This window comes from Silene latifolia, chromosome 8, assembly GCF_048544455.1.
Source record: "Silene latifolia isolate original U9 population chromosome 8, ASM4854445v1, whole genome shotgun sequence".
Lineage (NCBI taxonomy): Eukaryota > Viridiplantae > Streptophyta > Magnoliopsida > Caryophyllales > Caryophyllaceae > Silene > Silene latifolia.
Genome location: NC_133533.1, coordinates 11,456,618 through 11,528,259, shown reverse-complemented (window position 1 = coordinate 11,528,259; position 71,642 = coordinate 11,456,618). Strand labels below are relative to the sequence as shown.

General features: G+C 35.0%; 4 protein-coding genes and 3 long non-coding RNA genes across 19 annotated transcripts; 3 read left to right on the top strand and 4 right to left on the bottom strand.

Annotated features, from left to right (window-relative positions):
• Positions 1–8,203: 8,203 nt before the first annotated feature.
• On the bottom strand, positions 8,204–10,167 carry LOC141596393 (uncharacterized). The gene is made up of 7 exons (XM_074416526.1): positions 10,009–10,167; positions 9,779–9,907; positions 8,874–9,169; positions 8,712–8,792; positions 8,575–8,617; positions 8,444–8,488; positions 8,204–8,356 (listed from the first exon to the last, which is right to left on the bottom strand). The coding sequence occupies exons 1-7, from the start codon at positions 10,165–10,167 to the stop codon at positions 8,276–8,278; spliced, it is 834 nt and encodes a 277-aa protein (XP_074272627.1). The 3' UTR covers positions 8,204–8,275.
• A 2,331-nt stretch (positions 10,168–12,498) lies between these two features.
• LOC141594116 (uncharacterized) lies at positions 12,499–16,456 on the bottom strand. 3 transcript variants are annotated; one of them, XM_074414306.1, is made up of 8 exons: positions 16,386–16,456; positions 15,296–15,479; positions 15,068–15,196; positions 13,335–13,621; positions 13,123–13,203; positions 12,988–13,030; positions 12,858–12,902; positions 12,499–12,743 (listed from the first exon to the last, which is right to left on the bottom strand). In XM_074414306.1, exons 2-8 carry the CDS (start codon positions 15,467–15,469, stop codon positions 12,666–12,668), a joined length of 837 nt encoding a protein of 278 aa, XP_074270407.1. In that variant the 5' UTR covers positions 15,470–15,479; positions 16,386–16,456; the 3' UTR covers positions 12,499–12,665. The 3 variants fall into 3 exon arrangements, with proteins under 3 accessions (XP_074270407.1, XP_074270408.1, XP_074270409.1); XM_074414307.1 differs by having other exon boundaries at positions 15,296–15,469; positions 16,386–16,427; XM_074414308.1 differs by having other exon boundaries at positions 15,296–15,448; positions 16,386–16,427.
• Positions 16,457–18,301: 1,845 nt separating this feature from the next.
• On the top strand, positions 18,302–22,375 carry LOC141594115 (uncharacterized). Its single transcript, XR_012522009.1, has 4 exons — positions 18,302–19,155; positions 19,988–20,125; positions 20,546–20,602; positions 21,846–22,375. It is a non-coding gene; the product is annotated as an uncharacterized LOC141594115 (long non-coding RNA).
• A 770-nt stretch (positions 22,376–23,145) lies between these two features.
• LOC141596388 (uncharacterized) lies at positions 23,146–25,955 on the bottom strand. 2 transcript variants are annotated; one of them, XM_074416519.1, is made up of 8 exons: positions 25,847–25,955; positions 24,992–25,178; positions 24,771–24,896; positions 24,059–24,354; positions 23,853–23,933; positions 23,717–23,759; positions 23,582–23,626; positions 23,146–23,436 (listed from the first exon to the last, which is right to left on the bottom strand). In XM_074416519.1, the coding sequence occupies exons 2-8, from the start codon at positions 25,154–25,156 to the stop codon at positions 23,359–23,361; spliced, it is 834 nt and encodes a 277-aa protein (XP_074272620.1). In that variant the 5' UTR covers positions 25,157–25,178; positions 25,847–25,955; the 3' UTR covers positions 23,146–23,358. The 2 variants fall into 2 exon arrangements, with proteins under 2 accessions (XP_074272620.1, XP_074272621.1); XM_074416520.1 differs by having other exon boundaries at positions 25,643–25,863.
• A 150-nt stretch (positions 25,956–26,105) lies between these two features.
• LOC141596387 (uncharacterized) lies at positions 26,106–30,239 on the top strand. Of its 7 annotated transcripts, none has more exons than XR_012522466.1 (5): positions 26,106–26,407; positions 27,126–27,221; positions 28,423–28,514; positions 29,001–29,126; positions 29,506–30,239. It is a non-coding gene; the product is annotated as an uncharacterized LOC141596387 (long non-coding RNA). The 7 variants fall into 7 exon arrangements; XR_012522465.1 differs by having other exon boundaries at positions 28,986–29,126; XR_012522470.1 differs by lacking the exon at positions 27,126–27,221 and having other exon boundaries at positions 28,986–29,126.
• Positions 30,240–34,819: 4,580 nt separating this feature from the next.
• On the bottom strand, positions 34,820–37,784 carry LOC141596390 (uncharacterized). 2 transcript variants are annotated; one of them, XM_074416521.1, is made up of 9 exons: positions 37,699–37,784; positions 37,120–37,303; positions 36,898–37,026; positions 36,323–36,618; positions 36,112–36,192; positions 35,976–36,018; positions 35,840–35,884; positions 35,601–35,698; positions 34,820–35,255 (listed from the first exon to the last, which is right to left on the bottom strand). In XM_074416521.1, exons 2-8 carry the CDS (start codon positions 37,279–37,281, stop codon positions 35,621–35,623), a joined length of 834 nt encoding a protein of 277 aa, XP_074272622.1. In that variant the 5' UTR covers positions 37,282–37,303; positions 37,699–37,784; the 3' UTR covers positions 34,820–35,255; positions 35,601–35,620. The 2 variants fall into 2 exon arrangements, with proteins under 2 accessions (XP_074272622.1, XP_074272623.1); XM_074416522.1 differs by lacking the exon at positions 36,112–36,192.
• A 13,063-nt stretch (positions 37,785–50,847) lies between these two features.
• Positions 50,848–58,506, top strand: LOC141596386 (uncharacterized). 3 transcript variants are annotated; one of them, XR_012522462.1, is made up of 9 exons: positions 50,848–51,079; positions 51,685–51,761; positions 53,125–53,204; positions 54,270–54,350; positions 54,846–54,894; positions 55,425–55,482; positions 55,903–56,051; positions 56,450–56,608; positions 58,203–58,506. It is a non-coding gene; the product is annotated as an uncharacterized LOC141596386 (long non-coding RNA). The 3 variants fall into 3 exon arrangements; XR_012522463.1 differs by lacking the exon at positions 51,685–51,761 and having other exon boundaries at positions 50,870–51,079; positions 58,203–58,398; XR_012522461.1 differs by lacking the exons at positions 51,685–51,761; positions 58,203–58,506 and having other exon boundaries at positions 50,870–51,079; positions 56,450–56,775.
• The last annotated feature ends 13,136 nt before the right edge of the window (positions 58,507–71,642 follow it).

Genomic DNA, 71,642 nt, shown 5'->3' with positions numbered 1-71,642 from the left:
TTATTTTTTAATTATGACTTTGTCTTAAATAAATTTATTATACTATTGATTGTCTTTAAATAAACATTATAATATCACTAATATAGTAATATATAATCGCTTTTATAAATATCTACGTGATTAATATTTGTATGGTTTTGTTGTAACTAAGGTTTGCCGTTAATACAAACTCTTATAAGAACTCTCTAAGATAATTTTTAAGCGATTCAAAAGATTTTGGGTTGATACCCCTACGTTTCAAATATGACTCATATTTATAATCATGTGATACCTCACCTCATGATAATCTTCTAATGTGGGACTCTAGTATGTTTACCACACCTACATTATTTTTTAATGTGGGACAAACAATATACTTAGAAATAAACCATCTTTTTCGCACCTAATTCGACATCTGACCCAGTTTAATAATAATAAGCAACTACTATACTATTTATTAATATTTAAAATATGTGCAAATAATATGATACTATGTATATTCTAATGCTAGCATTTATTTACCACGAATCTAATTATATAATTTTTCAAAAAAATTATGTTACTTTTTTGCTAAATGAGATGTATAAGTTTTTATATAAAAATTATAAACATCACTTGGACATAATATAAAAAATATATATATCATATCGTGGAGATAATGATATAAACTCCTAAGAGCTCTCCAAGACAATGCTTAAGAGACTCAGAAGGTTTTGGGTTGGTATTTAGGTTCTAAGGATGCCTTCTATTTATAATCATATGATCACCCACCTTATGCTAAATTTTCAGTGTGGGACAATTCTATTATTCATACGTAATATATTCACCACACCAACATATTTTTCAATGTGGAACAAATAACATACCTAGAAATACACCATCTTTTTCGCACATAATTCGACATCTAACCCGAGTTAATAATAATGAGCAAATACTATACTCCCTCGATTCAAGACCAAATACAACATTCCTTTTTTTACACTATTCATGAACGAATAGAATCTTTACGATTTCTTGCAATATATAAGACAAAATAAATGTGGGATCTTATTTGATTCACCTATAAAGTAGAATGAGAATATCAAACTTTAAATTTTTTATAATGTAAACTTAAAGATATTTACGTTGTAATTTGTGTCTTGACAAGTGTGTAAATGAAAATGTTGTATTTGGTCTGGAATGGATGGAGTACTATTTATTAATATTCGTACGTTTTTTTTATAATATTGTTTTTGGCATATGAGATGTATAAGTTTTTATATAAAGATTATAAACATCACTTGAGTATAATACATAATATAGAAAAAATATGTATATATTATACTGTGAAGATAATGATATAAACTCTTAAGAGCTCTCCAAAATAATACTTAAGAGACGCAAAAGGTTTTTGGTTGGTATATAGGTTCCAATGATAACTCATATTTATAATCATAGGATCACCACCTTATGTTAATCTTTCGATGTGGGACAATTATATAATTTATACGTATTATAATCACCACACTAACATTGTTTTTCAATGTGGGACATATAACATATTAAAAGAAGTACACCATCTTTAATACTCCTATATGTGCAAATCATATGAAATCTATACTCTAATTAAAGCATTTTTTACCACGAATCTAATTATATTATCTTCATAATTTTTATAACAACATTTTTTTTGCCAAATGAAATGTAAAGTTCTTATATAAAAATTAGAAACTTCTCATGAATATAAAATAGGAAATATAGATATTATAATAATTAAAAGATTCTCCACTTTATTTTTTATGTGGAAAATATTATTTATGAAACTTTCCTAAAATAATTTTTGATGATGTGGACGCTCTAGAATCGCTCGAAAAAACTCTCTTTTATATATATATATATATATATATATATATATATATATATATATATATATATATATATAGGAATGAGATCATGTGAGTATGACTCATATATTTGAGGATTGAGGATTAATACTAGCTGTCAGATCTAAGAGATCCAATGTCCATGATTTAGTGCGGATAAGTAAGGGTAATATGGTAATTTTGCGGGCGCACATATATACTCCTTATTCCATCGAAACAAACATAATTCATTCATTCTTACCCAAAGCCTTTCTCTCTCTACCTTCTAGCTTCTTCTACGCAATCCCTAATTTTCCTGTTTTCGTGATTTTTTTTGTTTCGAATTCAATCTCAGCTCAATCATTTGTCATTCTTCGATTTCTTATCAATGGTCATACTCTTTCAATCGAAATCACGATGTCAGGTACATCTACTTTATCTTTAGTTTTTAATTTCAGTTTTATTTTTATGTGATTGTTGTTTCGCTACATATATTTGCAATTACTACTCATCTTACTGCGTTTGTTATGATTTTGTAGCTACTCATCGTTATTTCAATGCTTTGTATCTCTTTTTCCAAAATTAGATTTAATTTGTGAGGATTTCATATGATTTATTGGTCTTCTTTCTCATATATCTAGGTTAATTTAATTCGAACAAGTTACGAATTTGTTATATATTTAGTACTTTTTTCTGATCTATGTTCAACTCACATGTTGTTATGATTTTTTTGTTCTCGATTTATAATTTTGATGAGATTGATTCATAGTCTTGTTATTTGATTGCGATTTTAAATTATTTCACTTTGTTTGAGTTTTGTTGTCATGTAAACCTAATTTACATGTGTAGTATCTTGTTTCAAATATTTTTAAATTTGTGTCAGATTGATTTACATCTGTTTTACATTGTTACTCTTTCTTCATTAGCTAGTAGTAGTATACATTTCGTCGATTTAGGTTCTAAATTGTTTGACATCTTATAAATATCACGTATTTGCTACTAAAGTATCCAGTGTGATATTCTTTAGAAGACTATGTGATATTATTTAGCAGACTGTGTGATATTGTTTTATTACATCCTTTTTACTTTGATTGTCAGAAATCAATTACTACTTGTTTGTTTACATTGTATTTTTTTGTGCTATTTTTTGTCAGATCGTGAAAGTTGTATAGCTTTGAGCGGCCTATTGGACAGAGATATGACTTGGTCCAAATTGGCCTAAGAAGCTTTGGGGTTAAGGCTTAATTTACCTGCCAAATAAGTCTCCAAGTTTGGTGTATGTTTGGTTTTGGTATAGATTTGATGTTGAGTTGTCATCATATGTTTCTAATTTACATTTTGCTTGTTTATTGAGTTGTGGTATTTTGTTTGACCATCACCATTTCATCTTGTTGAGCAGCAAGCACAACATAAATTTTAAGATATTGTTGTTGGTTCTTCTGATTCCATTGTTTTCATCAGGTATTGAAAAAAAATTAGATCGGATTTGTCTAATTTCAGTTTTGGCCTTGCTCATATTTTTTGTGAGTGCTCTTGATTCATTGGTGGATTCGAGTTTTGATTAACCCACTTTCTTCTATTGGTACAATAGGTTGGACTTTGTCCCACTAGATTGTTGAGTTGTCATCATATGTTTCTGATTTACATTCTGTTTGTTTATTGAGTTGCGGTATTTTGTTTGACCATCACCATTTCATCTTGTTGAGCAGCAAGCACAACATAAATTTTAAGATATTGTTGTTGGTTCTTCTGATTCCATTGTTTTCATTAGGTATTGAAAAAAATTAGATCGGATTTGTCTAATTTCAGTTGTGGCCTTGCTCATATTTTCTGTGAGTGCTCTTAATTCATTGGTGGATTCGAGTTTTGATTAATCCACTTTCTTCTATTGGTACAATAGGTTGGACTTTGTCCCACTAGATTGTTGGTTGCGTAAACCAGATTGTTTAAGCGGCTTAAAGGTGAAGAATCATGCGGAGTAAATGTGTCGGCCATGTTTTCTTTCTTTGAGATGGATCGTCGATGAAGTGGAAGTAGACGCCACGGCACAGTATGGTTCATTGCTCTTGACGAGCTTTACTTTGCATCCTTGTATATCTTTCACATGTTTGCTTATTGAGAATGGAAGATCCACTTTGAAGGGGATATGAAGTCTCATGATGCGTCCAGAGAAGCTAATTGATAAAACCAAGTCAGAAATAAAGCTAAGGATCAGTGTTACTTTCCAAGGGGATATGAAGTCTCCTGATATTCTTCATTAGTGTCGTACTAATGGTTTGATGTAATTGAGTTCCTAAAAGTTGAGTAGATAGTCAGGTGGCGGCATTAACTTGAGTCATGGTCATGAAATGGTTGTATAAAATTGTTGTACTGGTGTTTAAAACAAGATGAGGTTGAACAAACGTCAAGCAAGAAGTTGAAGATTGTGCTGGAAAAAGATGCCAAAAAGGATAATAAAAAGAAATCGGTAAAGGTAGAAGAAGGGAAAGGAACTAATCTGTGTACTCAGATTGTGTTGACAGAACTTTAATTGATTATGCACTTATTGATGTAATTTTGGAAGGATAGTAATCTGTTGTAGTCGTTATAAATTAATATTATTGTCGTTGTAATTTTGTGGTACTGTTTAGAATCAGCAATGATATTTTATCTTATATGCTGTGATATTGTTTCTCAATTGCAAAAAGTTTGAGTGTTTCAAGATTTCTTGTGAATGTGATATTGTTTCGGATAAAGTGTGATACCGGGATGTGTGAAATTTGATATTGTCCGGTAATGCTTCTAGAACAATATGACGTCATACTTATGAAGATATATATTGTTTCTTATAACTGTTTGTAAACTAGCAAATAAAGATAAATATATGATATTGTTAATAGCATAGTGTGATATTATTAGCACAATAACTTGATATTGTTTACCATAACATTTGATATTTTTTTTGAAAGAACTAAATCATTTGATATTATTAACACAATAATGGTGATATTGTTTTATGATATTCTTTACCACATCTTGTGATATTGTTAAGCCAGTAGTGTGATATTATTTACCACATCTTGTGATATTGTTAAACTAATAATATGATATTATTCTCAAAGTCATTTGATATTGTGTCATGAAAGGTGATATTTTTTATAATTAAATGTGATATTGTTTACTAAAACTTGTGATATTGTTAAAACAAACGTGTGATATTGTTTACCAAAAAAAATGAAATACTTTAAGAACCATATATTCTCTATTTAATAACATAAAAAAAGAGGCAAATCCTGATACAACTATAATATTGTTACCATTACTTTACATTCCAACTCCAAAATGCAAAAAAAAAAAAAAATACAAATTTATAATCGCTTGAAACAATATCTAAGAATACAGAATTTGTCTTTATAAGAGAAATGAATAAAAAAAAACATGATTTGTTTAGTTGATCATGCACTATAGACTTCACCAACATGCACACATACTCTTAAGTAACCTCCAAAAGCGAAGAAATCTGCAAAAAAAAGGAAAAAAATGTACAAAACATCATCTTTCAGACAAAAGAAAATACCAAATATAAAACACACACCATATTACAAAGATTTACAAAGAATATTTTACATTATTTTACCGCAAACCAAAGTGACATTTTACAAAGAAAAAACACCATACTATAGCATTTTAGTGCCTTGATGATATTTTACAACTTAATTATGTAGTAGTCAACTTGCCAAAATGTATGAAAATAGAGTACCACGAATATTCACATTCAAAGATCACATCATACAAACAACGAAGATCACACGTTTTCCGTTATCATAACCAACATGTAATTCGACATTACTCATTTCTATCAACACAAACGATTACTTCAATTCTATCATATGAAACTGTAATTTTGCACAATTAAACAATGTTAAACCCTAACTTTCGCGATTAAAACAATATGAAACCCTAATTTTCACAATTAAACAATGTTGAACCCTAATTTTCACAATCGATCAATATTTAACCCTAATTTTAGCGATTAAAACAAAAAAGACATCTTACAAACAACTAAAACTTCAATTGATGATAGTAATTGATTCAATGTGTCGATATTATGAACGAAAAACGTTTAAAATCATTTATAAGTAAGATATTTAGAAATTTACAGCAAGAACACGAAAGAACCCTAAATAACTCGATAATTAGTTCGATTTTGTTGATTTAATCCTATTAAATTCATCTAATTCAACATACATATAATAATTTCGAACAAAATCAAAATGTATAATCAATTTATTGCTTCAAAAGTTGAAAAAAATCGCAGAAATGGATAAAGATGAGAAACAAATGTACCTCAACGATTTTGGAGAGAATTATGGTAAGATTATTCAATCTAGTGAACGAATACATCTATAATGTTGAATTGAAGTTGAAATCGTCTTTGAATTTTAAGTTTTTGTGGATTTTCGGCGAGATTTTAGAGAGGATTTTGTTAAGTTTTCGTTTGAGATGTTTAATTGATTTTGGTAAAAATTTTAGAGAGAGAAATGACGATTGATTTTTTTAGTTTTAGGTGGTTTTGTTTGTCAATTTTCCTCGCGATATTGTTTTGTATATGGTGTGATACTTTATTCGTTACTCAATCCTCAAATATTTAGGAGTTCTCACCGGATCCCGACTCTATATATATATATATATATATATATATATATATATATATATATATATATATAGATTGATTGATTTTGATAGGTTTAAATAGTGTGATAACGAGTATGTGTACGAGTATGTATGTACACAGTGATCACGAATGCATTGGAATAATCAAAACAAAAGTAATGATTATTAAATAATATAGTAATATAAAAGACCTAAAAAAAGTAGAAAAAAACGTTACATTTTTCTTTAATATCTTCAATTAAAATACGTACACGTCAAGTATAAATATTGATTTTGACTAGATAAATATTACTTTTAGTTAAATATTTTGTATGTTATATTTTAAATACTTTGAAATTAAACTTCAAAAAATATTATTTGAGAAAAAGTTTAACCTATTTTATTTATATATAGTTGTTTAAAAATACAAAAGGTGCAATTTTTTATAGATATGTTTGACATATAACAGATGCAAACACAATCAAAATATTTGAATAAGTTGAGTTTGAACACTATATGTTTGATACATAAATATCACACGCTATACATAAAAAAAAATTAGAAATTACATAAAATTTTATTCACATCATTTTGAACAAATATTGATTGATTTGGAACCTAACGTATTGTGAAATGATATAATTTGAGAACTTAATGTTAATTGTTGCATTATTCGAATAAATTTTATTTTAATTAATATGATATTTGATTAGTTACAAAATAATTTATAAAACGTTGATCACATAATAAATTATCACTTATTAGTTTTAATTAAAATTGTATGTAGTTTATTTTAAAATATTGAAAATAAACCTAAAAATTTAAATTTGAGAAAGATTAATTTATTTTTATTTATAAGTAAAAATATTAAAGGTCATATATAAATTATGTTATTTTTCTTCAATTATAATAATTAAATTTTAAAACAGGTCGCGCGAAGCGCGGGATACTACCTAGTAAAAAATAAAATTGGGTTACTTAAATGTGCATCTTACATTGAAAATCTGCGTCCATTTTTTTTTTTTTTTTGATAGTCACGAGAGAGCGCTGATGCCATTGCAACCTTGCACCCTTTGTAAATTGTAATGGCATGAGCGATCATTTTGTTCACTATATTATTTACCATTTTACCTTGCCAAAATATTTCCACTTCCATCCCATTATCTCCACAGATCTACTATCTCCTGTTCAATTAAATCACTCATACCAGATGGAAAATGCCACTTACTATAATAAAAATGATTGGTAGAAAATAAGAAGGGAACGAGTCATTATTAATGTGATCCAATTTTTCTACGACGTTGTTAATTTGTGCCAGGTTATCTACATTGGTCATGCTCGCGCTACGACTACTATAGAATGAAAGTGTTTGGTGGCATAAAGACTAAAACAAATAGCAAATAACTGTAACAAGGAAGAAACAAGAGTTGGGTATTTAAAATGTTGGTACTTAGAATGAAAGTGTTTGGTGGCATAAAGACTAAAACAAACAGCAAATAACTGTAACATGCACAAAAACTAAGTACCAACATTTTAAATACCCAACTCTAGTTTCTTCCTTCCTACATAGGAGTATTATATTAACTAGATTTTACCCTTTTACACATATAAATAGAGAAAAATTCTACAGAACAATACAAAACAAGTACAAACAAAGTTTTAACGACGGACATTACGTCTTTTCACAAAATAAACGAAGCGACCAAATTTAACTCTTCGAGTCTTCACGTCTAACGGTCCCCGAGTCCTGAGATGATAATTATATATATACTCACTCCATAGTATATTTATTACATGAACCAGTAACGCACACAAATTTTGCCTCAGTACTTGGTATTAGGATAATATTGAGGATGTTGTCTCTCAAACATCTTCCAAGCTTCGTCCAGAAAGGGGGCCTTGTCCTGAAATCATCAAGGTCAAACACAGACAAAATTACCTATCATGACCGACTAGTGAAATATTAGTACTATCAGTAACGAGATACTTACAGGGTACCGAAACAGCTTCCATTTGCTTGAAGCAATACTCATAACCTGATCGAATATGATAACAATGTAAGTCAAGTTACTATACAAAAATTTCGCGAAAGATTCCCTATCCAGAGGAGAATAGAACTAACCTCAGCATCTGTCCACTGAGGGTTTTCCTTCTTAAGTTTCTCCCTGCAAAGAAAGATTTTACACGCGTTAGGAGAGAACATCTATGGAAACTATAAATCAGTGAAAGATATTAGTCCTCCAAGAAAGAGTTGCATACGCCAAAAGGTGGCAGCCATCTTTTTGAAGCTGTTCAGCACTTATTGTGATAGTCGGGTTCACAAACAATTCAACCGGCTTACTGAAAAAGAGTGATGTGTTACATGCATATAGTTTCATAAACTGCCTAAATTGAACAAACCAAAACTTGTCAAAAACCTACCGGAAATAGTCTCTTAAGTTGAACTTTATATGCTCTTTCTTTGCAGATGCTCTCTTCCCTCTGCCACGTACCATTTCGTCTGCCTTCCGTTTCACCGTTATGTCTTTTTTTCCCTCACTTCCGTCAAGAAAGAGAACTATTTCACACTCACACGTAACAGGTTTTCTCCAAACTTTGACTCTGTACGTTTTCTCCATCTGATCTTTAGTGATGGCGACGAAAGTGAGATAATACAGAATGCCTGCAACTGGCTGGATGTTGGCTTTAACGAGACGTACCAACTCAATGGGTATGCCCTTATGAACAAATCAACATATACATGAAAAATTGAAATATTAAATGCCATGGCATATGGATAAATGAGCTTCAGAGTCATATCATAGAAAAAGATATCGTGTAACAGAAGAAATGAAGATGATAAAATCTAAGTATTCAAACCAATGTCGCGAATTTGTGCATATGAGTGGGAATCTATAAACATTTAGATTAAAAGTTAACTACTAAACACGGCGTTAACTACTAAATCCATTCAAGCCAAACAGTTATTCAACTTTTCTAGCCTCTATAAAAAAAATCAACTTGGTTTACATTGTTCAGTATTCAGATAGCGATATAATAGCAAAATATGGGTCTCGATAATAATATCTTCACAAACAATAATATCTTCATAAAATAGCAAAATATATTGTACTCCCTCTGTCCCGGTCATTTGTTGTCCTTTTCCATTTTTGGGTGTCTCAGTCATTTGTTATCCTTTCTATTTTAAGAATGAATTTGATGAGTAATTTGATCATTCTTATTCAATTTGTTCCACTTGTCATTTAGTTATTGGTCCTCTACTCTTTCCTTGCTCTTTGTGCCAAAACCAAAGGACAACAATTGACCGGGACGGAGGGAGTAATTACCATTGCTTCTCCCTGTTTCTGGGCAGCATGCTTTGCAACTACCTCAGCCGCCTTCCATTCATTACAACCTTCACAAAGCTGGGAAATCCGTCCAGGCATACGGCCAGTGCAACCATCAACATCAAACCCCTTCAGCATGAACAAATGTGGGGAAAAAATTTAGGTACAAAGTTGCAACATAAAATTGTTAACAAGAGAATAAGAAAAAAAATGTATAATAATTAGGAAACCTCTGTCTCGTTAACTTTCTTTTCATAATTGTCATATTCCTCATAATTCATCCGGCGAAAGCGTTTCTGTTTTTCAGTCAGATACTCTTCAGGTCCGTACACTGTTCCCGGCAGATTGCCACATGCATACTTATCAATATCAGATTGTGATACCTCCATACCTAAGTTAATATGTAAAATTAATTACGATAGCAGTAGGCAAAATAAAACTAATTCAAGAACATACATACAGTTAAAGCAGCAAATCTCTTGTGCGACCGTTTTTCCGTGTGAGAGTTTACGAAAGTTAACTAGTTAACCTCTACAATGAACAAACCAAAATTATATAGCAATTACCAAGGCAGTGATGTAAATCAAAGTTGTCGATACGATTAATTACTTTGTAATTACGCTTAATTATCGATGGAAAGAAGTCAGTGAACCAAGAGAGACGGCAACAGATCACAAAGGCGATAACTAGAATTGAATTTACGCAATTAGATTATTTTAGGATACAAAATTTTGGGGATTTTAACAAAATAACTTGAATAGCAAGTAACGCAATTAGAATCTAGGGTTTAAAATTGGGGATTTTGATAGTTATACCATTGTTGTCAGAATCGCGATTCGATCCAACGATTCTACGATTTTACGATCCAAAAATGCTTGACCGATCCTGGATCCTACGATTCTATCATAGTTGTAGAATCTTACGATCCTATTAATTTGAAAATTTCTAGAGATGAGATCATAATACGATCCTACGATTTTACGATCCTACGATCCGATTCCATAATAAAAAAAATTAATATATATTTTTATATAATAACACCGTAAAACCCAAATTTCGTGTAAGTTGTTCATACAATGATACTAAAATCATTACTTACCAATATTTTATAAATAAATATTAATAAATAAGTGTTTTGATTTTCAATTATATGTCTTTACTAAATAAAAAATTATATTTAGTGAGTTTGTAGAATCTTGCGATTTTACGATCCGATTCTACTGATTCGATCCTACCCTCCCCATCGATCCAAAGTAGAATCCCGATCCTGACAACATTGAGTTATACACAAATTAACTTGATTAGAAATTAATGCAACTAGATTCTAGGGTTTCAGAATTGGGGATTTAAACAAAACAACTTCAGAGTAGGCGAGGAGATTGATTACCTGTCGTAAATTTAGGATGTTTTTGGCGGGTGAGATCAGGTTTGAGAGTTTGACCCTGGGAGGACTTTGAAAGTGTGTTTATATAGGTAGACCTGTATTCGGGTTGGGCTGGTCAGGGACGGGCTGGGCTCTCCTGATCAGACCTGGGCCAGGTCAGGTGCGGGCTTGGTCAGGCTGGGCTGGGATATGCTTGACTGGGACCAGAGCCTAATGCGGGCCTAGAACGGGCCGGGATGGCGCACCTTGCCATTTTTTATTTTTTTTGCAAAATGTTAGGCCAAGGGCAAGCCGGGCCAGAATTTTAGGCCCGTGCTAAAGCCGGGTCAGGTTAAGCTGTATAGAATAGCGGGTCGGGTAAGTCCATGCTGATGGCCAACTCTATATATAGGGCTGGCATAAATTCACATATCGGGTTACAGGTCGGGCGGGTCTTGACCCTAAATGTGCGGTTTATAGGGTCAGGTTATTTCCGACTTTCGGTTATTTCTGAGCGGATTTCCAGGGCCATTTTCAGCGGGTTACGGTCGCTTTTTCGGTCGGGTCACTATAGACATAGTGAAAATGGCCACGCCTTTGTGTTTTATTTAAAGGTATAGAGTTGATTCAAAAGACTTTCGAGCTCATATATAGATGCACGCGGGTTGGCAATTGGCATGCCTAAGTAATCACTCCTTTGTGTTTCGTTTAAATATTTGAGCTTTCATTCATTGGAGACATAACCATCCGAGCTAAAACAATCCAGTCACATATTTTAGCATCGACCACCACAGATAGATGCACGCTGGTTGCAAACTTGCAATTGACATGCCTAGGCCTTAAGTTTGTTTTCTACTTCTTATTAGTTAGGGCCCAAGACTAATGTTTAGCGATGTTATTATGGATCAGACTAATTAGGGGGCGTTTATTTCGCGCATGGGTATGAGTTTGAAATCAGGAATCATACCTGGGTGGTATCGGATTGGAACTTCATTCCTCATACCTTGCGTTTGTTTCAATTCTAAGCATTATGAGTTTGAAACTAGGTAAAAGTTAAAATATGTAAAATCCAAGCCTTTAAATAATAATTTTACCATATAAAATCATGAAAATAAAGATTTAATCAAATAATTATATAAAATATTTCATTTTCAATATGTTATACGGAGTAATATTTATTTTCACCCCTTTTGTTAATTATAATTTGATACATATGGATATCAATCTCATATCCACGCCCCTCCTTGGGTATGAGAAACCGATACCTCATGGGTTTAAGGTATGTGTATGAAATCCCGAATTTGCAAAACAAACACTTAGTATGAGTTTCGCTCATTCCAAACTCATACGAAATACCTTATATCTATAATGATTGAACCAAATTGCTCATCAAGTTCATTCTCAAAATAGAAAGGACAACAATTGACTGAGACACCCCAAAGTGGAAAAGAATAACAAATGGTCAGGACAGAGGGAGTAGTATACTATCACATGAACCTGGAGAGCCCGCAAACCTCCACCTCATTACTTGGTATCACCGTAATATTGAGGATGTTGTCTCTCAAACATCTTCCAAGCTTCGTCCAGAAAGCGGGCCTTTTCCTGAAATCAATAAGGTCAAACTCAGACAGAAATACCTAAACAGCACAAAAATAATCATTCTATCACGAACGGATGTGAGAACTAGAGAAATATTAGTACTAACGAGATACTTACAGGATACCTAAACAGCTTCCATTTGCTTGACGCACTACTCGTAGCCTGATTGAATATGATAGCAATATAAGTCAAGTTACCATAAAAGATTTTGCACAAGATTCTCTATACTGAGGAAAACAGAACTTACCTCAGCATCTGTCCACTGAGGGTTTTTACTCTTAAGTTCCTCCCTGCATACGAAAAATTCTACACACGTTGGGAAAAATTCTACGGAGACCATAGAGAAGTGAAAAATACTAGTCCTTCAAGAAGAGTTACATACGCCAAAAGGCGGCAGCCATCTATTTGAAGCTGTTTAGCATCTGGTGCGATAGTCGGGTTTACATCCAATACAACGGGCTCACTGAAAAAGAATATGTATGAAATAAGATATAACAATTAACAAAGGAAAAACACGTAACCGATTAAAAGGCCGATGTGTATAGTTTCCTAAAGGGCCCAAATTGAACTATACAAAACTTGTCAAATATCTACCTGAAATAGGTACTTAAGTTGAACTTTATATTCACTTTCTTTCTCCTCCTCCTGCCACGAACCATTTTGACCGACTTCTTTTTCACCGTTATGTCTTTTTTTCCCTCACTTCCGTCAAGAAAGAGAACTATTTCACAATCCCATGTAACAGGTTTTCTCCAGACTTTGACTCTGTACGTTTTCTCCATCTGATCTTTAGTGATGGCGAGAAAAGTAAGATAATACAGAATCCCTTCAACTGGCTGGATGTTGGCTTTAACGAGACGTACCAACTCAATGGGTATGCCCTTATTAAAAAAAATGAACATATACATCAAAAAGTGAATAAATGAGGTTCAAAGTCATGTCATAGAGAAAAAAATCGTGTAACAGAAGAAAGAAAGAAGATAAAATCTACGTATTCAAATCAAATCAAGGACAGACAACTTTTTAACGAATACGAACAAATCAACACTTCAAAAATCGCAGAAAAAGAAACTAGTAATGCATCTAAATATGACTTCAGGGCAGGGTTTTAAATCTCGGCCGAGACGTATCGTATCGCCCGAGATGTATCGGTATCGGAGGCCGCCGATACGAGATATCCTGAGATGTATCGGGTAAATTGAAAAGAAGAAAGTATCGGCCGAGACGACCGATTTATAACGTGTATCGGCCAACTCGGCCCGATACAGCCCGCGATGAACCCGATATGAACGAGTTATAACTTGTACCGGCCAAGTTTTTTAATGGAAAGCTCTTAGAAATTGTATAGCATTGATCAAATTAATTATCCTAAGTAGAATTAATCTTAACTTTATATGAAATAGTCAATAGATGATGAAATATCTACAAAAGCTTGTAAAATAAATATCACCGCGATAATAGCGATTCGGAGCGCGACGGCTGAGTCGGGGACGATTCCGCGACTCCGTTACCGCGACCGCGATCGCGACCGATACCGCTATTTAAAACCCTGCTTCAGGGTCAAGTCCATAACATACTTGGAGCCTCCCTTGCATTTCTACAAATATGACGAGAAATGAACAACATGGTAGACCAACTACCAAGCCATAAGTCATTCATTTTGATGAGGCAAAGGTTTTATTTGGCAAGGAGACACAGATCACAGATGTTACGAAATTGTGCATATGACTGGGTATCTACAAACATTTAGATTAAAAGTTAACTACGCAAGACAGCCATGGCCTACATCTATTAAAAGTCGAGGTAACATCTAATCTGTTCAAACCAAATAGTTGCTCAAATCTTCTAGCCTCTATAAAATAACCTCTTCTTCGTGACTTCTACTAATATCAGTTGCCTCGATATCCCAACTTCATCATCTATGTTTGTATAGGATACATAAAAGAGGATAATGTCCCTCTAGAGGACTAACTTAATAACTTCCTATTTTCACCGCCTTGTGTACTAAACAAGGGCATTCATAACCTACACGGCTACACCCGAACTTCCTCTGTAATATAGTCACTATTTTAGCCTCTAAAAACTACAAGCAGTGTAATATTAACAAATTTGCCAAGAAATTACATTTAAAACTTAAAATGGTTCAATGTCCTATACTTCAGTTGTAAGGTAATATTATAAAACCACAGCCCATAATCATACCAATTTATCAAATAGTATTGTATTTTAAAAGCTTGGTTTAGTCCTTCCTTCACATAATAATCTCTCCACACAAAATAAAACCTTCACAAAATGACAAAATATTTTAAAGTATATATTGTAATTACCATTGCTTCTCCCTGTTTCCAGCCAGCATGCCTTGCAACTACCACAGCCACCTCCCATTCATTACAATCTTCACAAAGCTGGGAAATCCGTCCAGGCATACGGCCAGTGCAACCATCAACATCAAACCCCTTTAACATGAACAAATGAGGGAAGAAAACTTGGGTACATAGGTGCAGCGTAAATTGTTAACAAGAGAATAGGAAAAGAATATATAACAATTAGAAAACCTCTGTCTCGTTAACTTTCTTCTCATAATTCAAAAATTCCTCATAATTCATCTTGCGAAAGCGTTTCTGTTCTGTAGTCAGATACTTTGCAGGTCCATACACTGTTCCCCGCAGATTACCACAGGCATACTTATCAATATCAGATTGCGAGATCTTCGACATATCAACGGCCATCTAGTAATACCTAAGTTATCGATACGTGACAATAATACGGATAGTCAGTGAGGAAAACAAAATTAATACAAGAATCTACCATTAACCTCTACAAAAAAAAAATCATTTGTGTACCATTGATAAAAAATACTCCTCCCAAAGAATATAAAAGTTAAATAAACGAAGGAAACAAAAAGAGTAACTGTACAACGATTCTGTCAAACAAAATAATGATGAACGGCTGTAATGAACAAAACAGTGAAGAAAAACAAATCGTTGACTAATTATACAGCAATTGCCAAGGTATTGATGTAAATCAAAGTAGATGATACAACTAATTACCCTTAATTACCTTTGGTGGCATCCATTTATAGCTAATAATCATTTAAATGACGAATTGCGTAGTAAAAGGGCATATACAAATGGCGGGGGGGAGGTTAAAATACGATCCTATAACGATTCTGCCAAACAAAATAATGATGAACACACTCGAACAAAACAGTGAAGAAAAACGATTAGACGACTGATTGTACACACCAATTACCAAGGTAGTGATGTAAATCAAAGTTGTCGATACGATTAATTAACCTAAATTACGCTTATTTATCGATGGAGAGAAGTCAGTGAACCAAGAGAGACGGCAACAGATAACAAAGTCCATAAATACGCAATTAGATTCGGGGGTTCAAATTTTTGGGGATTTAAACAAAATAACTTGAATATACTAACGCAATTAGATTCCGGGGTTCAAATTTTTGGGGATTTAAACAAAATAACTTGAATATACTAACGCAATTAAATTCTAGGGTTCAAAATTGGGGATTTTGCGTTAAACAAAACAATTTGATTAGAAATCAACGCAAGTAGATTCCAGGATGTCAGAATTTGGGATTTAAATTTAAACAAAATAACTTAAAAGAGTAGACGAGGAGATTACCTGTCGTCAGTCGGTTTCGATGGAAGGTGATCGGGTTTCTTCGGGGGAAACTTTGAATGTGTGTTAATATATAGAGGATTTGAGGTGACAGTTGGGTCAAGTCGGGTCATAACTCATAACTGGCTTGGTCTGCACTTTCAAGAGTTGAAGTGGACTTTCTGGTTTAGAATACATGGTTAAGTTGACCCGACTTGATAAGTTTGATCCAAAATTCGAAAATGACCGGATTTACTTGACAAGAAATTCGAATTTACCTGACTTGATCCAGACTCGACCCGATCCTGATTGACACAGTATTGATCCGACCTGAGATGACCCAACCCAAAAAGACCAATTCATAATTGACCTAATCTAAAATGATTTAAAGTGACCCAAAATTATCCGAAACAAAAAGTACTAGGTCATATCCATGTTATTTACATCAAAAATATAGTTTCATTAGTTATAACTATTCTTAATAAATACTCCCTCCGTCCCGGTCAATTGTTGTCCTTTCGTTTTGGCACAAAGACCAAGGAAAGAGGAGATGACCAATAACTAAATAGCAAGTAGAACAAATTGAATGCGAATGATCAAATTACTCTTCAAGTTCATTATTAAAATAGAAAGGATAACAAATGACTGAGACACCCCAATATGGAAAAGGACAACAAATGACCGGAACCGAGGGAGTACGAAGTAGTTAAATTTGCAAAATAGAGTAGAGTACTAACTAAAGTGTTTTAGCTATTAGCCCGGAAAGCGACCCAAATGACTCGTACCTGAAAGTGACTTCACAGAAAGTCACCCGAATTTGACCCGGGACACGAAATGACCCGACGGCGACCCAACCCGATCCAAAATGATGTGACAGACCATAAATGACCGGACTCAAACTAACTGACCCATACCCAACCCAAATTACCCTTTTTGTTACCTCTATTTGCAACTAGCGAAAAACTATGAGAAATAGGAACATACATCGGATGTACTACCTCAGACTTCATTAGTTTTTGAGCTTATATGTATTTTTTCTGAGCTTTTAAAGTTTATAAGTTACATTTTAATTTTTTGCCGTCAAACTCAAATTTAACTGAGCTTATATATAATGTTTTTGAGTTATATTGTAATTTTTTGAGCTTAATGTCTAATTGAATGATCTCATAAGCTTTATAGTAAAACTCAGAAACTTTAAAATAAAACTCAAAAACTTTATTGTAATGCTCAAAAACTAAGCAATTGGTGGTAATACATCGGATGTATAATCCACTTACTGAAAAACTATGTACGAGTATTTATCTAGCTATGCTTAGATTTTTGGATTTATTATATAAACTTTAGAAATTTATTTGAATAATAAATTTCACAAAAATATTTTGTGAGTTGATTATATTTTGTTCCAATTCAGTTTAGTTCAATTAAGAGTAAGTATCGGTCAAAATCGGATCGAACTGGAACCTAAAAAAATTGGTCTTCGATCAAACTGAACCCGTATTTTTCGGTCCGGTCTTGGACTGAAATTTATGATTTTTTTATTTTTAAGTATATATGATAATTAGAATTTATTTTTTATAAGTTAAATAAACTAGTTGATTAAAGTATTTTTAGTATAAATAACCAAAAATACTAAGGAATGTTAATATTAAGTTTATACGGAGTAATATTGTTTTGACGACAGAATACTTGGTTAGTTTATAAATTTGCGAAAATTTGTGTAAAACACCTAAACTTGTCCAATCGGTCTAGGCCAACATTAATCGAACTTGGACATACCAAACCAAAACTTAAAGAAATGTGGAGCTATGGACCTTTTGGTTGGAGCTTTTGGAATTGATCGAAATGGATTCAATCCATTTTAGTGATTGGTTGGAAGTTTTTGGAATGGAGTTATATACCCAATGGATTCTAACTCCATTCCAACCCCTTGGAATCTCATACCCATGTTTGCACTCAAGTTTCTAACTCTATTCCATCTTATTACTACCTCTATATCCATTTCAGGGTCGAACCAAACACTCATGAGCATGTATGGTGTTCTAACTCCATACCATTCCAATATTTCGAACCAAACGACCCTAAATATATCCAGTCCGAGTTTGGTCCGAAACAAATAGTCCAGTCGAGTTCAATCAAATTTTCTAGTCTGAACCTAAACTCACCCATGTCCTTAGCCGTTGCGTGTTGTGTTCAATTAGGTGTGCTTTTTGATCTGTAGTCCTAATTTCGCGCCTTTCCCTTCCTCATCTTTTCTATCCCCTTCCCTTTTCTTCATTTCCTCTTCAAGGTTCCTTCTGTTTTTCAAACCCTAATTTATTGCTCTGGTATCCGTCGAACTTTTGCACCAAAATGTGAACATTCCCACAATCTTGATTCTTAATGTTTGTTTTGTTAGGATTAGGGTTAGGGTTAGGCATTCTTCAATTTGATTCTGAATTGTTGCGATCCATTTGTTGGCTGTCTTTCTAATTCGCCTTAAAATTTGGGTTGTGTTGTGTTGTTGTACAATGAAATTATGGAGTTAGGAGGAAGTATATTGGATATTATTGATGAAGAAGCGAGCTTTGGAGTCAGTAAGGATGTGGATATGATGTACGTACCTCGAAAAAGGCGAGGTTGTAGACGGGCAGTTTTCTGGGAAAATTATTGAAGGGAATGTAAAGGAACTGGGAGCTCAACTCCAGAGTTTTAATACCCAAACTGCAAATGATGTAAATAAGAAGAAAAGAGTTAAGAAGTGAAAGAATTAGAAAGCGAAAGCCGTCCTTGGACCTACTGGTTTTGACCTTGATAGGTTTGCCTCTGCCTCTGATTTATCTTCTTAACAAGGGTTTCTTGAAATTTAACTGATTTTGATACGTCAATGAAATTTGCTTGGTTTCTTTGGATTTCTCATATAATGCTTGATTTGAGCTCTTTGTGCCGATTCACTCAAACCCACCAAATTGTGAAATGGTTCGTGTGCTTACATACTAAGTACGGAGTACTATACAAAATACATATTGCGTATAGGATGCAGCGTATTTATAACTGAAGGCTTTAGGCAACCTTAGTGTCAAGTATAAATGCTACTCCGTACTTGATAATTGCCAGTTCAAGCTTCTTTAGGCAATTAGAGCTCGTGCTCTTTGCCGTTTTTATGGCAATGGTTGCAATGTGGGTTTGGTGGGTGCTCAATTTGGGGTTCACTGTGATGTATATTCCTTATGTGTTCAAATGGTGTTCACGGTCTCCACGACTTCACGCTCAGTAATTTAAGAGGGGGTTTTCCCTTCAAGTTTTGGATTGATTTTTGATTGTTTGACGTTCTTGATGCTAAAAAAAAATGATTATATGCATTGGTGGTGTATGAATTTTGTAGTGGTAGATGTAGGAAAGTTGATTTTTGCTAATGAATGCGAAAAGGGGATGCAGATTAATTAAAGAAAGTTGATTTCGCCTTACATTTCTACATCTTCATGTTCTTGATCACTTCCAAATCCCATATTTTATTTATTTCTTCCTTCTGCATTCCTTTTTTTTATCCTGTTTTAAAGAAAATATTTTATTGAGTGCGTCATTTGAGACATGCTAGACTATCTCTTAACTTTTTGCGTACATCTATATATGGTTGTTTTGGCAAACAGAATGAAACAAATGTTGATACTCATGCTAAAATGAGGGAGACTTCTAGCAGAACAACCGCAACTCCGCAAGTAGTAATTTTAGATACAGCTCAATCAAAATAAACCAGTACAACCTCAAGTTCAATGCTTAATTCAGTGGTAAGTTGGGTTGATGGTCTAATTTTGAGTGTTTCGTTGATGGGTTCACAATTTTTTGACTGATTTAAGGCGTAGTTTGGATTTTCACTTTGGGAATGTTTTAAATGGCTTGAGGTTGGAGGAGAAGAAAGAGGTTGATATTGGAGGAGGATGTTGAAGGAGTAGGTGTAGCAGGAGGAGGTGGTGGTGGTGGTTGAGGTTGGAGGAGGTTAGGTTAGAAAAAGAGAAGGTTGGAGGAGAGGAGGAGAAGCATCATCGGTAGAAAAAATTACCTTCCCTTGTAATATTTAATCTTCCTGCTTTTTTGTCACTTTAAGCAAGAGACTAGTGTATCTTATGTTTTCATGTCGATTGTTTTAATCTGGATTTGTGAATTTGATGATTGTTTGGATGCTTATTATGAGATGATGTGTTGTGCAGAGTGACAAAATAAAAGTGAGCTACCTCAAAGAGAAGGTTGTACTACCGCATTGCAGGGTATGTCTTTGTATTCTACTTGATGCCCCATCACATTTTGTGTGCTTGGATTTTTTTTATTCTTACTTTAAACAATATCCATGTGAGAGGGTGTTGCAGCTTTTTTGTTGCTGTTGTGCTTGAAATTTGCTCATTATGTTGCCTCTCTTGCATACTTGGTCATCAACTGAAAATGAGGGTTTTTCGTGTTATTGTTTAGGGGTTGTGTTCGAGCTGAGTTAGTCAGTGCAAGCTCAGTGGGATGGATCACTAAAAACTGCTTACTGTCTGCTTACTGTTGCCTTTTTTTCTCGTCCTTTACTCAATTGAATATTTGAACTTTAGTGTCATGAATGAAAATTCAGAAAATTCCAAGCAATGAATTGATGGCGAAGGTTTATAAATATTAGACAGCTGATGCCATCATGCTGGGTCAACAACCTCCTATAGGCATGATCTCAAAGAGGTTGAAGTCATGAAAGTTTAATTAGAAAGGTTTATATTTTACACGACAACTTTGTTCAACCATTAACGGTTAATGTATGAAAGTTTATGGTCGTACAACAAAGATGTTATACTAGCTCGACAGTACAGTTGATCTCATTGATCTTTCGGTTTTCATTCTGTGATCTACATACAAGAATCGGTTCATTAATCATGTGTGTTGCTTTCTGTTTGTCAATGATGATCCCATTTTGCTGCCGCGATGTCTGTGTAAGATCAAGTCTGTTATAGTTTGTAAAGATGAATGTTAATTGAATAGAGCTGCTCAGTTTAGCATGGACTGTACTTGGAGTCTTGGACTGATACAAGCATACAAATCTAACTGCAGCGTTGCTTAGGTTTAGTCAATCTAAACATGAGATGACATTTTCTGAGAGTGCCCTCTGCCTGTGCGCTTTGAGACAAGTTCAATAGTTAGGGTGGCTCTGTTGCCACTCTAAAATACCCTATTCAATTTAAGCCTAGACAATATAAACACAAAGCGAGTGGCGTAGAACATTTTCTCTTTCATTATCACTAGCCTTAATAACGCCCATTGTGGAAGATATTGTCCTGGTAGCTGAGAATTATTTGCCTAAGTAAAGGCAAAGATGGGTTATAGGAACACTATTAAATATTTATTATTTTGGAGCTTTAATATTTGTTATAGTTTTAATCTTACATATCTGATGCAAGACATTTATCTTTTTAAAATCAAAGTTCTAATTTATGTTTTTTTTTTTTTTTTTTCAATTTTCCAATCTTTGGTCGGTTTGTTCAGCGACCAGCGGGTATAAGCTTCTCAAGAGTGCAGACTTTACCTGCGGAGAAGAGAAATTGTGCCAATCTAGAGCCTGAATTGAGCCAATCTAAGCTTGAAAGATCAAAAACTGAAAGGCAAAGAACCACAAACACACTTCCTTCTGAGTCTGTTCAAATTTTTGACAACAAAATCCCTGTCCAGCAGAAGGCACTGCTTAAACTGATCTGTCTGTCATCCACTTATGTATGTTTTCTTTTCCATTTAAGTATTTCTATTGGTTTTGCATAATTGTCCCTCTTGTGTGAGATTATAATGGGGTATGGTTGAGTCTGAATTGGAGTATGTTTCGCTAAAAAAATGATCTTTATGCTTTTTGTATTTATATACTCCTTCAGATTATTTGGAATTGTAGCAAAATACATTTTTGGCAGAATGAGGGAAATTGCAATGTATCTCTTCTTGGTAAAAATGGCAATGAAATGCCTATTGCAGTCTTTGTATTTGAATTGAAGTACCCATGTGAATATGGCATATTTCATTTAGCTATCATACCCTTAAATTCCACTTGTCGACTTGCTATTTCATCGAAAGTAGCCTCTTGTCTGTTATCCACCATTCTTTTCTACACTCTTGTGGCGTAAGTACACCACGCCATCGTCATTCCACCACTTTTTCGTACCCCACTTTTTCGTACTCCACCAACCTGATTTTATTACCCGACATTGTCTTTTGCTAGTGTTTAATATTTGTATCGTTGTGTTGTTTACTTATGAGTCTAATAAGGGCATTGCATGCCCGAACATTATGTAGGTATACCTTCCTTCATTGTTGAAAAAAAAAAGCCAAGTCATCAACAATGGTCAAATAGGTCACCCGCAATATACATTCACACCGATACATTGGAGTGAACAAGTGGTGGCATTTGTACCCTTGCTCAGATGGAATCCTGGAGACACTAAGCAAAGAGTGAACCAAATTAACGAGCCCAATTTCTCTCCATTTCCTAAAAAAAAATGGAGAGGCAAGTTCCTATGAATGGTCTGGATCATATTTTGGCAACATCTAACGGTTATAAATTTACGCATAAAAATAAAGAAGAAATGAGAATGAAGGGGTAATTATTATTTAAATAGATTGTGAGAGGAAATGGAGAGAAAGGAAATGGAGAGGATCCATTTCCCAAATTAACCAATGAATTTAACAGGACATAAAGCACGTTGGACGTTTAAACACCCCCAGACTCTTGTTTCGTGCAAACTATGTTCAGCATAATGTTAAATTCACAATCAAGGAAAGAAAAATGCACGAAAAACACAAGTGCAAACAATGTTTCGAAGATTAAAATTAGGTCTTTTCACAAAAGAAACCAAGCAAGCTAATTGTCCTCCTCAAGTCTTAACGTTATTGGCTCTATGTAACACATGAAAAGAGCACATATCGCTCCAACAGTCCTTAATTAAAGATAATATAATCTATATAATACATTATCACATGAAAACCTTCGCTTGATTACTTAATATCCTTCGCTTGATTACTTAGTATTAGGATAATATTGAGGATATTGTCTCTCAAACATCTTCCAAGCTTCATCCAAAAATTGAGCCTTTTCCTGAAATCATTAAGATCAAAATCAGCAGAATACCCTCATACACAAATACCACATGTAGGACCTAGAAATAAATCATTCCTAACAGAAACAGAAAAACCCATTCCATGGTGACATACAATATACGGTAAGAAGTAGAGATACTTACAGGGTACCTAAACAGACTCCATTTGCTTGACGCACTCCTCGCAGCCTGATAGAATATGATAACAATATAAGACGAGCTACAATAAATATTTCGGGGAAGATTCTCGATAACAAGATCAAGGAAAACAGATGTAACCTGGTCATCTGTCCAGTGAGGGTTTTGCTTCTTAAGCGCCTTCCTGCATTAGAAAAATTATACACGTTACGAGATAACATCTATGGAGAATCATAGAGAAGAGAAAAATACTAATTTTTGAAAAAGAGTTGCATACGCCAATAGACCGCAGCCATCTTTCTGAAGTTGTTCAGGGTCAGGTGCAATAGTCGGCGCCCGAGGCAATCTAACAGGCTCGCTGAAAATAAATATGATTAAAAAACTAATAAACTTTGATCTCTGAAATCATAGGGAAAGGTACAATAGGTATCAAGTTTCATGAATGGCCAAAGTTGACAGATACAAAACTTCTGAGATGCCTACCCGAAATAGCTTAGTAAACTGAACGTTATATACTCTTCCTCCTCAGTACCTCTCTTGCGTTTGCCACGTGCCATTTTATCTGCCTTGGTTCTCACCGTTATGTCTTTTTTCCCCTCACTTCCCTCAAGAAAGAGAAGTATTTTACACTCCCATGTAATAGGTCTACTCCAAACCTTGGCTCTGTAAGTTTTCTCTGTTTTATCTGTAGTGGTGGCCACAAAAATGAGATAATATATAGATCCTGCAACAGTCTGGATGTTGGCTTTCACGAGACGTACAAACTCAATGGTGATGCCCTATTAACAAGTCAGCATAAATACATTATTAGATGAAATACTATGTAGCATGGCACACGAATAAATGAGCTTCTAAGTCAGGTCATGGGAGAAACAAATAGTGCGACGAAATAAATAAAGGTGATAATATAAATATTCAAAAAAAAAAAAACAGAATAGGCAATTTATATCCAATACGAATATATCGAATACGAACAAATAATGATTGTTGTCAAATTATATTACTCTTTACAAACTTCAAACCACGTCTCGCTACTCATGTTTGGCCAATATCAGATCATCAAACTAATTTATATCATGAAGTTTCCAGTTACAGAACCATAGCTGTTTGTCTGAAACAGTTACAAGTTACAACTAGAAACTCCTCAAGTAAAAAGACATTTTAAAGCATATGAAGTAGAGTATATGGTAATTACCATGGCTTCTCCTTGCTTCCATCCAGCATACTGTGCAACGACCTCAGCTATCTTCCACTCACGACCACGAGGAAGCGGGGTTATCCGCCCAGTCATAACACCAGTGCACCCATCAACATCAAACCCCTTTACCATGAATGAATACATGAGGAAAAAAATTAGGTTCAAAGTTGCAATTTAAATAGTTAACAAGGGAAAAGGGTAAATAATAAGTAGGGAACCTCTGACTCGTCCACTTTCTTCTCATATTTCAAGTATTCTTCATAATTCATCCGGCGGAAGGGTTTCTGCTTATCATCCAGATCCTTTTCCGGTCCATACAAAGTTCCCTTAAGATGACCAACGGCAAAATCATCAATATCAGACTGTCGGACCTTCTTCACCATATCATCCACCTTCTAACGATACCTATGTTATCAGTTCTTCAAAATTTATAAGGATGATCATAGCGCAAAATAAAACTGATTCAAGAATTTACAGCTAACCTCTACAAGTAAAACTCCGTGTATATCTATTAACACATTCATTTACTTGTGTAAAATAAACTTTAAGTGAGAAACATTCGTCATCAGATGATCGGGGCTCCATTTACAGCAAAAAAAAAATGAATTAAATGAAATCAAATACGGAGTAATTAATAAAATAGGACCATACAGAGATCGAGAACCGAAACAGAAACGAATATAATAATTGTTAGACATAGGCTCAATTACAAAAGAAATTGCAGGACAAACAAGTATTTTGGAAACCCTAATTAATTTGAATCATAAGAACAATGATTCTACCAAACAAAATTATGAACAAAAACGAACAATTCATTGAATGATTATACTAATTATTACTGTTAGTGACGTAAATTGAAGTTTAATTACCCTTAGTTCCGCTTCCTTCTCAATTGAGAGAAGTAAGAGAAGCAAAAGCAAACGGGAACAGATAGCGAAAGCGAGAAAGTAAATACAAAATTATGCAATTAAATTCTAGGGTTTCGGAATTTGGGGATTCTTTCTGGGTAAAAAAACGGAGTAAAATACACAATTTACTGGTAGTCAGAGGTCCATAGGAGTTTCGGAGATTACCTGTGTCGCTGGTCGGCGAGTTCGAGAGACAATCAACTAGCGATTAATTAAATAATAATAATAATAATAATCATTTAATATATTAAAGCGACAGCCACTACGCTGATGTGTCGCCCTGTTGTTAATCCAGCATAGAAATACCGTATACTATGTACAACAATGTACTCGCGAAATACGTAGTAGAAACTACCCAGCAGGCAGTAGCCCATTAACGGTTAACCCACTATCCTTTTCCTTCATATGATAATTGGTCCCTCATCTTTAACTACCCACTATCCAAAAAAGAAAAATAAAAAAACCTCCACCGTCATTACCATTTCATTATCCTTCATCAATTGGCCATCTTTTGTCTTCTCCATTATTCTAACTCACCACCATGACTCAAGTGCACCGCCCAACTATGGAGTTCCCTAACGTCTTCGTTAATTTTTAAATCGTTATCAAGAGTCCTTAGCCGGCGTCTCCCTCGCCGCCGTCGATCACTTTCGTTGTCATACTGCTAGAGACGATAGCATGAGCCCATCTTTTTTTTTCCCCCAATTTCATTGTTTAAAAAAAATGGTAATATCTTCTTCTCCTTTTACTTCCTTTATCATTTTAAATTTGATTTTAGTAGCAACAATACTACAGGTTACAAGTTAATTAGAATAGAAATTTGGATTTAATAATTGATTTGGGTTTTCAACTAATCTTAAATTTTGGTGAATTGATTTTATGACTAAATTTGCATGATGTTATTGAATATAAATTGTTGATAAGTTGAAGTTATTGTCAGATGCTAATTGTTTAAGACGAAATTATATTAGCAAAATTTAAGACAGAATCAGACTAGCAAAATTTGTAGCAGTGATATATTTGTTATTATCATTTCGCAGAGGTTTCACTAGAGTTTGTGCCAGTGTCAACTTTTAATGTTACGGAGTATATAAATTGTTATGTCAGGTATTTCCGAATCAATGAATAAGGGAGCTGAGCAAATTGTTTGATGATAACATTGATATGTATTTGTTATTATCAAATTGTTTCTTCTTCTTATTATTATTATTATCTAGCAACTTCATATATTTCTATTTGCGATGTAGTTTTTTTTTTTTTTTTTTTTTTTAATATGGTATTTTGTATTCGTTTTAGGAAGGTGAACTATCTGTCTAGATATTTGATTATTATGGGTGAAATCGATGTCTGTGATCAGAAGAAATCAAGTGTTATGGTCTGTTAATTTTATGAACTAAATTAATCACACTTTAATCATATTGTTTGCTTATTCTGTAAATTGCAGAATTTTGATTAGTTGGCTGTTACTGTTATTTTCACTATACTGTTGTTTAGATCATGGTCGCAACCAACTTCATAATTGCAAACTCCGACTTTGGAGGTAGCACCCCTTTTCCTCCCTATATATTTCTCTGTCATTATTTTCTTCATTTGATTTTATAGTTAATTATTTGTTTGATTTCGTGGGGCATTAGTACAATTTTCATCTGAAAACAAGAATCAGCGGGGCGTTACTTTTCCGCCTATAAATTGCATGCTGAGTTCATCCATGGAAATTGACGAATTACATTAGTATTGTAATTTGTTGCTAAACTTGATCCAAATTGGGGTTTGAATCTCTTACAGAGATCAGTAAATCAGTAATCAGTACTCTGTAATATGCATTGGTGGATATTCAAATAATCACCAGTTCACCACTACTGCTATATACAATAACTGTTTAGAGTGTTGACAATCTTTTGATCGATGCAAATACAACTACCATTTCACGCCATCAGACCCCAACTGCATCCAATGTGCCAGAACCATGACCCACAACTTTGCATTGCAATACTTTTTTGGGATTCGATGTTATCATCTACCTTTTTTGGGATTCGATGTTATCATCCACGAGTTACCAACCATCACCAGTTAGCTTACCATATAAGAGTAATTTACTTTTCCATATTCATTTCAGTAGTTTTTTTTTTGTTGTTGAGAAATATTCATTTCAGTAATTTGTTATCATAGCCCTTTTTTTTACGAATCCTTCCCAAATACTTTCATGTAATTGTAGACAAAAACTTTCTCTTTTTGGTTGAACCAAAGAGATATTTATTTTTTAAAGAATTTTTAGGAATTTGTCTCATCGGAATTAAGATTGATGGTACTCACTGTCAAGTCTCTTAAGTTGTACTCCCTCTGTCCCGGTCATTTGTTGTCCTTTTCCATTTTGGGGTGTCTCAGTCATTTGTTGTCCTTTCTATTTTAAGAATTAATTTGATGAGTAATTTGATCATTCACATTCAATTTATTCCACATGTCATTTAGTAATTGGCCCCTTCCCCCTTTCCTTGGTCTTTGTGCCAAAACCAAAGGACAACAAATGACCGGGACGGAGGGAGTACTTTATATCTTACTCCACTCTACCTGATTTGTTTGCATAATTTGTAGCCTTGCTATTAAATAAACCATTACGTGCTTATAAATTCATGCTATTTGGGCTGTCAATCGATGAATCATTTATATTTGCGGGATTTATATATAGCTTGATATTATCATCTTAGCTCTTTGCATTTTTTTGTTTGTGATCAAATATGTAGGCTACAGAAGAGGTCTTATATACTACGGAGCATATGCTTAACTTTGTGTTTTGATGAAACATGTATATATAACTTGGAGAAGATATAAAGAGGTATTCACCTAAATGATGAGCATCTATGTCTCTAAATCTATTCACTCTTCTATAATAAAAAGAGAAGTGTTTGCTATCAGATTGAAGGGATTAATTGGACATGCCTTCAATACAAGATTCTTAAACATACTACAAATCATGTTCTCTATTTTTATGAGACAGTAACTTACGGTGTTTGTTTATTTTCTGAAAAAAAGTATCTAGAAAGGTATATGAGTTCTTTGTTGAGGGATTAAGCACCGTCGTACGTCAATCTGTGCTTGATTTCAAAATCTAATAGTTCATTCTGAAGATTAGCTTCAACTCGATGTCTTTGTTGTGCTCGATTTCAGGTTTATGTTTCTTATTATAGGTTTTGTATTATGGTGATTCAAAGTGAAATATAAAGACCCTTTATTTAGTTGATACTGAAATTATTTGCAACAGAGAATATGTTTTTTTCCTAATTATTTTGTAATCCTCAATTTGTAGTTTGATTGAACCCAGGTTAATGACACTGAAGAGCAGCAACAAGTTTTGAGTAGGAGTGTAGGACGGTTTGATAGTAAAGTGGAATTTATCTAAAGACCATTAATTTACCATACAAGCATTGTAAACGCCGTTCAGCTTGAGGTAAACATAATTCAACTTTGATTTGTGCTATCATATAGCTTATCTTAGTTATTAGATAATGATATGTCCACACTCCGATCCTATAGTGGTAATTTTATTATATTTTGTTTCACCTAGCTTACATAACAACCTAATAGACATGCAAGTATATATTTTTCTTTAGTTTTAGGCTTTGCTTGACTTTTGATAAAACAAAGTTATTGATATTGAATAAAGAATTAAGGCATTACTGTACTTTCTAGGATGTTACTTTAATTTTTTTGCTATAATATTTGACAGTGATGGAGCAATTAATAATTTGGTCTTGATGGATTATGTTATCTTTTGTATATTTCTTGCTGCTCAAGCTTAATAAGTCACTCACTGCGTCTAATATTAGGTAAAGTACTACGATAACTCTATACACAAATATGTGTAGAGGATTGGGTGAGTTCAGAATTTAGCAGAGGAATTTGAGTGAATTCAGTCGCTTAACTATGGTGGCGTGGAGAGTATGGAATGACCGCAATAATGTGTTTCATGGGGGTGTTGCTAAAGACCCGTGAGTGGTAGTCGATCATGCAGCGAGGTGTGTAATGAGATGGGTAGTGGGGTAAAGAACAAGCGGGTTGAGGTTGCAGCTAAGTGGAACCCTCCACCGGAAGGTGTATGGAAGCTTAATACTGATGTTGCGTGAATGGATGACAAGGGGAATGGGCTCGACATCATTATCCGCAAGCACAATGGTGTGGTTGGAGGGCCGCGGTGCAGCATGTGAGAGATCAATGAAGCGCTGATGTTGCGAAAGCTAAGGCAATGCGCTAAAGATGGCGATGCATATGGGCATTCATTTTCTTATTGCGGAGTCGGACTCATTTGTGCTTATAACTCAAGGCTAATGAGACCCCGTCAAACTACTTCGGAGTTGTGGTAGAGGAAATATTAGGCTTAATGTTGTACTTTGAGTCATTAAGTTTTGTTTTTATTAAACGGGCATGTAATATAAGACGACACATTGTATGGCACACTACATGCTATTGGACTATTCTTCTCGGGTTTGGGTTGATCATTGTACCGATAGGATTGTCGAAATTGTTGCTACTGACATTATGTTTATGTAATTAATTATGCTCATATAATCTGTTTCTGTGAATTTTAAGTTCTATCTGGGTCACTTATCAAGCTCTTTAGAGAAGATAGTAGTAGTGACCTATTTCGTATGGTCATAAGCTTAAAAATGATCAAAAGTTGTATGTTAAAACAATGTCAATTTTAAGTACATTGAGGATAATCCCGTATTAGTTAAATGTTAATTTTGTGAAAATACCATGTTAAATTCACCTATTAGAATTGGAACAAACCAATTACCAAATCTACCTATCATTGTGGGCATAACTATAAAAAAAGATAATTAATTGTTAAAATAATTCTCCAAACATTTACTTTAATGATTTATTTATCCATTTTAACAAACTATTACGGAGTATAAAATTTATAATAGTTGTTAATTTACCATTTCCCTATTTGTTATACATAAACATTGATTATACCCGTGCATTTTGCACGGGTTACACACTAGTAAATAAAAGAAAAGGAGTAATCTAATGTATATATAGAGCATTAGAGATTTTCACGGGCAAGTGGGCAACCCGTTTCAGTGAACTCGGGTCGCCCCGTCCGTAGTTCGTAAATAAACGGATATGAACAACATACGTAAGTACATAGCCTTAGAAAATTACAAAGACCTGACTCGTACTTGTGTTTTGTGGCCCATCACTAGAGCTGTAAAGCTGACCCGGTCCGAAGAACCCGACATGATCCGCCTGAAACCCGATACAATCAAAAAATTGGGTGACCCGAAACCGAACCAACCCGACCCGATAACCGAGAACATCCTTACTTTTTCCAACCCGACCCGCGACCCGATATTGACCCGACCCAACTTGCCACCCGCTGATGACCCTACCCAAAGATGACCCGACATCAATCGTAACCGACCCGGCCCGCTGTTAACCCGAACCCGATATGACCCGACCCGCTTTGACCCGACCCGTAACCGACCCGAGTGACCCAATTGCCACCTCTACCCATCTCGGCACCAAAGACCTTTCTTTGATTCGTGATGATTTTCGAGACAGACTTAGCATTTAAAAACCTCTCATTTCCATTGCGGGGTATATTAAAAATCACAAAATCTCATTATAGACGGCATATATTCGTCTATAATTAAAGACGGGTCAGATACAATATCACATTTCTAATATGACAAGCAACAAGTGGAGTGGTGGGGACAAAAAGTGTTACAACTTTCAAGCCATTTGACCCGTCTTTAGCTATAGACGGATATATCTGTTTATAGCCAGATTAGCTGATTAAAAATTTAAAATATTATGTAGGGAGTATTCAAATTATCAGGAAATAGAAAATCACATTTTATAATCATTTTTCTCTCTTTTTCAACCCTGCAATAATATAGTATATCACTAATTTCTTTATCGAAATACTACCTCCTTGAACACTTGTAAGAATTAGCTCGGCTCAAATAATTCGTCTCAAAATAGCGTAAAGTCCATAAATGACTCTATCCCACTGGGGGGTGTGGTGGTGGTGGTTTAGTAGGGGCACTCGCCCCCAGTGGACATTGAAAAATTCGAATTTCTTAACTAAAATTTTTGATTTTTTTCGAGGTTTACTTTACGACATTACTTGTTCGCTCCCTTTGGAGGTTTTGGGTCATTTCTAGATTAGCAGGGTTCTTGCCAAGTTTAGCTGGGATTGGGTCAATTCGGCTCTTTGTCATATTCGAGTTACGTTGTTGAGTCGAATTATTTGAGCAGAGCCAATTCTTACAAGTGTTCAACGAGGTAGTATTCAGTAAGAAATGAGTGATATTATTGCATGGTTGAAAAAGAGAGAAAAATGATTACAAAATGTTATTCATATTTCTTTCGTCTTAATAATTTATTTACCTTTAATTAAAATATTTTTTAATCACAAAACATAAACAAATAATTGTTACGGAGGGAGTGACTTTTTTTATCAACAATCCTTCCGCTTATAAAAGTTTGAACTTCTTGCACTGTAGCTATGAATATTGTTCATCAAATAACATCCCTTGATCTCTACTTCAACATCTTATCCCTCCATTCTCACTTTCATCTCTTCTACACTACTCACTCATTCTTTCACTCATTGTCTCACAATTAGGAATGGCAATGGGCCGGATCTGGGTAGGGTCCGATAGGATCCATATCCATATTCGCCACACTAACGTTGGATCCATATCCGACCCATATCCGGTGGATCCAAATTTTCCAGAGCCATATCCAGATCCATTTCAAATAAGTGGATCCATATCCAACCCATATCCACGGGGTCCGAAAAATTAGGATCTATATCCTACCCATCAGGGTCCGGATCCGCGGATCTGGATAGGATCGGTTGCATCTCTAACTTACAACGTGTGTACTGTGTTTGTGTAATGTTAGTAGGGATGACAATAGACCGGATCTGGGTAGGGTCCGATAGGATCCAGATCCATATCCGCCACACCAACGTTGGATCCATATCCGACCCATATCCGGCGGATCCAAATTTTCCAGATCCATATCCAGATCCATTTTCAAATAAGTGGATCCATATCCTACCTATATCCACGGGGTCCGAAAAAATAGGATCTATATCCTACCCATAAGGGTCCGGATCTGGATAGGGTCCAGGATCCGTTGCCATCTCTACTCACAACTACTATAATAGTTTCTCCCTCACCTCCTCTTTCCACTCTCTACAACCACCAAAAACCACTATTCTCCTTCCATTTCTTCTTATTTTAGCTTATATTACTCCAGTAATAATTACTCTCATTCCAAGCATGCTCTTAAACTTGCTAGAGACATTATTCCCAACCCTCATGGGTCATTGTCTCACAACTACTATATTCAATGTTGTCAGGATCAGGATTCTACGTTGGATCGATGGAGTAGGTAGAATCGAATCGGTAGAATCAGATCGTAGGATCGATTGTAAGATTCTACAAACTAACTAAACATAATTTTTTATTTGGTAAAACATAAAATTGAAGATCAAACATATTTAATATTATTTATCTATAAATTATTGATGATTAATAATTTTTGTATCATTGTTATGAACATGTTTGTACAACTTATAGAACATTCGGATATTCCAATGTCATTATATAAAACATATATTTATTTTTTTATTATAAAACCGGATCGTAGGATCGTAAGATCGTATTATGATCATACCTTTAGAAATTTTCAAACGAATAAGATCGTAAGATTCTACAACCATGATAGAATCGTAAGATCTGGGATCGGCCAAGCGTCTTTAGATCGTAAAATCGTAGAATCATAGGATCGAATCGGAATTCTGACAACAATGACTATAATAGTTCCTCCTTCACCTCCTCTTTCCACTCTTCATAACCACCCCAAACCACCAATCTCCTTCAATTTTTTCTTATTTTAGCTTATATTACTCCAATAATAATTACTCTCATTTCAAGCCTGCTCTTAAACTTGCTAGAGACATTGTTCCCAACCCTCATGAGTCATGTTGCTAGTAAATTTATTAGTAAGGCGTCGGTACTAAATTTATTATCCTGGTTCATGGTTACTCTAAAGGCGTGTTTGTACCGTTTACAAGCCAAGATTGACTTCACACCCAGATTCTTAGAGATTCTTGGTAGGAAAAATCATACATTGGTAAATAAATGGAGAGTACTGATTGCCTAAATGGCAATTGTGCCAAATTTACTAGCTTGAGGAATTATTTGGAATCAAAGGCCACTGTTCTGGAACATCTAGCGTAGGCAGCCCATAGCAAAACAACGGATTTGGATCCTCTCCATTTTCTTTCTCTCAATTTCCTCTTACAATCTATTTTATTAATAATTATCCCTTCCACTCCCATTTTTCCCTTACTTTTATGCGTAAATTGAGAACCGTTAGATTTTGCCAAGATGCGATTCGGACCATTAATAAGAACTTGCCTCTCCATTTCTTTTTAGGAAATGGAGAGAAATTGTGCTCCAAAACAACCATGCTTTCTTACTAATAGCAGCCAAGTTGTCAACAGTGGTCAATTGGTCACCCGCAATAGATATTCACACCGGCATTTGTACCCTTGCTCAGATGGAATCCTGGAAACACTAAGCAAAGATTGAACTTACACAGTACCCATATCAACTTTTCCAAATTCCTAATTGAAGTTAAGAATTGGGTAATTGTGTTGACACCATCCGAATGCAAATGATGACATCATGCTTCAATGAAACGATGAAGTTCAGAGTAGCGCATATAGGAGTAAGTCGAAAAAACATCTATGCCGCTATGCATGGCGTTTCATTGACCAACTGGAGTACATCCAGCTTCTCATGGACTGAAATTTAAACTTGCCACTGAATCTGCATAGACTATGAAGCTGTGGTCGATAACGTAGACACTTAGATTTTGATGACGCTTGACCGTAAGAACAATCCAAGCATCCCTCTGGGAAATAGTCGAACCATGGTACAATATTTGGTGCGCTACCACCACATTGTTAACCACATCGTTACCAAGTTACCATTGAATCTAAACAATCACAAAATTGTAACAGAAGTGCACTACCCATCCCACCTCTGGCAAATCAAAAATTAAAGTCGACATATTGTACAAATATAAAGTAAACGAACTAAAAATTGTATATCATCAAAATTAAGTAATTCATATGTTAAAGTGATCCAGATGTAATCTAACTCATTAATACTAAGCTCAAATGTTACCCTCCTGCATCTAAAGCATAAAAAGGGAAAAAATCGCTCTTAACAAAAACCCTTTTACGCCAGACTATTGTTCCACCATCACCACCAATTGCTAAGTGCTATTGAAAATGGTGGCCATGACAGTAGTGCGACAACACGACGACAGATTCAGTGGATGACACAAGACCAACAGATACTTTAAGATCAATCTGACAATAATCGAAACATTTATACAAACCTTCGGAAACAAACCTAATGAAACAATGTCATAATCTATCCCATTTTTGCCACCAAACTTGTTTTGTTGCACACCTCCAAAATACCCGACAATACCACCAGATTTCACATCCTTCGGAAGCTTTGCATTAAGTCAATAAAAAATCCTGGCAGAATAAACATGGAAAACAGATTAAATTAGTAATAAATTCCATTCTATATTTAGGAACTAGGAATCACCCGGGGGTGATCAACAAATGTGTCAGTGATGATCAACAAATGTGCCGGTGAGGGTAAGGAAAGAGGAAGTAAGACCACATGGAAATCAGAATGACATTGCTTCACATCCAGTATTCAAGAAAGCAAAAAGTTTGCCATTTCGTGTGACATCGAATTCAGAAAATTCCAAGCACAAATATGTTACACCTGAAAAGGGCATGTATGGCTCCAACTGTACTTAACTAAAGGTTATAATTATCGATATAATATATTATCACATAAACCAGTACAACCTGAAAATCTTCTCGCTTCATTACTTAGTATCACGATAATATTGGGGATATTGTCTCTCAAACATCTTCCTAGCTTCCTTCAGAAAGGGAGCTTTATCCTGAAATCATTAAAATCAAACTCAGACAGAATGAATACCCTCGTACACAATGCCGACTCATACACAAAAACCACATGTCAGACATACAATATACAGTAAGAACTAGAGAAATATTAGTACTATCAGCAAAGAGAAACTTACACAGTACCCAAGCAGCTCCCATTTGCTTGACGCACTCATCGCAGCCTGATGGAATATGGTAACAATATAAGACGAGCTACAATAACATATTTCGAGGAAGATTCTCTATAACAAGATCAAGGAAAACAGATGTAACCTGGTCATCTGTCAAGTGAGGGTTTTGCTTCTTAAGCTCCTTCCTGCATTAGAAAAATTATACACGTTATGAGATAACCTCTATGGAGAATCATAGAGAAGAGAAAAATACTAATTTTTGAAAAAGAGTTGCATACGCAAAAAGATCACAGCCATCTTTCTGAAGTTGGTCAGGGTCGGGAGCAATAGTCGGGTTATCAGGCACTTCAACAGGCTCGCTAAAAAGAAATATAATGAAAAAAACAAAACAAAAACTTTGACCTCTGAAATCATAGAGAAAGGTATAATACGTATAATAGTTTCATGAATGGCCAAACTTGACGGATACAAAATTTCTGAGATACCTACCCGAAATAGCCTAGTAAACTAAACGTTATATACTCTTCCTCTGCAGTACCTCTCTTGCGTTTGCCACGTGCCATTTTATCTGCCTTGGTTCTCACTGTTAAGTCTTTTTTCCCATTATTTCCGTCAAGAAAGAGAAGTATTTTACACTCCCATGTAATAGGTCTACTCCAAACCTTAGCTCTGTAAGTTTTCTCTGTTTTATCTGTAGTGGTGGCGACGAAAGTGAGATAATATAGAAGTCCCGCAACAGTCTGGATGTTGGCTTTCGTGAGACGTACAAACTCGATGGTTATGCCCTATTAACAAGTCAACATATATACATAATTAGATGATATACAATGCAGCATGGCACACTAATAAGTCATGTCCTGGAGAAACAAATAGTGTGTTGTCTGTCATATACTCCGTATTTACTACTCTTTACAAAAATCAAACCGCGTCTGGCTACCATGTTTCGCCAGTATTGCAGCATCAAACTAATATCTATCAAATAGTTTCCAGTTACAAAACCACGGTAGCTGTATGTCTGAAACAGACAAGTAAAATTAACATTTTAAAGCATACATGGTAATTACCATTGCTTCTCCCTGTTTCCGTCCAGCAAACTGTGCAACGACCTCAGCCACCTTCCACTCACGACCACCTTGACCAAGCGGGGTAATCCGTCCAGTCATAACACCAGTGCACCCATCAACATCAAACCCCTTTAACATGAATACACGAGAAATAAAAAGTTAGGTTCGAAGTTGCAACATATATTAACTCCAGTTAACAGAAGTAAATAATAAGTAGGCTACCTCTGATTCGTCAACTTTCTTCTCGTAATTAAAGTATTCATCATAATTCATCCGGCGAAAGCGTTTCTGCCTTTCAGTAAGATACTCTTCAGGTCCATACAAAGTTCCCACAAGATTACCACAGGCAAAATCATCAATATCAGTCTGTCGATTCTTCGGCATATCATCCAACTTCTAACGATACCTAAGTTATCAGTCCATTAAATTAATTAAGGATAATTATTGAGCAAAATAAGAATCTACAGCTAACCTCTGTACTAGTTATTTCCGTAAATTGACCGAAAGGGGGAAATGTCTGAGACGATTAGATAACAAAATAAGTTGAATTGCAATTAGATTCTAGGGTTCAATATTTGGGGATTAAAAAAATAACTTGGAAGTAATTAACGCAATTAGATTTTAGGGTTCGAAATTGGGGGTTTTGCGTCAAACAAAAGAATTTGAATAGAAAAATACAACTACATTCTAGGGTTTCAGAATTGGGGAATTAAATTAAAACAAAATAACTTGACTAGAAATTAATGCAATTAGAACTGGGTATTGAAACAAAACAACTTCAAGAGTCGACGAGAAGATTACCTGTCGTCAGTTGTTTGATTCGATAAAGAGTTTGAATTTGTGTGATATATATATAGATTTTTTTTTTTTTTAAATTATTATTTTTCAAATGAGCCACAACTAAAGTTGGCATAGAAGCTGCGGGCTGGTGGCCTGGGGGGCGGCATGGCACGATACGGCCCGTCGAGAAAATCGAGGAAGCACGGGCACATCGTGACTGTGCCTGAGACGGGCTCCGACGAAAATTTATTCCAATATTCGTGCCGAGGCACGGTGGAGCCCGACATGCACCAGGCAGGCCCGACCCGAAGAATGGCCCGTTGAAGTAGAGCTGATCAAATGGCCCAAGCCCATTGACCCTACCCAGCCCGACCCGCTTTTTGGAAGGGCTTAAGCCTTTAGTTTTGGCCCAAAAAAGCCCATGAGCCGGCCTAAAAAGGCCCAAAATATCTTGGGGCCGGGTTTAGGCCAAGCGTTTGGCCCAAATTTTGGCCCGACCCGGCCCATATTTATTAATAATAATTTTTTTTTTCTAATAGAACCTATTAAAGTAGCGTTAAAGTTATACCCAACTCTTTACAAACTCAAGTATATTTTTTTAGATTTATAAAACAAAGTATGCATAACATAAATCATATCCACGAATGCATGATTAAGCATTCTAAAGTGGCGATGTTTGTTTTTATTTTATTATAGAGAGCAATTCATATGGATTTCATCATATTTTGTACAATTTTATACATTATGTATGTTATAAAAGTTGTAACTGAAGGTATTACGCTAATTATTTCCTAGGGTAAGTCGAAAATTTTAGGGCCCGAAAAAGCCTATTTATATTAGGCCTAAAAGCCCGCATTAGCCCATAAGGGTCGGGTTTAGGCTTGCTAAATAAGCCCACGTATTTGGCCCGACCCATACAAATGGGCCGCTTTTGTTAGAAAGGCCCGGCCCAAGCCCGCATTGGCCCGGCCCATGATCACCTCTACGTTGAAGTAGTCGTTGATGTTGAACTGTTGATGGTTCTGTCCGTCGAGACTTAAGCACTCATAGACGTCATAGTACTATTGTAGTTATTAATGGGCTAGGCACGGCTCGAGCACGAAAATGGTCGTGCCCCGGGCCGCGGCGTGGGTTTGGATCAATGGGTCTGGTACGACACGACCCGAGAAGCCCAATATCCGTGCCTGGACTGGGCCAATTTTGGGGGAAGGCACGACGGGCTGACACACGAGATTCATTGCAGTAGCTTATACAAATGATGTTTGATTGTCCGTAAATACAAAATGATCATAGTCACAGGATTCATCTAACAACGTTTAATCATATTTACTACGGTATTGAAGTCTAGCTAACCGATGTCCAATCTAACACGATACCATCCAAAGAAATCAAAATAAATTACTAAATATTATAATTAATCATTATTCACTAGTTTTACTATTGTTAAGATTTTTTAAATTTTAGTTAAATTATTTAGTATATTCTGACTTCGGGTTACTTTACCAAATTCTTGCTATAATGCATGACCGGTTGCATTCTCTAGCCAATCGACCATTTTTGTGAATTTCAATTCATCATTTTCTGGAAACTCCAAAGCATATTCAAGGGATCTTGTTTCGTTATCTTGTTTTCGTGGAAATGACACCAAAACTGGTTGACAACTCTTTTGTAATACCCAATCTCTCGCTTTCCCACTCTTTAAAGATCAGTATAACTCTTTTTTTTTAGGTGAATAAAAAAGCCAATATTATGGGATACTCTTATGTAAATATGTACAAAGCTAGGTTCACATTTGTTATGAGGATTTTTCTATAGTTAAAAACAATACAATATAATTACCTCATCAAATGAAATATATGGATTTGTTATTAATAATTAATTATTATACAAATAAAATATTTTGAAAAGAGATTTTACCCAATATATTAATATGTTTGGGACCCATCAATAAAATAATAGTAAAGAAAATTTTTAGGCAGGAAAAAAGTCACGAAGGATTGCCAAGTGTCAAGTGGTTTTCTTTTATGGTTGTATATGGATGGATAGATAGACTATTATTATTATTATTACTATTATTATTATTATTATTATTATTATTATTATTATTATAAAAACAGGAATTTTTATTAAGAATAAACAAAATGTGTACAAGAAATTAATGGGAGCTGAGATACAATTTGGGCTCTACTCCCAAGCTTTGGCATCGTATCTGCCAAAGAGGCAAAGAAAGATTGATGGCAAATTATATCCTACTCCCAGGAGTAGGGAGTAGGATACTCCCATAAAAGTTATAAAAAAAATTAAAAAAGAAAATAAAAAGAAAAATAGTTAACTACCCAATACATGAATAACTACCCACTACTTGTTCATTGTACGTTTCTTTTTCTTTTCCAAATTAATCAACTTATCAATTTTAAAATCATATAAAATTCATCAAATATATAGTTTCATTTGGTCGTACTCAAATTTACGAAGTTAATAATTCCTAGTCATTAAATTAAACCACCATATTCACTGAAATCAAAATGAATATAATAAGGTCATTGAGTGAATATGACAATAAATCTCTCATATTCATCAAATTATACTATCATATTCACCGAGCTCAAAGTGAATATGATAGTGTCATATTGTGAATATGACACCACATAATACATATTCATCAAATTACACTATCATATTCACTGAATTCAAAGTGAATATAATAGTGTCATATTGTGAATATGACATTCCATAATACATCATACTATATATTAATCTTCCAAAAAACTGCTGATATGGCCATCTAAAATTTAAGCATTGATGATGTGGCAAGCTCTCAATACTTCACTTCATACAGTATTAAGAACCCAAAATACAAAATAAAAATAAATATGCCGTATTGTCATTGGCTGAAAACGACAACCTACAGGCTACAACCACCACTTACCGCCGAGTCCACCAACCGCCGACGATAACCACGCAGTAACCAATCATCCCACCCCATTGAAATCAACACCGGGAACTCGATGCAAGAACACGTTACCATTACCAAAACCCGCAACCGAAATAATACAATCAAAATTTTTGTTCAAAATGTTTGAAATAATATTAATTAATGGATCTATTGCCGGAATTAAACCGACTGTTGATGGTATTGCCACCAGTGTAATTGAATATCGTTCCGTATAACTTTATAGTGTTCAGGCGGTGGTATCGCACGAAACCGTAATGACATTCTCAGTCTTCTTATAATAGGTCGTAGGCGGGCTGCTAAGCTCCATTCTTTTACTTAGATAAAGCTTAAATAATGAGGTTTTAGTATTAAGGAAGAGGTAGAGATGGGTAGAAGAAATTCAATTAGGGACTTTTCAGGGGTTATTTTGACATATATGGTGCAATTAACATGAATTTAGTCATACGGGTATATAAAATTGGAGTATTTTCTACCTTTTTTTCAGTTTTCCCTTTTGTGTTTTTTTTTGCCGGGAGCCTGATTTGTACCTCCTATTCATAATAACTCTCCCCATTTCTTTTTTCGTCTATTCATATAACTCTCCCCTTTCCTTATTTAGTAAAATTTTATTCTTATTTTAATCACCTCACCCCACAACAATAGCCCACAATACTCATACTTTATCTTATTTTAATCACCTGTAACATTCCGTTTTGACGGTTGATCTTCTTTTGTGGATTGAGTGCTATTGAGTGTTATGGAAGTGAGACAAGGTTGGCAACATTATATTGTGGTTATTTGGTAATGTTATGGAGTCAGTATTGGGAGCCTATGCTATAGTTGAGACGATATCCTGAGCCATGTTGTGGAAGGAAGAGTGGTTTGTGGAGTTAGTGTTAAATGTCCACGTTTTATAGGTTGGGTTGGAACTTCGGGGACGAAGTTCTTTTAAGGGGGGAAGATTGTAATACTACGGATTTTATTAAGCTAAGTACTCGACCGAGTAGAGCCTACTCGGCCGAGTAGTGCTAAGTGCATGTTATGTTTGGCTTGAAAGCCGAGGAATACTCGGTCGAGTATGATGAATACTCGACCGAGTAGAGGATACTCGGCCGAGTATGCTCTATACTCGACCGAGTATCCGGTTCGTCGAGTGTTATTTCAGCGGTTTGATGCGGGAGTAGTTAGGGGTTATTTATTCGATAAACAGTTTCTAAAACATCATTTTACAAAATCTAATCAAACGTACGACGCTCTAATCACTCCCAATCTCTCCTTTGTGTATGTATGGACAATCTTAGCAATCGCATTCAATCATTCATCCTTTCGTTGGTAAGTCTTTATTCCCATGATTGTTGGTGTTTAATTCTAGGGTTTGCCTTTAATCATGAATTGGGGGAAATGGGGTTTTGCAGTTAGTGATTGGAACTATGTGATTGTTGTTGTAGGTGACGATGTTGTATTTGTTATGCATTTGTATGGTTGATTGCGGCGTAAGCGGATTGCGAAAAGGTAGGGTTTCCTACTCGGTTCTTGTTCTTTGTAAGACATGTTTGTTGTGATTATTGTTATCTGTTGATCATCGGAGTATGGAGATTGTTGTGACGATGTTGGTGTGAGGGGATTGAGATGGTCGTAATGTCATGTGATTGTGATTGTGGTGGAGTCACTTGCGGGAGTGGCTTCACACCCTAGTTCGCCCTCCGTGGAACCCGCCACGGGAGGGGATGTGCACATTAAGGGACAGGGATTGTTAGTCGCTCGTTGATGAGCCGGACTAGGTGGGGATGGGCTGCGGTCACCCACGGCGGCGAGGATTACTGTTGCGATGGGTAATCCGGCGGGCTACACATTTCGGTGTGTAGTCGATTCTTGTGTGAGATCGATGGTCACCGGTTGTCTTGTTGTTGTCTTATATTGATTGAGTAGAACCGACCCCGTGTTGTTGTTTTGTAAAACTGCGGTGATCCATTCGGGATGGTGAGCGGATTGTGACAGTGTCTGCGGATGTTTAGCTATGGGACAGTCATGGGGAGTCATCACGTCAAGTCTAGCTTCCGTTGTTATGAGTTTAGATGTCTTGGATTTCATTTGTATTGAGACATTGTACGTTTATTTTGAGTTGGTCCGAGATAATGTAATCTTTAACTTTTATACTTTAATAAATGTTGTTTGGAATTTGTAACTTTGATATACTAACCTCGGGAAACCGAGATGGTAATGACCTTTCATGCTAGGGTAGTCCTTGGCAAGGTACCTTGGTATGAGGGGGTGTTACAAAGTGGTATCAGAGCCGACGATTCCGGCACCTAAAACTAATGAACTCAATGAACTTAGAGAGTCTAAATAAAATGAACCCGGGAGAGTTGTTTGGAGCTACCGCAAAGACTTGGGAGACGTCCCGAAGTCGCACTATGGCCCTCACAATCTCAAGCCGGTCACCGGGGGGAATTTGTTGTGAGTCTTTTCGATGCGTGTGTGTGGCATGTGGAACTTGAATGGTTGAATCATGTGAAAGGAAGTGAGATGTGTGGAAACATGTGTAAGACGTGGTGAAACTTGTTGAAACGGATTTGGTATGAAATATGTTGGCATGTTAAATGTTTATTATGTGGCTTTCAAAAGGGTAGTGATACATGCGTATATAATCATGATGATGTTAATGTTGGTTGTTGGTAGTAGCATGTGATTAAGGTCTTCCGTCTATGCATATGAATATTGTGTTTAATTTTGATGTGGGTATGGTAAACGTTCACATATGTACTGGTTTTTAGAAGTATTGGGTCGTTATTATTTGTTTTATGCATGTTTAAGTTGTTTTGTTAAGGAATTTTGAGTTGTATACAAACCGATGTTTGGAAGGGTTGTCTTAAAACTGTCATAAGTCGAGTTCTAGAAATGATATTGCTGTGATTCCAAGTTGAGGTGATAGCTTGTCCACTTACGATTCTAACGATAGGTCACACGCCCAGATTGACCAAGTAACGAGTGAGATATGACTGTTTTACGAAAACTGGACGGTCTTGAGAATCGCTGCGATACTCGACCGAGTAGTCCCTACTCGGCCGAGTATCTTTTATACTCGACCGAGTGTTCCATATTCGGCCGAGTAATCTCTCTGTGATAATACTTGTTTAGCGTGCGGAGTCGTGAACTCGGCCGAGTAGTCTCATACTCGACCGAGTAAGGTCTACTCGGCCGAGTATTCTCAATACTCGACCGAGTAATCCTTCTCGCGACAATTGAGTTTGCTTCCGGTCGAAACTCGACCGAGTAATATAGTTACTCGACCGAGTACCTTGTACTCGACCGAGTACCTCATTGGGCGGCCACTTTGAGTCGGTGGCTATGTTCTTACTTTTGTTTTGAGCCTAGGTGGCTATGTTTTTCTGATGTTTTGAGTCGTAGGGTATATACACATGTATGTTTTGAGTCTTAATGCATTCTTTTATATGTGAGACGGTCTTGATACGTAAGTTACCTAAGTTATGACATGGAGAATGATGGCTTATGAGGGACATGTGTTGGGTAAGGAAGACATGTGTTAATGTGGTTGTGAAGGATAGTGGAAAAAGAAAAGGGAAGAATGATGAGCTAATCGAGGTAAAGAGCATGTTTTGTGAGATAGGATGAGTGATATAGTTGTGTGTTGAGTAGTATAAAAGTAAGTGTATATGGGCAAGGGTGATGTAAGTGTAAAGAAGCATGGGAATGAAAGATTGAGATAAGGGATACGAATAGTGGCATATTTGGATGTGTAAGGATTTATTGAGGAAAACAGCTATGATAGAGTTGCTTAAGGATGTATGTAATGGAAGGTTGTTGTAAGAAGATAGGAAAGAGAGGTATATAGTGAACTTAAAGGAAGTTATGTCGCGATGTGGATTTGTAGATAGTGGCTAAGTTTGGGAAGTTGGAATATCAAGAGGTGAGCCTAGTGTGTAATTCTTTGGACAAACGGTATGAAGTGAATTTTGGTTTCTAGGGATGCGAAAGGGAGATAAGACTAATTGAAGAGTAACCGTTAGTGTGGGGACTTGTTGGTGACAAGGGTGTGTGAGAAGTAAGATGAGAGATGATAAATGATAAGAAGAATGATAAGATATTGATATGAATTAATGGAATTAGAATTGTGGAGCTATGGGAAAATAAACAGATTACTAAAGAGTTAGGTAGAGAGAGGAAGGCGATGAATTATTAATTGGTATTATTGAGTAAAAAGGGGGAATAAGGATGGAAGTAAGTTGAGAGAATGTTGACCGGAGTTAAGGAGCATGAAGGTAGGAAATTATGGAAATGTACGATAGCCTCACTAGAGGGTGTGAGTTAATGGTTATATAGGAGAACATGACGACATGTTAGCCGTGAGTTTTGAGGTATTAAGGGAATAAGAAGCTTGTAAAGTGTTTGTACGATCTGAGAATTTGGTGGAGAGTTAGGTAACGATATGATTAAAAATAGAATTGGGAATAATGTTGAGGTAGATCTTGTTGATGGATTGGATGTTCGTTATTTGGGATGATAACCAAAGAGAGAAAACGGATTGTGATATTAAGAAGTGATAGTCAGAGAGTAGTCACATGAAGGATGTTGGTGCCATAGTATTGTCACTAGTGGTTGAGGATGATGTTACTTTAGGGAAGCTAGTTGATCTAATGAGGTTGATTTTGTAGAGACCAGATAAATATGTATGGTTGTGAGAGAGTATAAGATGTGGTTATATGAGGCGGTTGTTAGTAGTTGAGTATTAATGGTATGGTTACATTTGGCAGGGGGTGATGGTTATGCGGATGGGAGAATATGTTATGAGGGGTGTACGAGTTAAGCTCGGGTGAGAGGTAACTTTTAACAGGTGGTAACTTACGTGATCAGGATTGACTAGTTGAATGTGATTACGGGTCTATGATATGTGTAAATGTTTGTGTGAGGTTCTGACCTCACAAGAAGTGGTATGGTGTGATAATTATAAAGTTGTTATATGAATGTTTTGTAATTTATGTTGGGTACGGTATACTAATGGAATGAGGTTCAAAAGGTAATAATTTGATTGATCCGGCATGGATAGTTAAAATTGTATGTGTATTGATGATACATGTTTATTCCGTGGAATGGTAAGGATGATGTTCATGAGATTCTTGTCAGTTTATTCCGTATAATATGTTGTGTTATAATCTAGTAAAACGGTTTTGAATGAGTTTTCTTGCTCGAAATGTCATACTGAGTAAGTGTTTATGGGAATTATATGTGGTTGTGATGTTTATCGATGTGGTTGTTGTGCCTCGGGTGGTGATCCGGGCATGGTACTTCGTATTGTGATGCGGGCATTTTCGCGGCTATGCGTGCGGTTGTTGGTTGCGGTGTTGCGATGCCGTCACCGGTTGTGGTTGAGTATACGGGGTGGTTACGATTTGAGTTTCAAAGTACTGCACCGATTATGCACAGATTGTTGTTTTGTTGCTGTTGTTCCTTGTGAATTTTGGTTGAACATAAAGACTGTTGTTTTGTTTGTTGATGTTTCTTACCAGTTTCAGTTTGGGAATGAGGGTAGAGTATGATATGAAAGAGAGTTGTATATGTTTTCGTTGTTGTCATGGTATAGTGATATTCTGTTGATGGGACACTTTTTGTGAGAAGTTATTACTGATAATGTTGATCTTGTTTTAAGATGAGGCATCGGTAGTCATAGTCATGGCAAGTGATTCGTGGAATATGTGTTGTAATGATCTGAAAGCGGCAGGTGGTTCATAACCTTTTGTTGAGATAGTGAGTGTAGGATATTGGGAATTGATGTCATGTTAAGTTATGTATGAGTTTTGCGGTAATGCAAGAAAAGAACTTGAGGATCTAGTGTGAGTGTACGTAACAAGTGTGGAGTGCGAGTTATGCTTTTGGTGATATGAGTTTTATATAGTTTATATAGAGAGGTGTGTCATGTTGCGGTAATGTGGAAGATTTGAAGTTTTGGGTTAAATTAAAGATTTTGAGGTATAGGTTAGGGAGTGTGAGAGTGAATTGAAGGATGAGAGTTGTTTAAGTAAGAGAGCCTAAGATATATGCATGGCGACTGCTCGATTATAAGTGGTCATTTTTGACATGCGGTGGTGATGGGGATAATGAGAAAATATAGCTAGGATTTAGTATTAATGAGTTACGAGGACGTAACATTTATCTTAAGAGGAGTAGGATGCGATAAAAGAGATTTTGATGGTTGTGCATATGGTAGTATAATTGGAAGTAGAGTGTTGGTGTAGCATAAAAGACGGATATTTGTTTTGATTTTATTAAAGGTCATGACCGTGCTTGTAGTAGTTCGATGTTTAGGAATGAGAGAATATTTCAATAGTGTTGACAGTTGAATGATGATGATTATGAGTCCGATAGTTTTGACAGTTGGAAGATGATGTTTATGGGTTTGAGTAAACTTCGAGGACGAAGTTCGTTTTAAGGATGGTAGAATGTAACATTCCGTTTTGACGGTTGATCTTCTTTTGTGGATTGAGTGCTATTGAGTGTTATGGAAGTGAGACAAGGTTGACAACATTATATTGTGGTTATTTGGTAATGTTATGGAGTCGGTATTGGGAGCCTATGCTATAGTTGAGACGATATCCTGAGCCATGTTGTGGAAGGAAGAGTGGTTTGTGGAGTTAGTGTTAAATGTCCACGTTTTATAGGTTGGGTTGGAACTTCGGGGACGAAGTTCTTTTAAGGGGGGAAGATTGTAATACTACGGATTTTATTAAGCTAAGTACTCGACCGAGTAGAGCCTACTCGGCCGAGTAGTGCTAAGTGCATGTTATGTTTGGCTTCTGCGAGGAATACTCGGCGAGTATGATGAATACTCGACCGAGTAGAGGATACTCGGCCGAGTATGCTCTATACTCGACCGAGTATCCGGTTCGTCGAGTGTTATTTCAGCGGTTTGATGCGGGAGTAGTTAGGGGTTATTTATTCGATAAACAGTTTCTAAAACATCATTTTACAAAATCTAATCAAACGTACGACGCTCTAATCACTCCCAATCTCTCCTTTGTGTATGTATGGACAATCTTAGCAATCGCATTCAATCATTCATCCTTTCGTTGGTAAGTCTTTATTCCCATGATTGTTGGTGTTTAATTCTAGGGTTTGCCTTTAATCATGAATTGGGGGAAATGGGGTTTTGCAGTTAGTGATTGGAACTATGTGATTGTTGTTGTAGGTGACGATGTGGTATTTGTTATGCATTTGTATGGTTGATTGCAGCGTAAGCGGATTGCGAAAAGGTAGGGTTTCCCTACTCGGTTCTTCGTTCTTTGTAAGACATGTTTGTTGTGATTATTGTTATCTGTTGATCATCGGAGTATGGAGATTGTTGTGACGATGTTGGTGTGAGGGGATTGAGATGGTCGTAATGTCATGTGATTGTGATTGTGGTGGAGTCACTTGCGGGAGTGGCTTCACACCCTAGTTCGCCCTCCGTGGAACCCGCCACGGGAGGGGATGTGCACATTAAGGGACCGGGATTGTTAGTCGCTCGTTGATGAGCTGGACTAGGTGGGGATGGGCTGCGGTCACCCACCGGCGGCGAGGATTACCTGTTGCGATGGGTAATCGCGGGGCTACACACTTCGGTGTGTAGTCGATTCTTGTGTGAGATCGATGGTCACCGGTTGTCTTGTTGTTGTCTTATATTGATTGAGTAGAACCGACCCCGTGTTGTTGTTTTGTAAAACTGCGGTGATCCATTCGGGGATGGTGAGCAGATTGTGACAGGTAATGCAGATGTTTAGCTATGGGACAGTCATGGGGAGTCATCACGTCAAGTCTAGCTTCCGTTGTTATGAGTTTAGATGTCTTGGATTTCATTTGTATTGAGACATTGTACGTTTATGTTGAGTTGGTCTGAGATAATGTAATCTTTAACTTTTATACTTTAATAAATGTTGTTTGGAATTTGTAACTTTGATATACTAACCTCGGGAAACCGAGATGGTAACAGCCTTTCATGCTAGGGTAGTCCTTGGCAAGGTACCTTGGTATGAGGGGGTGTTACATCACCTTACCTCACAATAATACTTATTTTAATCATCTTACCCCACAATAATACCTCTCTTCTCTCCAATTACCTTACACCACCGCAATACTTTACAATAAAATAACTCTCCCTTTAATTTGCGTGCCATTTTGAAAGGGGAGAGCCGGAGAGTTATTATGAATAGGAGGGAGTATTACCCTCAATTCCCCCACTCATGTGTTCTTCCAATTTCGCCAACTGTCATTGTAGTTTTATTTTAATCATCTTACCCCACAATAATACCTCTCTTCTCTCCAATTACCTTACATTACCACAATACTTTACAATAAAATAACTCTCCCCTTAATTTGCATGCCCTTTTGAAAGGGGAGAGTTATTATGAATAGGAGGGAGTATTACCCCCAATTCCCCCACTCATGTGTTCTTCCAATTTCGCCAACCGTCATTGTAGTATTTCCGTCAAATGGTTCGGTTAGTTGTTATGTTGACGACCTTAATTAAGGATGGCTATGAATTGGGTTTAAATTAGGTGAACTTACATTCATCATCCATTTGTCGCTATAATTGCTCATCCAATCCATCCGTCATACGTGAAAGTTATCACCCGTAATCCATCTATCTGCCATTCGTAGGTGAAATAGGTGGATTGGGAGAATAACGGGTGATTACATATGAATATGTTTAAAGCTAAACAATCGACGACGATTCCAAATTCTAACAAAAATAAAGTTAGATAATTATTTAGGTTTTTAATGTATATTTTTACTAAATATTTGTTTGAGAGTGGAAAAATAAATAAAAATGAATATTTTTTTTATCTCGACACTATATTATATATATGTTTTTTAAAAGAAAATTTATTAATATTTGGTAATGGATGGATGACGGGTGATATTAATTTATTTATCCAATGCACCGTCATCCATTTAAGTCGGGTTTTCGTAAGTCTTTTAGGATTGGCTTTTGATCAGGTGCGGGTGAAATTAACGTCCCTAACTTAATGATGATAGCTAAGACTTTCAGCTGAGGGGTTGAAAACTTACCTGGGGTTGTAAAGTATTATTTTAATGCGATATATTAGGGGGAACTCAAAATATTTTAATTAAATATGTTAATTTTTCATCATTAGGAGTGGAAAACTACCCTATTATGCTTATTTGATTACGGTAATGATCCCTTACTATATACGGAGTATTATAAAATGGTGGTATAAATATTTTTATTTTTTCCTATATCACAACTTAATATTACATGCCCGTGAATTTCACGGGTTTAAAACTAGTATTCATTAAATTATACTATCATATTCACTAAACTCTAATTGAATATAGTAGTGTCATATAATGAATATTACACTAGATGACATGTATTCATCAAACTAAATTATCATATTCACTAAATTAAAAGTGAGTATGATACTGTCGTATGATGAATCCCTCCCCCCAAATCACAAAGCTAACCATGAATAATGAGAGACAAAATATAAAAATTTTATTCAATTAATACACTTACCTGAGAAGTTAGAAGATAATCAATCAAAATCCAAATCTAAGATTACAAAACTAATAGGTTTGGAAGAAAAATTAAATTTTATGCATAATTTTTTTTGTAAGTTTGAAAAATCTAGGTATGAAAGGGGAGGAAAAAGGGTTTATGGTAAGCGTTGTTAACTGCTTAATATTGTGAGTGAATTTTTTATCTTTTAATTTTATTTATTTTAATTTTAATAGTGAGAGTAGGAAGTACCATACACCTGGGTGTATGGTATAAGAATTGAAGATTGATATTCTTCCTTCTAATAATAATTCAATTTCACGGGTGATTACATATTTCGAACACCAAAGCTCTACAATCAAAATTTCATGAAGAGAAATTGATAGAGAAAATGGTTAATAAAATTCGTGCGTTGGGTTTAGAAACCTCTCTTATATAGACAAACTTTCTCTAATTAAAGTTATTATGGGTGTGTTCAAAGCTATTGGTCGAGAATCTTCATTCTTCTTAATGTAATCATTAATAAGTTCGATAATATGTGTCAGAATTTCCTAATGGCTATTAAGGGCATAATCTACACCCCTTACTAAAATGTGAGTAAGGCAAACTACTATTCACAATGAACAGTAACTGAGTGTCTCACTTTGCCTAATTTTCAACAAAAACGCACCGTATTGGACTTAGCCCAATTATATTCACAAATTCTTGCTTTCCTTGCTTCTTTCCGTCTCTCACCTCAATCATCCACAACTACTGTAAAAACTCTCACTCTATTCACCCTAAAAAAAGCCCCAATGCCATTGAAATATTGAACTCAACCCCTAACCCTAATTTCAACGAAATCTGCAACAGCAACGGAAAGGAGCCAGCACCGGAAACAACCCCATACCTGATCAAAGTGTACGTCTAAGAGCACTTACTGTTTAAATGAACAGTAATTGAGTTATGCGTTTGAGGTACTTTAATTCTGGATATTTTTCATTAAATGTTTGGATATTTGTTCGTTTATTTGATGCTATTGTTTTCTATATTGTGTTTGATGGAAAATTAATTTATTGGTAATCATCCAAATAGAAAGTACTCTAAATGGGTATGTCACTGTCATGTGGTGGATCTATTATTTTTTGATTGAGGTAATTGAGGACTACCCTTTTACACATTAAGAGATTTATCATAGTTTGAGTTTTTTTGACGATTAGTTAATGCAATGAGGACAATTGTAGTTACTAATGTCTCTGTGTATTCAAGTTGCTTCCCAGACCAGTTTAGTAATGGTATTCACCTTTCCTAACTCTAACTTGTGTAACTATTCGATCTCGATCAACATCGTATGCGCTCCATCACAATCATAGCAATGTAAATTTATGCTTGTAGAGATTTGGCATGAGCACTACACGAAATTGATAAGTCGTTAATATCGAGCCGCTAATTAGAAAATCGGAGCTCTAATTCAATGAACAATAATTTACAATAAGCACTGCACGGTGGAATGAACCTTTTACTTATGTTTGTTCTGTTTTCATTGCTTCGTGCTTCGATAATCATCTGCACGACTGCACAGTTGGGAATTTTCAATCATTCGCTGCTTGATCATCAGCGATCCTGACCTCGACTTTGACATTGGCAAAAAAGGCAAGGGTGTGTTGTGGGTTTCTCCATTTCCCTTTTCTTTTGATGAGTGATGACTTTTAAAGCTTGTAGATGGAATCCTGATCATTTATTGAGTGGAGGAGTTTTCTTGTGTAGTGTGTGATTCTTGTTAAATCATGGGTTGAAACAATATAGAACAGTGCATTATTGTTTGATTATTTGATGTGGGTGTGCATATTCTAGGCGAGCTGCAACTGTGTATCATGAGGTTAAACAATATAGAGGGCTCTTTAAAATCAACATCGAAAGAGATATCTCCTGCCAATCTTATGCTCCCTTTAATTTTTGACTTACGGTTAAATGACAAAGGTATCATCAGCTTAGTTGAAGATGACCTAGATGTAGGTTAAATGGCAAGGCTAAATGGCAAGGCTCAAAGTTGAAGATGACTTACGGTTAAATGGCAAGGCTCAAAGTTTATTGTTAATCTATTTATAAATTCTTGGGATATTCTACATGGTACCCCTCAATTTTTCGACTTTCTACATGGTACCCCTACATTTTTTAAAATATACATGGTACCCCTAATTGTTGTCATTATCACTAAGCGTACCCCTAAACTTTATTTTCTGTCAATTAAACTCAGTTTTAAGCGTTAAATGATGACCTGGACGGGTAACCAAGCTTCTCAGTTATTATCCCATGACATAAGAACTCTATTAGGCTCAATATCCATCTCGATCCTAATATTTATTGATATATATGGGCTAAAACATTTTTGACGGCAAATTTATTGATCCCTTGCCAAATTATCACGTCCAAAGATGGATATTGAGCTTAATAGAGTCCTTATGTCATGAGATGATAACTGATAAGCTTGATTACGCGTCCAAGTAATTACTTAACGCTTAAAACTGATTTTAATTGACGGAAAATAAAGTTTAGGGGTAGACTTAGTGATAATGACAACAATTAGGGGTTCCATGTATGTTTTAAAAAGTGTAGGGGTACCATGTAGAAAGTTGAAAAATTGAGGGTACCATGTAGAATATCCATAAATTCTTTTTTACCTTCGGTATATTATGTTCACTAAAGAAAGTCATTTTTAGCTCCATATGAGCAATTCAACGGATGATGTTAATTTGCTCGTCAGTCTCTTGTGCATTAGATCTGTGTAACTATTGCTGCTAATTTCACTTTGAAACCCAATATTTATGACAGTTTCATCATACTTATTTTTTCTTTCCTGTAACTTAAATTGTCGATGCCTTGTGTTTTGAATATAAAAATAGTCAATAAATAATCAATCTGTGGCGGCCTTAATAAGTTTGGAGCTGATTAAGTTTATTGATCAATTAATCAATAATCAATTTGAAGCTAATTTTGGTTTTCTTTTGATTACATATATCAGGATAGGGTTTCAGGATGTTTGCTGACTTTTCGAGATAGTTGATGTGGAGAGATCAGGGACAGTCTGTTGATTAATATTATGTAAGCATGGAATGTGCCATGTTCTGTTATTTGTAGATGTTTTTTTAATGCTTATTATGTGCTCCTATTTTTAATGGCCTAGATTTCTTTAAGGGTGTTCCTGATATTCTTTACTTGAAAGAATTAAAGAATCATAAGTAGTATACATATTCATAATTTGGTCGCATAGTCTTGTCTTGGTAACAGATGTGTTAAAAGTACATGATACAGGCCCTATAGCCTTTTATTCATCTATGATATGCGCAACTTAAAAACTTTTAATTGCTTTTAAGAGATAATCGTATCTGGGTTTTAAACTCATAAGGTTCTGTTCTTGTTGTGTTTTTTAGGGGTTTATGAGTATAGATATTAGTTGGGCGGTATGCAGTAGTGTTTTGGGGGAAATAATTACCATGATGTGTATTTGTTGAATTAAAAAATAATTTGGCAAGGTTAGGGTAGACGAGGCTTGGACTTTTAGATGTTTACAACAAGAAATCAGATCGATGTTTGATTGGAACTTACGGTAGTTCTTTATTGCACGCGCACCTGAGATTGTTTAGGTGTGTTCTGAAACTTGACGATGAGAAAGTCGCCGTAATGACTCTTGAGTTTGTAATGGGTCTCAAAATGGATAAAAGGTTATACAAACCGGAATTGGATGTCGCTTTGTTTAGATTAGCTTTCTATTTTTGGCTTTACTGTCTTAACGGAGGAATTGAATTTGGTTGTAAGAGCCCATTGAATTAAGCAAAAGGTAAACAAATGATCGAGACATCGGGATTATGTATTTGGTCTAATATTTAAAACAGGGTTGATCATGGCTAATCTTAGTTGGAGACTTATATGATTAGCAGAATCACGTATTTGTTTAGCGATATACTCCTCTAAGTTACTTTAGAGCAAATATTTGAAGTTTGATTACGTGTTCTTTATTCTCGGCAGTTGAAGTATGCTTGTTCTTCAGCTAGCTCTTCTATGAATATCTCTCTGACAATCATTACGAAAAAACCATGAATATCTCTTCTATGAATATCTCTCTGTTTGTCGATGATCTTCTTTATGTTTTCGCCCTTTGTCGGTCAGGGTGCACAAGTGGAGGCTTTCTTAGATGATCTTTACGGGAAAGCTTTCTTGAGGAAATGTGGAATGAATGATACACCAAAGGTCACTTACAATCCTACAAATTAATTACTTACTAGATCTGATTTGGTTTATCCCTTCAAAAAAACTGTTTTTTTTATTGTTAAGGAAGGTGTTTTCCGCTTAAATTATGTACAATACTATCACTGTGTTGGGGGTATGAAATTTAGCTCATTTGTCTTTTCATTTCAAATGTTACTTTGTTATTTCCATGAATCAAGAAAATAAATCTGTAAGTGATGAAAAAATCTTATTATTATGGAACCTGAATGAACATGTATAAGATCACAAGATCACATATACTCGTACAAAAAAACTAAGTTTGGTTTCTTCCTTTAGTTATTGCCGAGCATCTTGAAATTTGAAATACTATAGGCGAATAATATGTGGGTTTTGAAAAATGTATAAACTCCCTCCTACCCATTCCCCCTTTCCGTTACTGTTTCCTACTTCTTTCTCATTTCATTTGCTTAGTGAATCCTAACGGCTGGTTATTGTTAATGTTTGGGATTTTTGTAGGTGTGATTGCAATTAACTTCACCTGCAGCAAATCAAGCAACAATGACAGGTACATTTCAATCTTGTTAAATCTTTATCCTCTATGTCAAGCAGGTTTAGCGAGTGAGTGAGGTATTTTTAACAACTAATAGGTGATTTGTACGGAATCGATAACTTATTCCAACTTTAGGCATGATTGCAATTGTTTTGACTTATTCTCTTATCTGAATTTGCCTATGGTTAAGTAATTAAATTGCACTTAGGAGAGGAGTTTTCGACTACGTATCCTTATTTGAGGTTTTGTCCTTTTTTTTTCCCTATGCCATGGTGAATGGTGTGATAATAAACCATGGTGAAACCACCTCTCTATTGAAAGATACACCCTGTCTTGAAAAGGGATTTGGCCCAAGCTCTCAAGTGAAAAGACTTAGTCATAGACCATTTGTAATGATGAACAGAAACAGGCGGTCTTCAACCTAGGACAGTATCTTCAAATGTGAATACAGAAATAGGTGATCAAGTGCATAATAATTTGCCTACAACACCCAATTCTTCTTCTATTTCTTCTGTATCTAATGCTCATCTAATGCTTATTTGCAGAGCACATCCACTCTTCTAATGAACATGACCAAGAACAACAACAAACTTTAGAGAAACTGTAAGTTTTCCACTCCTTTTTTTTTTCTGAAACCGTTGAAAATAGGTTTTGCTTGAGACCGTCTTAACTTAAGACCTCTCCCAACCTCCTTTTATTTCCACCTCTATTTTAATCGGTTGCATGAGCCATAGTAAGTTAAACGAGAATTGATGAGATGTTAGAACTTAGAAGTTAGAAGTTAAAGAATCAAACTTTTGGGGTTATTTGATGGCTCAGTAAGAGATACCCATTTGAATAGAGTTTGAATGCTAAAATGGGTACTTTTTATTTTGTGAGTTAAAGCCATTTTTCCTTGTTGATTTGGGATTATGAGTTATGACTGATATGAGCGTCATAAAATGTTGTAGTTGTAAAATGGGGGTGTGATTATATTCTAAGTTGTTCTCTGACAGAAGTACCTTCTATTTTGGTTTTAAAAAGGATGGACAAAACCCAAAGAGACAACTCAGAAAAGGCAGAGAGGTCAAGAGCTGCCTTCATGACATGAAATGAGGTTTTAATCATTTTGAGGATGACTATCGTTGGAGAAAGTATGGCAAAAAAACTGTCAAAAACAACCCTTTTCCGAGGTATCCGCTGTTTAATTTCTTGTACCAAGTACTAGATCATTACTAATATGTTTTACTCCAATGAAAATCTATTTATCTTGAACCCACCTGATTAAATACTCCCTCCTATTTCATTTGTTGTTCCCCTTTCTCTTTGCCACAAGAATTAAGGGAATCAATTTGGACCACAATACACATGACCCCACATCAAATTGATTTTGGACTACAAAGTTGTCCAAAAAAGGAAAGAGGGAACAAAACTGGAATTAGATGTAAAAGGAAGGGGAACAACAAATAAAATAGGAGGGAGTAATTATTACTATAGCCTGCTGATATGAAATTTCAAGATCTTTGCCGTCCAAAAGATATAATAAGATTGAACTATATTTTGATTAATAGAAGTGCTTATTGCCTGTTAGGTTAACGACGTTGAAGGGATCATAGCTGCCTATGCTTATTACCTCAATATGTTGTGCTAGATGGACCTGCCTTGGTTGGCAAAGTGGTCAACAGAGCTTCAAAAATTACTGCAAAATCTGTTTCTCAGAACGGCTACAAATGTCTTTCTTCTAATCACGGTAGGTTAATCTTGCACACTTCAGTATTTAGTTTATGAGATGGGAAAATTTGCTTTCTAGCAAACTATCCTCTATGGCGACTATGGAAAATTTGCGTTCTAGCAAACTTTCCTATATGGCGACTATTTTGTAGAGGTATGTTTTGAATGAGATCTTTGATTCGATTTAAGCTGGTCTATTTTGTATCGAGGCTTGATTTATGTTAATTTCATATGGTTACTTACAGTTTGACAGATTCATCCCATTGGGTAAACAAACAATGACATGAGTAATCTGTGAAAGACCTAGACGGTTCTAAATGATATGATAGCTGTCTGAATTTTTTTAGCAAGTATTGGGCAGAACCGGCTTACAACAAGATTAGCAATACACGATGAGGTTTTAGGATTTTAGAGTGAGTATTAATCTTACAATAAAAAGAATATAATGTTGTGGCAATCAAAGTTGTGTAGAGCATTTCAAGATATCCTTGCTAGGCAGTGATTAAAATTAAAATTCTTATGCTAGCTGAGCATAATAAAGTTGGAACTCAAATACTCAATACGTAGTTCTGGCTTCTTGCAGCTAAATCTTTGATTCTGAAACCATGCATTGCTAAGCTAAAAGTTGGTCGATACCTGACTTCAAAATGCCACCTCCTTTGTGTGCGATATGATGTGTATTCTGGTGTTTGAGAAGCTTGTGCGATGATGTGTATTCTGGTGTTTTGAGAAGCTTGGGCCAAGTTTATATGATGTCTTATAGGCAATTATCTTTCAGAGGGGAGGGCGTTGTTCTTGGTAGATTTCTTATTGTTGTATGTTCTTGCTGCTAATAAGCGTAGTGAGTAGTGATTAGCGATTAGCGATTAGCGGTTAGCGAGCCATCGTGATGGAGAGGAGAAATTTAAAATAGAAACCTCGTAAACTCAAGGTAACTTTTTGACGGACTAAGAAATCGCCATTACTGTTTAATAACTAAGAAATATTTTGTTTTAAGGATTCGGTTTGCTTGGATGTTAGTATCATCATTTACTTTCCCATCAAAGAACTTCTCATAACTTCTGGAGTTCAAAAGCGAAAATCAGTGCATTAACTTCATTTCTAGAGTACTAATAATTTCAAAGAGTGCGAAATCAACTCTCTCCTGTTCTGTTTATCACCTCTTATCCAACGGGAGCCTTTTTTACATATTAAGTTAATAGTAAAGATATTCAAAGTAGAAGATGAAGGAGAAGGAGAAGGAGAAGGAGATGGAGGAGGATAGGAGGGAGATTTCATTTTAACCCATTCACTTCATTCAGATGATGTTGATGTTTTGATTATTAGAGTTAGATACGGTGTATTTCGTTTTCTTTAGAATCCTTTTGGTGGATTATTCTTCTTCGGAAATTTATTTTGGTGGGTTGAGATTAGTAGTTAGTAGTCGCTTGAAATGATGTTTTGCCACGACGTTAGCTATTAATTGAAGTAAATGGAAAGAACTTGAGATTATTGAATGTTATAAAACCTTGTCGGCATGTTTGTTCAAGTGCTTTTGTGAGTTTCACATCAATTGTGTTAACCTTAGATTATTGATATAATGATATTGTAACTGATATGTCGAAGTGGCAAAGGTAAATTCCAAGTTACCCGTAGTACGTAAGAGCGACTAGGATGCTGAAGTTAAGAAGTCATGAAGAAGATGGGAGAAAGAGATTCATGGATGGAGTCAACAAATTTTACTGTCTTTAAGTTGGATGTTTAATTGGTTTGTATTGTAACTATAACATATGAACTACAACTTTTATGTAATTCAAACTTAATTTTTTATCTTGGACTGGAATTGGGGCATGTGTAGCACGTTCACATAAGGTTGTTGATATTGAACGCCAGTTTGTTTTTGCAAACCATAATAAAAATAAGGGTTGGCTTTTCTTTGCTTTTATTCAAATTACATCACTCAAAAAGGTCACTCTGGTCTTGATTAATCATTTCACCATGGAATGAACATTGTTGGTCCACTGCCTAGGGTTCTGGGAAATAGGCTATATGTAACACCCTTATTTACCAAAATTAACGAAATTAAATTAAAACTTGTAAGAAGATAACATCAAACCTTCAGACCAAGAGTAAAAACCCTAACACAAAACCAAAACAATATGAATGGACACATAAATTGATCGTTGTCGCTAGAGCATTGTCCTCAGGCCGTCTATGACTACGGCGACTACACAATCACTATAATGTACCAACTCAAATTGAAATCAGATAATTTGGGTCTAACCTCTCACAGAGAAGCATCTATATTCTATAACAAATTGCGTTTTGACCCCCCTTTTCTAGAGACGGTGGCCAAAAAAAGTGGTCTTATTTGCTCGTTTTTTTTAGTGATTTTCATGACTTTGACATGTCCAAGATATAAAATCACGTCTGTATAACTATCTTGGGGTACGGTGCGCGAAGCGCGCCGTACAACAACTAGTAGTCACAAAAGATAGATTGATCGTAAGTACATGTGACAATAGTGGTAAGATCACAAGCACTTACTAATTGTATGTGAATTTAACAGGAAATGTTCGGACTTGCTTTCAAAATGGCTTCAAAATATATATTTCAAAACTAATGGATCAAATGAAGTTCAGATCATTGTTTTATAAGTAAGTCTTAGGAAACATATGTGATATATAAGTCTTGGTGGTTGTTAGCTATAACTGCTTTGATATACAAGGTTTGACATGCTAAAAATGAGTGCAGATGTGCGATCAACTTGTGACATGTCCTAGCGTAATTCAATCAAAGATAAAATTTGATTTCTGACTAAATCAGAGGCTAACGACTATAAGTATAGGACGTGCATCTCATCTCTTAAAACTTAAACATATAGTGTTTTTATTGTGAAAAGATTGGGGAAATGATAATCGTTTTAATAAAAAGCCGGTGTTCTTGTTGACAAATATAAAGATGATATTGCACACACAAAAATGAGAAATACATACATCTACTTGCATAGAACATACTTACTTTTTAGCAGCATTTGGATGTTCTACAAGATCGATTTTGGTTAGGACATCGTTTGTGTGATACTCGTACATAACACTAATCAACTTAAATTCTTCTAACACTTGTTAATCTTCTTCAATATGGTTGATTTGAATATAGTAAAACAAAAAACAATTAGTCATATAAAATTTATATGATTTTTTATTTGAAAAAGAAAAAGTATAAGAGTTAGTTTTTTACCTTGTACAATGGTAAAAAAGAACAATAAAAACAATATCCGGTTTTTTTCTACATACTTTTCCAACTCATTTGAATTCAAATCAATGCAAACTTTGTTCACATGATATATTTTTTCATCATAATCATTAAAAGATGATCATAAAAAACATGTTTGTGAAAACTAATAATTATATAAAGAGAAAAGATTTGATTGATAAAAACTTCATAAAGTGCAAACCTTTGAAATTTTCACAAATGGTACAAACGATGTACAAAACCAATCAGAGTCATTTTCGTCAAGACCCAGTTTTTGTTTGATTTTAATAAGTGAATGATGACCGGTTTTTGCCGTCACTTCCGGTACCAAAAACTATTTGTAAAGTAACCCAATTTAAGTAGTATAAATCGGGGTCGAACCACAAGGATGGTGGGGTTAGGCTACAAGTCTCTATTTTAGTTTTAGTTTAGTCGGATGCAAAACATGTGAATGAATACTATGCTAACAAAATAATCTAAGAACTAGTTTTGGAGCCCGTGAAAATCACGGGATCGTTAATAATTGATTGTGTTTAAGTGTTTAATTTGTGAATAACTTATATGGAGTAGTCCCCTCTCAATCATTTGTTTAATTCTAATTAAAAAAACCACTCACAAATAATTAAAAAAAAAAGTAAATAAATAAACACGACTGGGGGAACGGTATTTTAAAACAAAAGTTTAATACACCAAATTTTTGATTCTGGATGGTACGCAAACCAAAATGTGAATAGCTTGGTTGTTTTGAAGTGAGGACACAATCCGTCAAATTGAATTTTCGGGTACTTCTGGTCTTATGGACAATCTTGACGCCATAGAAGTATTGGAACATGAAATTGCGCTCCATTGTCGTCCCTTGTTTTCAAAGGACGGGTAATGTTGGTTTCGACAACCTGGTATCAAATAAGACAATATGAATTGGTATTTTGATGAGATTTTATAGAAAGAAAATCAATGACTTAATTTTCTCGTTTGAGTTGCTAATGATTCTTCAATTGCCTGTTCAATTAATGGTTCTTTAATTAGCGGTTCTTCAATTGTCTCTTTATTATTTAACCATTGCTTTGACCGACTTAAAGATTATAGAATATGAATGGTTTTTTTCACCAACAAACATTGCATTTTGCCTCTTTATTGCTTGAATGAAGATACTGTTTTTATTGTCGTTTTGGTGCATTTTAAAGTACTTGACCCTATGTTTATCTTGCAAAGAAACGGTCGTTAACTTTTATGTGAGCAACTTTAACAACTATTCCAAATAATTCCAAGGAAAGATTACATATATTTAAAATATCACATTTTGTGTTATAATAATATACTCCGTAGTATATATAAGATTAGATATGGGACAAAAAGTAAGAGAGTAAAGTAAGGATCAAAACTTTATAGGTGAACTCTAATAATTATTATTATTAGTATAAGATGAGCAAAACTAATTACACATTGGAATTGAAACAATGAATTGGAGAATAAGAATCGTTTTCTAACTAATTAATATTTATGCATATTATAACACTATGATAAGATCAAATTGACATGTGTATCGTAATTTGGCTAAACAATTTGATTTGTAACCTGTTTGACAAAGTAAAAATAAAACATAAGTGTTACAAAGGAGACTAAAGTGTATGAAAGAGCGAAGGACAATAATGCAACAACATGTCAACAACTTATTAAAGATTTTTGCTACCATCCGATATTTCTAATACACCATTGTAGAAAAATGAAAAACTGACAAAAATGAAAGAGTCATCCAAACCAAGAAAAAAATCTGTAAAGAAGATCCATAGCCATTATTTCGAATCTCGTGCATTGTTATTGATATGTGAGTATGCCATCCTCTTATAATATTAATACAAACACACACAAAAAAATAACTAATAAAATTCTAATTAATTCAAAACATAATAAAAAATAAAAAGTGCAACAATTAATTTAGTTCTCATTGTATAGTTTACCTACCAATTTTTTGAATAAAGTTGAAAATTCATTCTCCTGCAATATTAATATAAACACAAAAAAGTAACTAATAAGATTCTAATTAATTCAAAACATAATAAAAATAAAAAGTGAAATAATTAATTTAGTTCTTTAGCTATACCTTACCTACCAATTTTTTGAATAAAGTTGGAAATTCATTCTCCTGCAATATTAATACAAACACAAAAAATAATAACAAATTAATACAAAACATAAGAAAAATGAAAAATGAAACAATTAGTTTACTTTTCTATGTATACTTTAGGTGCTATTTTTTGAATAAAATTGAAAATTAGGGTGAATATAATAGTTATATATATGAAAAATTCTCTCAAAATTTTATGAATGAAAGAAAAATAAAACAATATGGTACATAAATAGGAGTATATATAGTAATGATGAAGGGAAAGTTAAAAGGTCATTTCATTAAATAAAGGAAATAATGGTTATTAAATAAATAAGGTAAATAAATAAATAATAATTATGAGAGGAGATCAATGGTTTACAATTTTTTTTTTTTTTTTTTTTTGTGTTTATCCCTTATATTTTTTTAACTTTTTTTACCTTATATTTTTTAATTTTCTTAAATTGGTAATCTATATCACTTTTTTTTTACCATGTCACATTACAAGTTGTCACATCACAATTAAACTTGCAATGTCACATTTTTTTGTTAGCCTTTTAATAAGATTTTATAGATAGAAACTATTATAGGTTTTATAGCCATTATACAACCATAAAATACAATATTTTAATTTTATTTTTAATTTATTTTGTGGTATTATTTAATTAGATAATTGATTGCCGAGAAACTCAAGAGGTGGATTAAATAGGAAAAAATATTAATGAAAATTATTGGTGTTAACTGTTAAGTAATATAAAGAATTTTAATCAATTTGTTAACATATTATATTATAAAAATTGATTAAATAGAAAAAAATTTAATTAATTTGGTGGGTGTTAAGTATTATGAAGAGTTTTAATCAATTTATTTCCGTGTTTAATTAAAAAAAATGAATTAAATAGGAAAAAATGTTAATAAAAATGGTGGGTGGTAAGTAATATGAAGAGTTTTAATTAATTTATTATCATATTTTATTATAAAAATTTCAATTTTAATTATAAATTATAAATTTTATTAACATGTTTTATCACAAAAATTTCAATTAAAATGTCAATATTAACTATAAATTATGAAATTTTGATGTAATTTCTAAGGTTACATAAATTTGGGAAAACAATATATTTAATATACAAAAATCATTTAAGAATATAGATAATATCTTTTAATATTATAGATAAGTGAACTAAATTAATTTATAGATAAATGAATTAAATTAATGTCATGTAATAATAAATTAATGCCGGTAAACAAAATGAGCGGAAAAAGGGGGATTGTCGTTGTCGGTAGGAACAGTGATGATAAGAGACGGGGTAATTGGGTATGAATGTGTATGTGGCATTTGGGTTATGGGGCTGAGGTGGGCTTCAAATGTCTGCGTGGCTTTTTTAATCCTACGTGGCATTGTCTACGTGGACTTAATTGAACATTTTAGGGTAGCCTTTTAATAGTATTTATAGATATCAATTAAACAAACAAACAAGCACGAAGACAAAGAGAGTAAATGCTAGGGTTTCGGGTTCATTTAGGTAGGGAGAAGGAGATGCAAAAGTCTACGAGAATTGGGTCACGATTTCGGTCAAGGAATCGAAGCTAGTTTCCTAGTCACCTTAAGCTCACCATAAAACTTTCATATTATGTCAAACTCATCACATACATGCTATCAAACATTCTTATTCACTCTTATGTAAAGAAATGTTAAGCAAAATTCAAAGAAAGGTAAGAACTTTCATTCACCCATTTCATCGAACACCTTCAATGCAAGTATGTAAAGACTCGATTTTTAACCCATATTCAAATGTAAACAACTCATTATCATCCCTCATGTTTACCCAAACTCCCCCTTTAACCCTAGACTAATTCTACTCAAACATAGTTAACACAAGAAATACACATACACCAATACTAACCATGCCAAACATGGTTAGCAACAAGATTAAACAAACAATATAAGATGAAATGAAAAACATGTAAACAATTGAAATAGAGTGAAATTAAGATGAGAAATATACCAAATTAAATTAAAGGAGCAAACTTGGATTGAAAAATGGAGGGTGAATGTCTTCTTGTCTTCCAAAATTACAACCCAATACTAATTGTAGACTAATAAAAGGAGAGAAATTTGGATACTAAGAACAAAAGAAATATTACAAATTTAATTAGGGAGAAATTGAGAGGAAAAATAAGAGAGTTTTTCTAGATCTAAAACTACTCCTCATAATTTCTAACTACTGTTTTCTATTCTAATTCCTACAGTGTGCGTCTAAAACTATGTATCCTCTTTTTTCTAAAATTCTAAGGGTTTCTCTTATACAGAGTGGGTTTTTCTTCTTTTTGTCTTTTTCTACTAACCAAAACGCATCACTCTACAACCAAAATAAGAGGAGTAAGGACAAAATGAAAGTCAAATTTGACCCCGATACAATGAAACAAAACAGCCCAAACTTCTTCTAATTTATATGAAATCCATCAAGCTCACTTGAATACTGGCGTATGAGTTATGACGTTGGAAGCTTAGGCTTTGCTGCTGATCGGTGTCGGGTTTCGGCATCAATTGAATGACGATGAAGCATGTCGATGAACCGACAAGAGGGGCTCGGTGTTGGATGGCTGCCATGGAGACCTGGACTCAGCACAGGGAGGGTGAAGACGCATTGGACCGGTCTTAATGACTGTGTTGCGCGTCGATGGTGTCTAACTGTTGGTCACAGTTATGACAAGAAGCAAGAAGGAGATGAATGGCGGTAGAAACTCCAGCATAGCTGCTCCGGTTGTCGAGCAGTGGCGCTAGCAATGGTGTTGGAGCCATGGTTGAAGAGGTCGCTGCTGCTGTTGATTGTTGATGGTGCAGGTGATGGAGGAAATGCGGGTGGTGTTGGCAAGGTGAAGCAGATGTGGCGCGGTGGTGTATGGTAATGCGTGAATGGAGCAGGGATGAGCACGGGTTCATAGTTGCCGAACCGGGTTTTGATTCCAGGTACATGATTTAAGATGGGGATCACTACTACAGATACAGGCTATAACAACGGTTAAAAACCGTTGTTATATAAAAAAGCGGACGTTGTTAAAGCGTCCGTTGTAAAAGGTTTTAACAACATTTGGTTTTCTTAAGGCAACCGTTGTTAAAAATATTAACAACGGTTTTAAGTATAAAAACCCGTTGTGGAAAGTGTGACTCAATTTTGGGGGGAAAGTTATAACAACGGGTTGTAATATACAAAACCGTTGTTATAACTAAAGACAACGGGTTGTTTGTAAATAACCGTTGTTGTTTGTTCTTAAAAAATAAAATAAAAATTAAATTAAATATTACTAGATGCATGTATAATTACGGCCCGTTAGAATTCCGATGCATGCAGAATATCCCTTAAATTAATTACCAACGGTTTTGAAAAAACTTATAAATGTGACTAGCTATAAATATTAAAGCATCCTTTAGTATCTAACATTCATTAACTGAAACAACATGGCAATGAACCCTAATTTTATCAACAACGAAGAATGGCTTACACAAACGATTGAAGATGATGGGAAGGTTCTCGCCGGGCTTTCCGCCGATCAACACCCATTAATCAAAGCATCCCTTGAACATCAACGGAATTATTGGATTAAGAGGCGTGAAGCGCAAACCGGCTTGTCAACAAAGCCTCATCATCATCATCATCATCTTCATACCCTCGTCGGCTGTTACTTTCAAACTTGGTCAAACCAGAGATATGTTGAGTTGTACTCTTCCAACCTTATCTCCACATGCAAGTCGTGTCCTTGCATATATTCAATCTGTTATTGCAAAATATGAAGCCAATGACACGGAAGTTAGCGGTATACCGAGTGGCGTGATTGGTGGCCGGTTGAGAAGCGCTTTTTACGCTTAACCGGGGTTGTTCCGGCTTATTATACATCTTTTGATTTCTGATAATTTTTGTAATGTATTTGGTTTAAAATTAAATGAAATGATCATTTTGAAAGTGTTGAGTTATGCTTGTTTGATTTGCTTCCATTTTTTCAACTCCATAGATCGTCATCATCAAGATCCAGTTATTATTATTCGCCATTACCGTCAATAAGATTTGAAGCGAAAGATTGAGAGATATGATGATGTTGATTATGGCACAACTTCCTAACATATATATTAATTAAAAAACAACTCAACCCACACATTGCTTAGTATAAATACATTGCATTATCTCAACTAACATGCATTTCCATTATCTCAATATATTCTCCAAACCCTAACTGCTAAAACAAACTCCAAATAAATTAACCCTCTCCTTAATCTTTCAAAACAAACTCCAAACTCCAACAAAATGAATGATATCATCCTTAAGACTCTTACTATGCTGCTCGATCCGTCAAGGACGCCAAAGAAGATGGAAATGAAATAATTAGCAGATCTTTGAACGGAACCTAATGGTCGATAAAAACACATACATGGAAATGAAATAATTAGAAAAATAAAATAATGACGATGAAACAAACCTGATAATTACAGAACGTACGTAAAGAGACGATGAAATCAACAGTGACGGCGAGAAGATAAAGCGACGATGAGAAAGAGAGAAAGAGACGATGAGAAAGTGTGTGTTTTGTGTTTGTGTTTGGTTTTTCTGCTGGTTTGTGTTTGTGTATGTATTAAGGTTTGTGTTTTGTGGCTGCAGCAGACTTGTGTTTGTGTGGTTTAGAGTATGGAAGGTATTGACAACGGTTATTAAACAACAATCGTTGTGAAATATGTTTTAACAACGGTTGTAAAAAACACCCGTTGTTAAATAAGTTTTAACAACGGGTTTCAAAAATAACCGTTGTGATTACTTTTCACTAACTTTGCGCCAATTTTGCGCCAAATTATTAACAACGGTTGTTCATGTGTGACCCGTTATTAAAACGAATAACAACGGTTTTTATAACCATACCCGTTGTAATTGATTTTAGTAAAATTCGCGCCATACATTCTACAACGTCTATTGTGATTTTCGTAAATAATCGTTGTTAAAGGGGCGTTGTAGTTGCCTGGATTTGTAGTAGTGGATGGCCGCTGCCATGGTGATGTGAGTGAATGAAGGGGATGATGGTTGAAGCTTTGATAAATGATGGCGATGACAAATATGGATGGTAATGATAAATGGATGGTGATGATGATGATACTTCCTCTCATCCAGACCAAAGGTTACAGTTGCTTTTTGGCACTATTCATCGTCGTAGGGAATCTTTGATATTATTCTTAATCTATAAGACAAAATATAGTCATGTGAGATCTTGTTTGATTTATCGTCATGAATGCTATAAGAATATCAAATTTTTATAATTTTTAATAATGTGTAACTAAAGATATGCATGTTACAAAACGTGCCTCGACAAGTGTGATAAAGCAACTGTAACCTTTGGTCTGGATGGGAGGGAGTATTATTTAGTGAATGAATGAAGTAAATAAGGGGTAGATGGCAATCCAATAAAGCAGGGAAACGATTTTGGTAAATTTGATTTTTATGGCCTGGGGTTGACTTTTGACTTTGCTTCATTATTTGATTACACAAATTCTCATTGAAGACATGACATATCCGTCACAAGCTGAAGACGGATACCATTTTACCTCACAATGTACCCACTTTTTCTCTCTCTGCAACACTATTCATGTGGTCCCCTTTCTCCACTAACCCATTTTGTTATCATTTTATCTCACAAAATATCCGTCACAAATGGTAACCCGTCACAAGGGAGACCAATTGATTTGATTATTATAATCCCATCTCGATCCATTTTATTACAAGATCTTTCTCTTATTCACGAGCTCGTATCTACAAAGCCAACATAACAACCACAATAACTAATTCTACAAGAACATCAATTATTTGTAATAAATATAATAAAATTAACAACTTCTAATTAATTAATAAAATGAACTATTAATCATTTAAGCACGCAAAATCGAGTTGGAATAAAGAATAAATGCGGGTAAAAAGCGACCAAAATATTACTCATCAAATCTCCCCACACTTAAACTTTACTCGTCCTCGAGTAAGCTCATTAAAAAAAACTAAGACTCGTAATATAAAAGGAATAGCTAAACTAATAATATCCGATGAAAGACAATTAACGGGCCATCTCCGTCCCTTCAACTCACAACGAAACAAAATGAGGTATGTGCTTCCTTGCAAGGCAAGTGGGGGCTTGCGAAAAATTGGACACATCTTGACATGAAGCACGTAATCAATCATAAGATGCATCAATCAAAAAGTCAAACCGCTTTCCTCATCTAAGCGGCCGTTTTGCTTCAAACAATTAAAGGTTTTGGTCGGGAGATACCGTCTCATAGTCTTGGCGGGGTATCAATGCCCTAGTGGTGGCTCAAGCAACCTCAATATGACAACCAAATGCCTAGGAAACAGATTCAAAGGCGGGAAAGGGGGAAGCAAAGCCTAACCTTCGAGATTTACATAACTCACACAAGATTCGACCAAATTGACCCATGACTAAGGGGGCCAAGACTACCGACTTCCTCACGGTTTTCACTAGTCTCTCATTTTCTTTTTAGAACGGGTGATTTTTGTGCAAAAAGTAACCAAAATCACCCAACTACTCGACTCGTGAGGCATGCCCGCAATCTAACATGGAATCCTCTCCTACAAGACCATTTATGAGATGCAAAAAAAAGGAAAATATGCATAAAGAGAAACAAGGGTTGTAACGGGGTTCGGTGATGGGTCGAAACGGGGTTGGTGCAAGCACCATTTTGGAAAAATGTGGAGGTACACATCAAGAAGTTGCCAAAATTCCATTTCTTCCACTTTATTACAACAAATGAGTAACGTCTACACCCTAACAAAAATTGGTTTCCCGAATTTATGCAAACATTATGCAAACCCGACTCACTTTGGAAAAACACGAAATTATCACCTTATTGCAACCAATGAGCAACGTCTACACCCTAACAAGAAATTGGCTTGCCAAAATCAAGCAAAAATTGTGTAAACCCGACTCATTTAGGAAAAATATCAAATGCCCTTTTATTCTTGGAACGCCTTTTTATACTCCATTGATGAAGGAGTGTTGCTTGGCTTTTTTCTCATCAAACAAAGTAATTGTGCAAATTTTTTTCTTTTTCCTTACATTTTTCTCCTTTTCTATTTTATTTTCTCTTCTTTTTCAAAACCTCTTTATTCAACCCAACCAAATGAAGGCAATTATTCCGACTCAAATCATCAACTAGGACTCAAAACACCCTTCTTCATACAACCAACAACATGTAAGCAACTTTCTTGATAAGGGAAGGTTGTTTATGGTATGTAGCTAGTTTTGTAGGTGCCAAAAGAGAGGTTCAAGCTCAAAAGGGGTTAGCAAAATAGGACCTAGTCTAAAGGGTCGAAAAATAGGATTATTTGGCAATGTGAGGCTAAAAGTGAAATGCAACTAATTGTTTCAAAATATGCACATAAATGAACATCTCATGGTCTAAAAAGGAAAGGACGTCATGCTTGTGCGTCGTGATGTAACATGCCACGCAAGGAGCCTACTCACACCTAAGGCATACCGGGTATGGATGTACCGGTCTCAAGGAGGCTCTAAACCTCACATGAAAGTAGCTACGTCGAAATCCAGGCCTAGTCTACGGTCTATGGTCTCACAAGGTGGTCAATACTCTCCGGTCTAGCCTCATTTCCCGGGTATTTGCAAGCAAACACCCTAACAAGGAAGTCTCCAAGGTGCAAGCCACTAAGAGGGGAAAGACACGACCTAGACAATATCATCATAGAGGGTATCATATTCCCTTCCTAGACCAAATTTTGTTCAAAAATTTATATACAAACTCAATGCAACAAGAAGGGAGCACAACACATATATACATGTGAAACATATGCATGCGAGAAATGGAAACGAACATAAGGTAAACATGCAACAATTTTGACTAATCCTAGCAACACATCAACACCAACAATCCACAAGTTCCCCAAGGGAACATCCAAGGCACAAAATCCCATTCTCCTTCAAATATGCAAGATATATATAAAGAAAGAACGGTAAAGGAGTAAGAGATTAGAACGAGTTTACCAAGCGACTTCTAGCTCCTTTTTGCCTCAAATGGTCAATACATATGCCAAAGGTTAGCCAAACATATATATACAATGCAATATTTTTGGAATTTTTGAATTGTTTTTCGATTTTTAGGCATTTTCTTAAATTTACAATTATATAATGATATGAACAAATATAGACAATATTCACAAAGTGGATATTTCCCTCCCCACACTTGAAATTTACATTGTCCTCAATGGAACAAAGTATAGGGAGATAATAGGAAAAATAAACAACATATTTCTGGTGGTTTTTGAATTTTTCGAAATTAAAGAACATGTTTTTGGAATTTTTTTTTTTTAATATTTGAAAGTAAATAACATGTTTTTGTATTTTTAAAATGATGGAATTTCCTCCCCACACTTATTTATTTACATATTTCCAATGGAAATAAATGTGTGGAGGAAATTCGGAAATGAAATACATGTTTTTGGTTTTTTAATTTTTTTTCAAAGAAAAAAAAAACATGTTTTTGGGTTTTAGAAAAATTTATCAAAAAGAAAAAGAACATAAAAGAAAACTTGGGTTGCCTCCCAAGAAGCGCGGTTTTGAGGAAACCGTCAAACCTAAGTTTGGTCCCAAAACTAACCGGGATCCCACATCCTAGGGCCAAGGCCACTCATCGCCTTGCCCTTATCAAGATAGCTCTCATCTTTGAGCTCATTCCTTTCATTGAGAGTTTGATCATTCTCCACCTCATTTTCAAATTCAATGGTGTAAGACATGTCCTCCCTTGTGGGAGGAGGATGATCAAACTCCAAACCACTTAGGCAATCAAGAACATTGGAGACTTCACTAGTCTCCTTACCTTTCACTCCATCTTTCTCCACTTCAATTTCAAACATGAATTTCTCAAAAACGGAAGGGAAGACATCACCATTATCCAATTTAAAAGGGAGGGGGATTTCAAACAAGTCACCCATACAAGCATTATCAAGTAAAGGAGCATCATACTCCTCATCAACATACATGACTTCCAACAAAGGGTCAAGAGAAATGAGGTCCATGGAATCTATGGGTTTAAGGTATTCATCAATAACAAGAACGGGAGCATCAAATCTCTCAAAAATGGGCTCCTCAATCAAATTAACCTCAAAATCCCACTCTTCCAACAAGACTTCCTCACAAAGAGACTCATCATCCCATTTGACCTTCAAGTCTTCAATCATGATGCTCTCTTCATCACTCTTACTATCATAATCCTCAAAGAGAGCATCCTCCTCGTTGGTGGGTGTGGCTAAGGGAATGGTGGAGGTAGTATGTATATCCTCAAAAGGGGTATAAGGCTCATCCTCAAGAAAGGGGGTGTTAACCTCAACTTGTTCAAAAGGTCTTTCCTCCTCAATCTCAAGCCTCTCCTCCAAGACATCCTCACTATCCTCAATCTCCACAACACTCTCACCAACATCCAAGAGAGACAAATGATTAGCTTTATGACTCTCAAGGGCTAACAACTCAAATAGGTCAAATTTTTCATCAACCGACTTAGAAGCAAAATTACCTTCACAAAGTAGGTCAAACAAAGTCCTAGTATAGTCATTCATGCCCTTGGTAATGGTCAAGCATAATGCCTCTCCACTAAAGTAATTGCGATTCAAAGTGGCGAGGTATTGTTTAAACCTAGTCATGTAAGCTTCAAAGTGTTCAT

Bases quoted from the DNA above. Each gene is read 5' to 3' on its own strand.
- LOC141596393 (XM_074416526.1), bottom strand. From the start codon at position 10,167: ATGGAGGTATCACAATCTGATATTGATAAGTATGCATGTGGCAATCTG. The intron at 9,908-10,008 runs GTTTCCTAATTA...TTCATGCTGAAG, and splicing joins AGAAAGTTAACGAGACAGAG to GGGTTTGATGTTGATGGTTG. The intron at 8,618-8,711 runs GTATGCAACTCT...CTTTCTTTGCAG, and splicing joins GATGGCTGCCACCTTTTGGC to GGAGAAACTTAAGAAGGAAA.
- LOC141594116 (XM_074414306.1), bottom strand. From the start codon at position 15,469: ATGGCCGTTGATATGTCGAAGATCTCGCAATCTGATATTGATAAGTAT. The intron at 13,204-13,334 runs GTAGATATTTGA...ATTCTTTTTCAG, and splicing joins AACTTAAGTACCTATTTCAG to TGAGCCCGTTGTATTGGATG. The intron at 12,744-12,857 runs GTAAGTATCTCG...TATTGATTTCAG, and splicing joins GGAAGCTGTTTAGGTATCCT to GAAAAGGCCCGCTTTCTGGA.
- LOC141596388 (XM_074416519.1), bottom strand. From the start codon at position 25,156: ATGGTGAAGAAGGTCCGACAGTCTGATATTGATGATTTTGCCGTTGGT. The intron at 24,355-24,770 runs GTAATTACCATA...ACTTGTTAATAG, and splicing joins GGAAGCAAGGAGAAGCCATG to GGCATCACCATTGAGTTTGT. The intron at 23,437-23,581 runs GTAAGTATCTCT...TAATGATTTCAG, and splicing joins GGAGTCTGTTTAGGTACCCT to GAAAAGGCTCAATTTTTGGA.
- LOC141596390 (XM_074416521.1), bottom strand. From the start codon at position 37,281: ATGCCGAAGAATCGACAGACTGATATTGATGATTTTGCCTGTGGTAAT. The intron at 36,619-36,897 runs GTAATTACCATG...ACTTGTTAATAG, and splicing joins GGAAACAGGGAGAAGCAATG to GGCATAACCATCGAGTTTGT. The intron at 35,885-35,975 runs GTTACATCTGTT...ATATTCCATCAG, and splicing joins CTCACTTGACAGATGACCAG to GCTGCGATGAGTGCGTCAAG.